Below are 71,916 nucleotides of genomic sequence, written 5' to 3'. Positions count from 1 at the left end.
CTGGGACCCATACAAAAAGGCTGAGTAAAGTGGCACACACTTGGAGGATGTGGAGACATCAGGGTCCCTGCAATTCATGGGCCAATTAGTCTACCTGAAGCTGTGAGCTCCAGGTGCAGTGAGAGAGAGACTCTGTCTCAAAAAAATAAGTTCATTCAGAACACACACAGGTGCATGTGTGCTCCAACACACACACACACACACACAGAGAGAGAGAGAGAGAGAGAGAGAGAGAGAGAGAGGAGCCTAGAAGGCATCCAAGAGCAAGGTTAAATCTATGGGAATCCCCAAGGCCAAGAAGGCGGCTTCTGCAGGAGTGACAGTTGGGTCTACACTGTTCACTGGTGCTCCCTTAGTACCTGGAGCAGTTACAGCGCTTCTCCAACACCCTGAAGCCATCCGAGCAGGTAGTTACAGTGTTGTTCCTTGGATCCCAGATAAAGAAGCTGAGACTGAAGCCTTTACATAGATTAAGATTTGAACTCAAGTCTCTATCGTCAGAGTCTGATCAGCTAACCAATAAATCCAACACAGGAATCAGCACAAATGAGAAAAAGTAGAGACCCTGTACATGGCAGCCTGGAAGAGATGAAGAAAAGGCTTAAAATCCAATCGGGACACTTGAGAAGATGAAATGGAAGGCTATTAATAACTGCGGTGGTTTGAATAAGAATGGCCCCTATAGGCTCATAGATTCGAATGCTTAGTCACTATGCAGAGGCACTATTTGAAAGGATTAGAAGGATTAGGAAGTATGGTCTTGTGGGAAGTGTGTCACTGGGGGTGGGCTTTGATATTTCAAAAGCCTGTTCCAGGCACCGACTGTTGTGCTCTCTCTCTCTCTCTCCCTCTCTCTCTCTCTCTCTCTCTCTCTCTCTCTCTCTCTCTCTCTCTCTGTGCTTACAGATCAGGATATAGCTCTCTGCTACTTCTGTACCGTGCTCCCCACCATGATGACAATGAACTGAGTCTCTGAAAGTATAAACAAGTCCTTAATTAAAGACTTTCTTATTCGGTCATGATGCCTCTTCACAACAACAGAGAAGTGATTAAGACACTAATTATTCTAGAACAGTGGTCTCAACCTTCCTAATGCTCTGCCCCTTTAATACAGTTCCTCATGTTGTGGTGATCCCAACCATAAATTTTTGTTGCTACTTCATAACTGTAATTTAGCCACTGCTATGAATCATAATGTAAATACCTGATATGAAAGGTATCTGATATGTGACCTCTGCGACCCTCAAAGAGGTTGCAATTTGTAGAGCTGAAGGAAGGTAGAACCACTTCATTCTACTGAAAAATGTAAATTCTAAGATGATATAAAATAGTAGGGGTGACAAGAGCTGGATAATAGTGAATGGGATAGAAACAAAATGAGAAAGTTGGGAAGACAAAGATGGACTCGGCTTCATGAAAAAAAGAGAAAAAAACCTGTTGATGTCAACAGCCACCTCAGAGGGGCAAGATCTGCTAAACTTTGAACAAGGCAGCATCTTGTACATCATCCAACCCTAGACTAGGCCCTTCACAAAGATCTGCTGACTTATCCACTAGAGCCAGAGAAGGTTTTTGTTTTGTTTTGCCCAGAAGGAAAAGATGTAAAGTGTATTTGTAAGACAAAAAGGGCTCTCCTGGAGGGAAAGAAAATTAAAGATGTGAATGACAAAGCAATTCATAGAAAAAGGAGGTGTTGGGAAGCCTCAAGAAGGCGAGGAGATTGAGAGTTTTCCTTGAAAAGGTGAAGAAGTCTCTTCTCATAAAGAAATAGTGAAAATGGATTACTCATAAGAGGTAGAGAGAGAATGAGAAGCCTCAGGCTGAGGACAGGGTGTCAGCAGCAACCATTCCAAATTTACCAAGTGGCTTCCCATGCTCAGGTCTCCCAAGGCATCCTTCTACTGGAACAGCCTCCGGCTGTGTGTCTACTTAAAGACTAGGGTTCCTCAAGCTAACACAGAGGTGAGACCTATCTCCAAGTTGGCCACTGGCTTATTTTGACTTAGAGGCCATTCCTAAGCAAGCTTTGTCATAAGACTTTCTTTTGGGGACCACCAGCTCCCCAACAATGACACAGAGACTTATTAATTGTCTTTTAGCTTAGTCTTGTTCCAAACTAGCTCTCATACCTTAATTACCCTTTTTCTATTAACCTATGTTCCGCCCCGTGGCTATCACCTCTCTCCCATTCTGTATGTCCGACATTTCATTGGTATCTCTCTTCCCAGAGTTCCTCTATCTCCCAGGAAATCCCGCCTATGCTCTCCTGGCTCGCTACTGGCCATTCGGCTCTTTATTAAACCAATCAGAAGGTGCCTTAGACAGAGAGACACATCTTTACAGTATACAAAAATATTATCCCACGACGCATCCTCTCTCAGGGACTCAGAGCCTCCTTTGAGAAGAGCTAAGCACCCAGGTTAGATAAAAGTGTGTGCCTGGACAATAGTACAGATGGGGAAAAACACATACATTTCTCTGGATTTTCACAAACTGCATATACAACGAGAGGAAACATAACTAATAACTCAGGAGCCCTGCCCAGCTGCCTTGCACTTAACAAGCATAAGTCAGACCACCCTTTGAGTCTGCCTCACAAGATACCGTGTCTAAGCTCTTTAATTTTAAAGTCACTGGGAACTTTACATTTTAATTAATGAGCCATGTTTTGCCAGGCAGCGAGAAACACCTCTGCCAATTAGCAACAGGTCGTGTGTGTGTGTGTGTGTGTGTGTGTGTGTGTGTGTGTGTGTGTGTGTGTGTGTGCACTATAAATCTATGCTTGCACTGCAGGTGGGTGAATAGTGACCTCTCTCCTCAGGTTATTCATATGGATTTTGTCACTCCAGTGTACTCACTTTCTGCCATCTCACTGTCAAGGGACAACTAGAATATCAACACCTGCTAACCCTTGACCCAGCTGTGGCAAATTCAATTTCCCTCCTAACGGGATCGCGCAGAGTGCCACCTCTGCTCGCCAGGCCTTGCAGCCAGCTTTGAAAACGGCAGCTGAGACTGGCACCCCAATGCAGAGTGAGGGGTGTATGCTGCCTCTTGGATGCCAGCCCAGTCTCCAGAGTCAGACTGCCAGCTGACATTCCTGGCTCCGTCATTCCCTGGCTGTGCAACCTTGAACACATCATTTCTTTTCTCCTGGCTCTAACTTCTTGTTATGTGAAACCGGATGGTGATCAGCACTCACCATACAGGAGTTTTAAAATGATCAGATGAAACTAAAGTGTTTGTTTGTTTGTTTGTTTGTTTAAGGACCTGAATTCTTAGGAGGTATTCAGCAAAACATATGACTGCTATGTTTCTTCTCTCTGTGTGTGCACAGGGAAGTAGGCCAGGGTCACATGACGAAGGTGAGCCAGCTTAACACTCACAAGTTGGGTATCCCTGCCCTCTAGAACCCACAGCCACCTGAGGAGGTCTGAGCAGGAGACCAAGGCTGATCTCACACAGGAAAGAGAATTCGGATGCCCGGGTTCTTCCTTAGGTTGGGCACCATGTCAGGAGAACCAGGGTAGCAGACACAACTCAGCATTCAGCTTGACAAAGGATGGACGTGGTCCTGGGGTCTAGATAGGAACAGTTCTAAAGACAGAAGATAGATAATAAATAGATAGGTAGATAATAGATAGATGATAGATAGATAAATAGATAGATAGATGATAGATAGGTAGATAATGAATAGATAGATAAGATAGATAGACAGATGAACTCATCTGGGAACTAAAAAGGTGGGACTGTGGAGGCAGAGCCAGAATGTCATGACAAGAAGACCAAGGTTAATGATGGTGGCTGATGTAGAACAGAGGTCACCCACTGGGTCACTGAGCACAAGCACCCAAGGCTGCAGAGCAAAGAACACCCAGGGAAACACAGAAAACATTCTGCAGCTAGAGGCTGGAGAGATGCCCAGTGGCTAAGAGCCGGAGCCCCTCTTCCAGAAGCCTAGAGTTCAGTTCCTAGCACGCCTGCCAGGTAGCCCCCAGCTGCTTGTACCTCCATCTCCAAGGGACCCAACACCCTCTTCTGGCTTCCAAGGGTACCTGCGCATGGTTATGTGAAGGAGAGGGATACAACAGCAGCGAGCCCTCGGCCCTCTTCTTCCTATTACAGGGGATACAGTTCACCCCAGGTGTCCCATTCCAGATCAAAGGGACAAAGGAGTCTCAGAGGAAAAGAGAAAGGTGATGGTGGTGGTGGTGATAATGAAAGGGGCAGGGAGCAAGGCTGCTCTGACCTTCCATCATGCTGACCTTCAGCTAAACAGGCTCACCTGTTACTGAGGCAAGTCTAAGCCACGTGCAGTGTATGTCACGGTGACGGAGCACCAAGACCCGGCCAGGGCACACTAGAGAGTTCTACAGACGGCCTCGCAGTGAAGCCGTACCTCATAAGCCCTGTGCCACAGCTGACCCGCACTGAAACAGGCTCAGTGCAGTGCAGTGCAGGGCTCTGTTCCCATCACACTCGCTGAAAGTCCCAATCCGAGCAGGCACTTCATGCCCAGCTTATTAAATGAACGCCCCCTCTCTCCCTGCCTACAGTCACGGGCTGCGCACAGTGACCTTTCAAGGGACACTGAGTGGCAGCCATGTGGCAGCCCGGGTGTCAGAGATTTCCCGGGCCTTCGCACGGTCCCACACCCTGTAATTCACCTCTCTCCGGGCCTGCTGGTGATCTCTGTTCGCTCCAAAGAACCACACTGCCACCTGCTGGCAAAATGCGAAGGTGGGCCCGGGATGCTGCAGAATGTGCTGGAAATCTGTCCCCTTTGGCTCTTTTTCTCCTCTCGTTGATAAAGGTGTGTGCACTACCCGACCTGCGCTCAGGGACTATGATGGTGGAGAGAGACAGTCTTTGTCCCCACACATACAACTCAACCCTTCCCAAAGTGATCCACGACACAACACCAGGTCACAGCACCCAGGAGGGCATAGTCCGGTGCTCTATTGTGAGAGTTTTTGTGTTTGTTTCACGTGTTGATAATCGGGGTACACTTTACTGCCATGATGATGCCGGGTGAAGACGGCAAGAAAGCGCCACTGCGTTGACGGATAGGTGGATGGCATAGCGTGTGAATTACATCTCGGTAATGCTGCGATGACGCCTTTTAAATGTCTCAGGTTGGGTTGAAGGACATGAGTGTACACAAAGCTCTAATGTGCAACAACAAAATCTACGGGGTGCTTTCTCACCGGACGTGGGGACCACCTGGAACAGGGGACACAGACTCAATGACTTGTACTGTCCAATGACACGGCTCACAGTGAGGTCCGCCCTGGAATATGTGCTCCTAATCACTGTGATTCTCTCTCATTATGTGTTACTTCTAGGACAAAAAAAAACTAAGATCAAATTTTCTCTGGTAAGAAAAAAAAATTAAACTTTCTCTTTTGAGTTCAAAAACTGTACTGGGACTGGGCTCAGCAGCTAAGAGCACTTGTTTCTCTTGCAGAGGACCTTTGTCTTAGCACCCACATGGGGGCTCACAACCGTCTGTAACTGCAGTTCCAGGAGAGCTGGGGCCCTCTTCTGACCTCACCAGGCACCAAGCATGCATGACATACATGCAGACAAAATATTCATACAGTTAAAATAATAAAGTAGTTTTAATTAAAAATGAATGGATATTAGGATGGGGATTTAGTGGGGAAAAATTGCACATCATGTGACAGGCCCTGGGCTCAATGCCCAGCAATGTTAAATATATATATATACATGATAGTAGATATATGAATGATATATAATTAATAGGAGGTACAGACAGGAAGACTGGTAGGCAGATATTGTGATAGAAAGCAAAGTGCCCTTCGATAGGTGACTGATTTATGACCTGCTATGTCTATGCAGTAGGCAGTACTCGGTGATTGGAAAAGACGCTGTTGAGCATTCCCCTATTATACACAAAGGTCTAGGTACCACAGAGGGGCAGAGAAAACTCTGTCGAGTCACACAAAGACATGGATGAACCTTAAGTACATGCTGCTGACGAGAGAGAGTCCCATCCGAATAACCTATGCATTATACGGTTCCAGTTGTGCACCATCTGGAAAAGACAAAACTCTAGAGACCGTAAAAAGATCAGCCACTGCTAGCAGCCTGCAGGAAAGACAGGAGGGAGTAGATGGAGGTTAGGGGATTTTTTTTTTCAGATGGTGAAACTATATCTGTAAGGTATTGTCATTATAGATTTAGAACACGAAGCACTTACCAAATGCACTGAACCTTACAGAATGAAGACTGAACCTTAGTGTGAGCATATCTGAATAAATAAATAGGTAAATAAATAAATCAGCCAAGACAATATAGGAAGGGATGCAAAATGTGACCTAAGAGCCTTCGAAGGAAAGAAACAACCGCATTCGAACGATGGGGGAGGGGTGTCTAAGCCACTTTTTAAAATGAAGGAATAGAGTTTATAAGACAAACAAGAGAAGGTGCATCAAACAGTGTACTCACAGTCCCTAGGTTACCAATCACAGCACAGATTCTAGAGCTGAACAGTCAAGTCACGTGCAAGATGGACGATGATGATCCAAGCTTCTCACCAATGAGAGACTGCTCTGTGGGACATTTTCTTGCCTGATGGTTTTGTAAAAGGACCTAGCCCAGTGTGGGTGGTGCCATCTCTGTGCAGGCGGTGCTGGGGTATATAGGGAAGCTGCAGGCGGCGCTGGGGTATATAGGAAAGCAAACTGAGCGAGTCGGGAAGAGCAGACCAGTAACAAGTGTTCTCCATGTCTTCTGCTTTAGTTCCCACCTTCAAGTTCCTGCCTGGGATTCCCTCACTGAACTTTGCCCAGGATCAGAGCAAACAGAAAACAAACAATGGCTAAGCATGATCCTCAGACCAGAAAGAAAGGTTCAAAATAAACACTAAGACGGTCTGAATAAAGAATGGTCTCTGGTTGCTGTGGGATAGCCCTTTTGTATGCTGTGAATGTGTCTTATTACCACTGGTTAATAGCGAAGCGGCTTTGGCCTATAGCGAGGCAGGAGAGAGCCAGGTGGGAATTCGAGCAGAGACACAGGGAGAAGGGTGGAGTCAGGGAAGACGCCAGCAAAGCACCGGAGCCACGTGACTATGTATAGACGGATGGAAGTGGACTAATTTAAGTTGTAAGAGCTAGTTAGTAATAAGCCTGAGCAATAGGCCAAACAGCCTGTAATTAATATTAAGCCTCTGAGTGATTGAAGACAGCTGTGGGACTAGGTGGGACGGAAATCAACATTTGCTCATTGTGGTAAGGATGAATCTCTCTGTACTGTTTTCACAGTAAATCTAAGACTGTTCTTTTTAAAAAAAAAATTATTTATTGGACATATGTTTTATTTATGTGTACTGAGCCGGAAGTATGTGCACATGGGAGCAAGCACTCACAAAGGAAGAAAGGGTGTTGGCACTGGAGCCACGGGCAGTGGTGAACAACCAAACATGGTGCTGAGAACCAAACTCGGGTCCTCTGCAAGGGCAGCAAGAACTCTTAACCTCTGAGCCATCTCTCCAGGTCCCAATAACATTTTGTTTTTTAAGTAACGGTATAGGGATGGGGAGGAGGGAATAAAGAACAATACAGAGAGAATTCAATACAGAATATATGCCTCTCCTTGTTGACTAAAAACGCAGGTGTCCCCTCACAATATGCAGATTTATCGGGTGACACTGAGTGGCGTGTCCTACAGCAGGCTAAGATTTGTGGCCATTGTTTCGCTTCAATCATACAGATAAGCTATCAAGGATGTCACTACTGCTTCTATTCTGTAAGGAGGTCGGAGAAAATAGATATTGCCAGACTTCGAAAGCAGTGAGAAGATGCCTATGCCACTTCCATAGCCTCTCATCTGTGAGCCTGTCTGAAGTATCGTCACCCATCTTGTCAATAAATGTTTTTAGCGATTATGTCCCCCGAGTTGTGGCCACAAATCGACTTTGCGTCTCAGGAGGCTGTTAAGTCTAGTGGGAGAGACATGGAAAAAGTTCAGCTTCCAACAGGAAATGTCTTACAAGTCTTGAATGCTATAGAAAGTTGGCTTGAGGACTCCTGTGGAGGGGCATGTGGAATTTGAGCTAGGTTCTCAGGAAGGGAAGGAAGTGGAAGAATGAAGGACATGGAGGGCTCTCCAGGAGAAGAGGGAGCTGTGGCTCACCATCTATTTACAAGACAGGCGTTGGGTAGGTAGCATGCCCTAGTGCAATGAGCCCTCAGCCTGAAGCCCAGCGGGAGCTGCTATGGTGCTGGTCTCTCTCAGCCTTCAGTCTGGCCCTCAAACAGCCTTTTCTTTGTCAAAAACAACGAAACCTCTTCACATCCCCCTGTAATGATTAAAACACAAGAGCATTCTAAATTGAGAGACCCTTCACCAAGTGGCCTAGGATCGTCTGCAGCTTCTCTTGAAGTGATGCAAATGCTTAAGCTCTAGGAGCTGGGGAGATGCATGGACCAGTGGCTAAAGAGTTTATAGTCCAAGCTTGAAGCCCAGAGTTCAAATTGTCAGAAATCACATAAATACCAAGTGGGTGTGGCAGCCCTTGGAAGTCCAAGACAGGAGATCCTCAGAGCAAGCTGGCTAGTCATGATCACTAACTCTGGGTTCAACTAGGATGCCCTGCCTCAGTAAGGTAGAAGAGCCGAAGACATCAACCTCATGCCTACACATACACACACACACACACACACACACACACACACACGCACGCACGCACGCACACACACACGCACATTCATACATACACACACATGCACACACGCACACATGCACATACATGTACACATACACACATGCACACATACACACATTCATACATACACACACATGCACACATACACACACATGCACACACAGAAATACACACACGGGAAAAAAAAGCTTAAAAATTAGGAAATGTCACTGACACACCACTCACATTCATGCGCTCACATAGTTTCAGCTCCTCCTTAAAACTGTATTTTCTCTCTCCCCCTTAGGCCCCCTCAACCCACCGCAAACCAGTTGCAATTGGTAGCTCCTGCCAACTTTATAATGGACACATGCTCCCTCTTCCACCCCACACCAGTCCCAGCAGCCTACATGTACAAGTGTTCCTTGTTTTGACCACAACTCTCAAACCAGCTCTTGGAGACTGAGTTCCTGGCCTCTTCCCAGGCTGGATGAGCACCTGGCCACCTCCTTCATCTTCCTCCACCACAGAAGTGGAGGGACAGCTGTCCTGCTCCTGTTGAGCATGTGTCACGTCTGTCTGTTATAAATCTCACCCTTGCATTTGCTTTGCTCTCCCAGATTCTCTGTTTCAATGGTGATTTGGAGAGATTTAAAGCTATGGCAAAAGTTGGAATCTGTATTTTTAACTCTAGATCCTGTGGATTTTTTTTTGTTTGTTTGTTTGTTTCTGTTGGGCTTTCGGAAGGGGTTGTTTTTGTTGTTTTTGGTGTTTTGAGACAGAATCTGTCTATATAGCCCTTGCTGTACTAGAACTCACTGTGTAGACCAGGCTGACCTCAAACTCACAGAGATCTGCCTGCCTCTGCCTCCCCAGCGCTGAGACTAAAGACATGGACCTCCGCCATCCACGTAACACACGTGTACATAGACATGAACACAAACACATACAGATTAAAAATTGCCACATACTTACCTCCTCTGTTGTGACCCTCCAGAAGCACTACCTCTCTCCCTAGAAGTGCACTGAGAAATGTAAGGTAGCAGTGCTGAGCCCCTAGGCCGGCAGCGTATAAACTCCCAGCTACTGAGAAGCCCGGGGCCACACTTCCACAGGAGCTGGCCAGGACTCCTGGGTCTGCCTCCAAATCACTAACAAAACCAGAGTTGTGATGAGAAATGACTGAAGGTTGCTTTGCAGTTAGATACCAGCCTACCTCCTAGACTAGAGATTGGGGGGGGAGGGGCAGACGACAGCCACACCAGAGTTTGGCAGGCACCCAGAAGCCAGCCCCGGGGGTGTTCAATGCTGGAGCCGTGAATCTGCACCATGTACACAGCTTCCCTACCTAGTACTTAAAACTTTACTAGGGAACAGAGCAGGCAAAACAGAAATGAGCCTGGGTCCCTTGGAGTTCTACAATGCTGCATCAACACTGTCTTCCCACTCAGCATCTATCACTTATTTAAACTGAGACTTTGGTTCTGCAGTTTTCTCTCACATCTTCTCTCCAGCTCTGGCACTTTAGAGCTGTATCTGGTCCTGTCTTCTTGGAACTGTCTCCTCGAGTTTGCGTCTCACAGGCTTAATGCTAAGACGGCACAGCCCAGGCAGAAGCTCCAGGCACCGGGCACCTGTCAGCATGGCTGGAGCCAATTAAGTCAAACTGCTCTGAGGCTGCCTTGGAAAGCGACAGGCTGAACAGCTTGATGAAGGAATGGGGAGCTGCCGTCACACTTGAGTTATGGTCTGTTTAAACTTGAAATCAAGTGTGATTCACAGCTCCCATTTCTATGGATAAGGAAGCGTTCAGAGTATCGGGAGGCAACACACAGAGTCCTAAGGGGATGCCTCCTGCCTTCCAAAGGATGACAGATGAGAAACATGCCTAATCCGTTCTATCCTTTGGGGAGAGATTTTTCCTCTAAGTCTCCCTTTATGGTGCATATTAGAAATACGATCGAGTATGGGAGAAAGGCAGCCAAGAATTCATCTTCAGGGGATCAAAATGTACCCTTGCTATTCACTGGCAAGCATCACTTTTATACTTTTCTGCCCGTTACAAACAAACCCGAGGAGCACATCTTGCTCCCATGTGTCAGGTTGGAATCTAGAACTCTACAAGAAAGTAGACCGTGCTGGCAAGTGCACTCATATTTGTTCATCTGTCAAAGCCATTGAATGAAAGGTATGGTTTAGTAATACAAAGACAGTACCCAATGTGGGACAGTGATTCTGTCTTCTCACACCTACACTACAGGGCCCATCTGATATGACCTCTTGGGAACTACAAAGCCAGTTGGAGGCTTGGAACTTGCAGAGGGCTTGACAGCAAATTGAGGTTAATTTTGGCCAAGTTCAGCCTTTAGCCCAGTAGCTGTTACCCTGCCCCCACCTGTCTTGTACACAAATGTCTCTCTCCATTGGCAGACAGCTGTGCATAGATGTTCTCAGAGCCAAGCAGAGCTTGGAGGAGCTTCAGTGAGTAAAACAGACCCTGCTCTCATGGATAATTTCTGCCTCTGAAGAAAAGTGCAGGGGTGGACAGCGATGTCACATCTCCCTGAACAGTTGAAAGACCTCCCTCCTCCTTCAAAGTGATTTCTGGGAGAGTTAAAGGGACAGGGTTTGGGTTTTTTTGTTTTGCTTTCCTCCTCCTCCCCTCCTCCTCCTTCTCCACTTTGTTTTTCCTTTTTCCCGTATGGGAACTATCCCCTAAAAACTAGAACCCTGGGAGGGGGTGGAATCTGGGAGACCTTAAAGGGAACAGCACACAGTAAATATACCTCATAAGCACGTATGAAATTTTCAAATAATAGAAATTAACTCGTCTCAAAAGCAGAACATTTGAAAACGACAGCAATGGAGGTAAAATATGACAGCAAATTCATATGTCCAAGAAAAGGCTCAGGTTCCTTCAGAACAAACACAACAGTAAGTTTATATCCCAAGCTGGTCCTTGGCCTGCCTGCTGCAAAGGCAAATGGTAATCAGCAATAACAAAAGATGCCCCAAGGCAGAATCTAAACTTAACTTCCAACAAAAAGATCACAGGGACATACAAAGAGATCAGAAAGTGTGATACTTTCAAAAGAAAACAACTACACCAACTACACCGACTACACCAACTAACAAAACCTGAACAAAACACCTGGTGACAGACCTACAAGATGTCTTTAAACCAAGTGCCTTAAGATGCTAGAGAGCTAAAGGGACATGCGTAGTCGAGACCATGCCAGAACAAAACGCAAACAGTAACATAGAAAAGAAAAACAAAATTCTGGAGCTGAAAATTACAATAGTCAAATGAACTTGACTGGTGGGATTCAACAAGCAGAAAGCAAAGTAACAGATAGGACAATGGGAATTATGAAGTCTGTGGAACAAAGAGACACCTACCATCAAACATACCAACATATACAGTGATCCATCCCAGAAAATAGAGTAGAGAGAATATTTGAGAAGTACTGCCTAGAAAATCCCCAAACATCATTGGTGGCTGAGTGGATAAACAAAAAAAAAGAAAATCCCCAAACTTGAAAAAAGACATTAATATAAATCTAAGATTATATTATAATCAAAGAAGTTAATAAAGTCCAGTAAGATTAACTCAGAATCTCACTATGATACACTATTATTAACTTTCCAAAATTAATCTTTCCAAAGACACCTGGAATCAGTGGAGAACAGATTTGTCAGCTACAAAGAACCTTCAGTTAGATTAGCTGTGCATTCCTCATGAGAAACTTTTGAAGCCAGAAGGCAGCAAGCCAACATACCCTAAATGCTACAAGAACAATGAGTCAACCGTGAAACTACCATCAAGCAAAGCTGCTCTTAAAAAGTAAGGGAGAAATTAAGCAGTCCCAGGTTTAAAGAGAGACTAGACCTACCTGGCAAGAAATACTAAGAGATGCTGAAGGTAAAATGAGAAGACATGCCATGTGAAAGATTGAAGGGCTCGGCGAAGGACATGGGCAACTGTAAAGATCAGTATTACCACAAACAAATGTGGTCTGACTTCACTTTCTTCTATATTACTTACAAGATTTTGTTGTAAATTATCAGTCTGTTGTACATATGAACTCACAGATACTATGTCAACATGCATAGGGCCTGCACAGGTTCAAGCCAGATGACGTCCCAGAATGGAGAGGGGGAAGTGGACATGGGCTCCCACCCCTCACCGGGAAGTTATCTGCAACTGACATCTGCTGAGAAAGGGAAAATCAGCTTTCTCCAGTGGAGTCTCACTGGGTAGAGTAACCAAACCTCAGGGCAGGCCCCACGCCAACACAAAAGTGAACTCGAACATTCTGCAGACTTTCAATGTCTTTTTTGCTTTGTTTGGGCATTTTCTGACTTACTGGTCTTTGTTGATTTCCATTTTTGTGAAGGGTTTTGGTTTTTGGGGGAGGCCGGCAGCCATGGAAATCAGCTTGCCTGACTTACTGGGAAACAACCCCGTGGGGAGAGAGACAGTCAAAGCAAAGCAGTTTCGATGTTTTTATTCACTGATGGGAAGAGGGTCTCATGAGCATCAAGGTGACCATGACTGATGTACTAGCACCTGGAACGAGACCATCATGGAGCACTCGGTGTTCAGCATCTCTGGCCAGAGGGCTCAGGGCGCCTCCCCCTTGTCAAGTCTTCACTTTGTGGGGCCCTCCTTCTGCTGTAGCAGTTTTATTCTTGGCTCATTCTCAACAATTAAAAATTCATAAAAGACTGTTTGCAAGAAAATATCAAAGTGGGTAAGAAGAGTTTCAGTTCTTCTTAGTGTCTAAAAGTAAAAAGGGAGTTGGAAAGAAGTAAGGAGGACGAAGTCGGGGTCTGCCGTTTTCTTCCTCCCCCAGAGCATCCTACAGAGCAACTGCAGGGCACGGTCAATGCTGCCTGGAGATAGGCTCTGTCTCTCTGATGAGCCACTCAAGGGCTTCCTGGCGGCCCTGTATCTGCAGTTCCTTCCCGATCACATCCCTGCAGGTCTGGTGGTAACTGTTGAGCCAGTCACACTGCAGAAGAAGAAGAGGGACACCATACTGTTACTGAAAAGCCACACAGGTGAGAGGCGTAGGTGTTCCAGTCACAGCTGAGAGGAAAGAAAGGCGCGCAAACCCTTGTCCTTTTGCTCCTAGACCCCCGTGTCTGCTTCCCTGGGAACACACAGGCGGCATCAGGCAGCATCGCTGGGGAAATGACTCCTGAAGAGTGTGGGTGCCCACCGGGACTAGCAATGACTGTGAGGGAACCAAAAACAGCCTGGTGGCAAGCCAAGGCACTGGGCTTCCCTGCATGCAGGGCAACTTGCAACTTGTCAGGGCACCTGGAAGCCACATCCACTGATGCCTACAAGGGATGGGATTAGGTCAGTGAGCTAAAAACTCCTTACCAGGCCATGTGGACTTACCCCTGCACCCCAGGGTACTGATGGCTGTAGAGATGCCTGCTGAGACCTGACAACCCTCAGCTTCCTGTCCTAGACCCAATAAAGCTGAAGGAATGAGCACCAGCTAAGCCCAGATGGCTCAGCTTTGCGGCTGTCTAGAGAATACAAAGCCTTTGGCGGTTGAGGACCATGGCTCTTCACAGCAGGGCTGGGAACAAACTTGACTTCTGGGCCCTTGTAGCTATTTTAAAAAGGGTTGAAGAGTAGATGCTGACAGGTGCGTGGGGACCGCTAAGTTCCAGACAGGCACAAAGGGTGAAATCTCCCCTATTGGGCGCGGTGGGAAGAGGAACAGGAAGTGAGGACAACGTCCATAGGATGGACTGGACCATACACCTAACTGGGTCAAGGCTGATGAGACTTAAGACTGCCTTTGCTCCGGCTGTAGCAACTGAGAAACATACTGTTCGGGGAGGTTTTGTTATAACAAAGAAGCTAGCTTCTGGGAATGGTCTGCCCAAGTACCAAAGCCTGCCTGAGAGACCAATACAGACATAGAAACCAAAGGAACAGACGGGGCACTGTTGCCCACAGGCCATGGCAGAGCCAGGGCCCTAATGCCCACTGCTAAAAGCTACCTAGCCCTACTGCAAGCTGAGGAAGCGGCAGTGAGTCTGTGTTTGCCAGCAGCAGAAATGGCTCCATAGTGAAGGTGTGGCCTGCTGTGACCTTGGAGCAAAGGGACAAAGGGACACTCCCAGAGCCCTTTTGGTTAAGAGATGAGACAGACAAGACCATGCAAACCGACTCAATAGGGCCTGGGCAATACCCCATAGCCTGATGTCTCCAACTGACCCAATCCACATCAGACTATGGTCCTCTGCTGCCACCTGGTGAGAAAAAGTAGACCTACTCCAAGAAGCCCTAAAGGGGCAGTCAGGGGCAGTCAGGGGCAGTCGGGAGCAGGCTGACAGCACGGTGCAATGAGCAGGTATTTTAAAAGCACGAAGGACAAACCTGGTTTTGAGCTATTACCATTCCTTCAGAAAATGGTGTACTGGCCTGTGAGGTGCCATATAAGAAAAGGGGCCTTTTGCTAAAATAGTGACACAGTACTCTGCCTGGTACGTCAAACACTGTTTGCTACTATCCATGGAAGCTTGCTTGTAACTCAAATCCTTTAGTCATCTGGCCTGGCAAGGTGTATAAATAGCCACTCTGTGTCCAGTGTCACAGAGTGGGTTCTGAGTCTTATTAGGAAAAAAACAGCCTTGCTTAACTTTCCCTCATACACTATGTCCCTGAATAAAATGGACTGTCCCCTGGGACAAATACTTCCTGACTCACATGTGGTCAGGGCAACTGTGTAACCTACTTACCTGGTCACAAACGATAGCCTTGGGCTTCCAAGAGTCCCTTGCTAAGGCCCTGGAAGTGTAACCAATGGGTGCTACAAGAGGCCCATGTCCCTATGGGACACAGAACTTCCATGCAGGTAGCTCTCATGCTACTGCGTGCCCATGCTCCCCTGCTCCCACAGCATCACTCTGTGGGGTGGACAGGGGCTCCTGGGACATTGTTCCTCCACGCCCTCCCCATACGATGGCCCGAAATCTCCTGAAACTGAGCCAAGCTAACCTGCAGAAACAAGCCCCTGCAGAAACAAACAGTAGCTGCTACACTGCCCCAGTGCACCTCAGCGGGAAGAGCTGAGTCTCTTGAAAAGCAACAGCCCACTGTGCCTGCCTATCCATGAGCCCTAGGGCCCCACAGCCTGTGGTACAAGACGGCCTCGGCTAAGAGCCCAGCACATACCAGCTCCTGGTCCCACCATAGAATGGGGGATCGTCTCCACCCCTCACCAAAGTTCCCTCCAAACCTCCACCCTGAGACTCCCTTACCTCTTTATCTGTAAGAGAATCCACATCTATCATTTTGGTCTGGATGGGAACCAAAGTTAGAGGTTCAAAGGTCAGGCTCCCTCTGTTATTGAAGGTATACTGCAGGACAAGGGGGAAAGGGCAGTTACATTCCCTTTGCACAGTGAGTGCTGGGGTTCCTCCACCAAGCCCGGCCGCCCGCAGAGAATGTGTGCGTGTCACCCCTAGTCACCAGGACACCACCTTTACACAAAAATCACCAGTGCAGCTGCCCACTTCCCACACGCCACCTTGGCCACACCCCCGAGTCATCAGAAAGAAGCAAAGCGTGGCGCTGAGCACTCCCGCTGGGAGGTCCATGAAGCTAATGTCTGCTGTGGTGGAGACAGGACATGAGGGTGTCTGGACTCGGGGAATCTATGGCTTGGGCTCTTGAGATTCTACTGGGGCATAAACCATCTGTATTAATTAGCCATGCAGCCTATGTTGTCCTATTTACTAAGCTTTTTGTTTCAATTCTGTGTGAGTAAGAAGACAGTTCTGTACCATGTGGGCCCCAGGGATCAAACTCAAGTAGCCAGGCTTGATGGCAGGTGCCTCTACCTGCCCAGCCCAAATCTCATGGTCATCCATTCACTACTATTTTTTTAACCTTTTTTTGTTTTTGTTTTTGTTGTTGTTTTGTTTGTTTGTTTGTTTTTCTTTTTGACAGTGTTGGGGACTTGTGCCTAGCCAAGACTCTACAACTGAGCTACAGCCTCTCTCCCTTTCTGGTTTTACAAAGGTGAGAAGCTTCTGGGGGGAAGGAAGCTCTACTTTGGCACCACTATGGCACAGTTTTGGTTCTAAAGACAAAGATATGCATCTCCCCACAATAAGAATAGGAAATCTGTCAGAAAATGGATGAACACTCACCTTGGTCTTCACGGGGACCACCAGAACAACATTCTCAATGCGGATCCCGAAAGCCCCATCTTCATAATACCCCGGCTCTGGAATAGACAGCTCAGTGAGAGACAGCCCACAGGCGGCAGCACACCAGAGATGCCTTCAGCCAGAAGGGGGGAGGGGCCCGCCTCATCCCCACCGAAGAAGAAGAGGACGGGAAGGGGCCCACCCCTCCATTCATCATCTCCCACTTAGCCCCATCCTACAGGCATTTAAGGTACAAGAAGACATGTCCTCAGGTTCTGAAATGTGACCAAAAGGCAGGGGACAGTAACGGGCATCTGCTACATGACACACACACACACTGCATCCACGGGACAGTGAGCAGCAATGGGGTCTCTTTACAGACACTGAGCAATATTAGAGAGCAAATGCAGGGAGTCCAGGAAGGCCCTGAAGTGACACAAAATGTCCACATCTATAAAAGACTGCATTTCTTAAATTCTTATCCAGACCTCAGCCTTTCTAAAACGAACCCAAATCACTCTGATAATTGAAGAGCTGCTGTCAATTCAATAGGACAGGAGGGGGAAGCCACTACAAATTTCCTTTAGAATAACTGAAAAATACGAAACAACAAAGAACTACCATATACCCTGTACATGAGAAACACCTACCATCAGTGACAATCATGCCAGCTTCCAAGGGCTCATCAGAGAATGTCTTATAACTGATGCCACAAGGACCCTCATGAACATTCAAAAAAGACCCAACACCATGTCCTGTCCCATGCAGGTAATCCAGGCCAGAGTCCCACAAAGCTGACCGGGCAAAGGAGTCGAGGAGGTGACCTGAAAGACAAAGGGCCACCTGATATTCGCGAAGCACTTCAGAGATTAGATGTATTGTTTGAATTCAAGAAAGTGAAATAGAAACCAAAAGTTACTGAAGAATTCAGATTTAAGCTCAGCATAAGGAAGAACTTTCTAACAACAGAGAACCCTGAGAAGCCAGTTAGGGTAAGCCAGGGGATCATTTGCAACAGCAGGCTGAGGGATGGACACCTTCTTAGAGATTAAGGCTGCAACGGGTGACACAGACATTCCTTCCGGGAGCCGAAGGTTCCAGAACTACAAGCTTGAGAGTCTACAGACTACAAGCAGACTGGTAGGCACGAATGACCAGAAGACCAAGTCGTAGGGAGATAAGTATGTGCCACTTGCCAGGGTCAAAGCCCTGCACCATGCAGTCCAATGCCCCATCCACCAGTACTCAGCATAGGACACATCTCAACTCAGGCTCCCAGTAACATAAATGCAACAAGGGCCATCAAAGGAGGCATGGCCCCATGCTGAAGACAGACAGGAGGCTCCACAGCCCTGAGGCCTCTGTGCCCAGTTTTCCCCAACATGTGTCAACCACTTCTCTTATTGGTCAGAAGTGACACGGAGAAGCACCCTAAGCCTGGCTCTTGGGGAATGGGGGCTGAGGGGGACACTGACTCCACGGAGTACCCTGCACATCCTAGCTGGGCCAGAACTGGACTAAGGCTGACCGACGATGATGGGGCAGAACAAAATGAAGGATATATTGTTTTCCACCCAAGCTTAGACATGTTTGAGCCCTGAGCCTGCATGGCACAGGAACAAACCACCTACCTTTGGTTCCCGTCGGGAAAATGGCTGCACTCACAGCTATGTGGCCTTTAAGGACATATGTGAAGCATTCCTGCCAAAAAAAAAAAAAAAAAAAAAAAAAAAATCCAGGCATTTTAACTCTACACATTCTTCTAGCTCTCAGAACACCTTTCCTGTTATAGTATCTATCAACACCACAGAGAACATGAGGGTGATTTCAGAAACAAAAAGGGGAAAAACACCTAAACAGCCCAGGCACAGACCAATGTGCCAGAAAAATCCTGAAATTAGACTTAAAGCATCAGGAGAAAGATGACCTTCTCCTGAAGCAGCATCCTAACTCGCTGTCAGGAAGATGTAAGCCAAGGTAACGTGCAACAGTCATAACATGTACATCAGTCAATATGTGCAACAGTCAACATGTACAACAGTCAACATGTGCAACAGTCAACATGTGCAACAGTCAGCATGTGCAACAGTCAACATGTGCAACAGTCAGCATGTGCAACAGTCAGCATGTGCAACAGTCAGATAACATGTGCAATAGTCAACATGTGCAATAGTCATAACATGTGCATCAGTCAATATGTACAACAGTCAACATGTACAATAGTCCACATGTACAACAGTCAACATGTGCAACAGCCAGCATGTGCAACAGTCAACATGTGCAACAGTCAGATAACATGTGCAATAGTCAACATGTGCAACAGTCAGCATGTGCAACAGTCAGCATGTGCAACAGTCAGATAACATGTGCAATAGTCAACATGTGCAATAGTCAGCATGTGCAACAGTCAGCATGTGCAACAGTCAGCATGTGCAACAGTCAGATAACATGTGCAATAGTCAACATGTGCAACAGTCATAACATGTTCATCAGTCAATATGTACAACAGTCAACATGTACAACAGTCAACATGTACAACAGTCAGCATGTGTAACACTCAACATGTGCAACAGTCAGCATGTGCAACAGTCAGATAACATGTGCAATAGTCAACATGTGCAATAGTCATAACATGTGCATCAGTCAATATGTACAACAGTCAACATGTACAATAGTCCACATGTACAACAGTCAACATGTGCAACAGCCAGCATGTGCAACAGTCAACATGTGCAACAGTCAGATAACATGTGCAATAGTCAACATGTGCAACAGTCAGCATGTGCAACAGTCAGCATGTGCAACAGTCAGATAACATGTGCAATAGTCAACATGTGCAACAGTCAGCATGTGCAACAGTCAGATAACATGTGCAATAGTCAACATGTGCAACAGTCATAACATGTGCATCAGTCAATATGTACAACAGTCAACATGTACAACAGTCAACATGTACAACAGTCAACATGTACAACAGTCAGCATGTGTAACACTCAACATGTGCAACAGTCAGCATGTGCAACAGTCATAACATGTGCATCAGTCAGCATGTGCAACAGTCAACATGTGCAACAGTCAGCATGTGCAACAGTCAGCATGTGCAACAGTCAGATAACATGTGCAACAGTCAGATAACATGTGCAACAGTCAGATAACATGTGCAATAGTCAACATGTGCAACAGTCATAACATGTGCATCAGTCAATATGTACAACAGTCAACATGTACAACAGTCCACATGTACAAGTCTTAACATGTGCAACAGTCAGCATGTGCAACAGTCAGATAACATGTGCAATAGTCAACATGTGCAACAGTCATAACATGTGCAACAGTCATAACATGTGCAACAGTCATAACATGTGCAACAGTCATATAACATGTGCATCAGTCATAACATGTGCAACAGTCAACATGTACAACAGTCAACATGTGCAACAGTCATATAACATGTGCAACAGTCATATAACATGTGCAACAGTCAACATGTGCATCAGTCATAACATGTGCATCAGTCATAACATGTGCATCAGTCAACATGTGCAACAGTCAACATGTGCAACAGTCAACATGTGCAACAGTCAACATGTGCAACAGTCATAACATGTGCATCAGTCAACATGTGCAACAGTCAACATGTGCAACAGTCATATAACATGTGCATCAGTCATAACATGTGCAACAGTCAACATGTACAACAGTCATAACATGTGCATCAGTCATAACATGTGCAACAGTCATAACATGTGCAACAATCAACATGTACAACAGTCAACATGTGCAAGTCATAACATGTGCATCAATCATAACATGTGCAACAGTCAACATGTGCAACAGTCAACATGTGCAACAGTCAACATGTACAACAGTCAACATGTGCAACAGTCATAAAATGTGCATCAGTCAACATGTGCAACAGTCAACATGTGCATCAGTCAACATGTACAATAGTCAACATGTGCAACAGTCAACATGTACAATAGTCAACATGTGCAACAGTCAACATGTGCAATAGTCATAACATGTGCAACAGTCATAACATGTGCAACAGTCAACATGTGCAACAGTCAACATGTGCAACAGTCATAACATGTGCAACAGTCATAACATGTGCAACAGTCAACATGTGCAACAGTCCACATGTGCAACAGAATATGTATAACAGTCAACACGGCCTGTATAGCTTCATGGCAGAGGCACTTGGGCACATGCCAGCCAGCATTCATAGGTGGCAGCACTGGGCCTGGCAGCCAGACCTCTGGTCTTCCCACCTCCATTCTACCCTCAAGAAAAGCACTGCCTGGAAGGCCAAGGGCTTGCAGAAGGGGCAAGAACAACAGACACCGGAGCCTCCTCCATGTGGTCACAGAAAGTGGATGCTGCACACGAGGCCCAAAGTCTTTCAGGCAGGGGTGGCTGCAACCAGCAAAGCCAAGGCACCGTGACCAAGCAAGCTGTCCAGCACTCTTTGTAACCAACCCCTTTCCCTCAGACACACGTAACACTCCGAGTCTCAGCCTGTACTACCTGAGCAGACTAGCGAGGCTCCCAGAGCCCGCTGTGCAGCCAGGAGGTGGCCACTGCTGTGCCCACATGTACAGACAATAAACAGCTTGTTCAAGGCCATAGAGTCAGTAACAGCAGAGATCTAAGCAGGGTCCAGGCCCCTGGTGGGATCCCTCCACCTCACAGTTCGATGCTACCTTTCTAACTGCTCAGAGCAGAAGCTAAACAGTGTCCATCATTCCCCAAAGTTCCTTGAGAGGGGAGCTGTAAATAGGGATGCTGACCTTGAAAAATCTAAGAGGGTAGCTTTCAGACTCCAACCCAGACACCGCTGATAAAGCATGCATTTTACTACCCCCTCCCCCAAAAGAAAAGGCCAAAGCTATTTGAAGTTGAACTTGAGCTGTTTTGACCTTAACAGCATGCTTTTAAATTCCCTCCAAATGTCTTACCCGCCAATAATTAATTACACAGTCATAAAGTCGATAAGCCTGACTCCACAAAAATGAGCGTTTTACCACCCACTTAGAATTTTTATTTATTTATGCAATCCCCTTTTGATAAAAGCAGTGTCCTTTTAAGAAGGCAGAGGGCCTAGGATTCTGCATCGCATACATTACCTTCTCATAGGCTGTCGGGGTCCCAAAGTGCATGGTCCGCGTCACATCTGTGGTTCCATCCCTTTCAAAGGTAGAAAAAAAAGTTTTTCCAGTCAAAGTAACCTTTTCTCACCCATGAAACAGATGGGTGTGTGGAGAAACTATACAGCGCTGGTGGGAACAGCACAGGAAACACCCACTTTGGGAAACGGCTTTGCCTGAAAGGTTAAGCAGGTACCATTTGAGCCATCAGCCAGACTCCTAGACAGGCCCCAAGAGAACCAACTGCATGTATGAGTGAATAAACACTCATACATGAACTGATGATGGCAATGGCTGTACAGCTTTACATATACATAAAAAACTCATGTTATTCTATGAGTGAGTGAATTACATCTCAATAAAATTGCTATAAAAAATTAGACAAGGTGTGAATGCAAAATTGGCTTGACAGTAAGAATTGATTGGGCCCTGACACACACTATTCTTGGTCATACAGTGAGGTCCTCCATGAGACAGCCATCACTGGTTATGACTAGGAGGGCAGAGACCAAGTACTCAGAGGCTTGTTGCAAGTACTTGTAGCAAAAAAGCCAAAATCCATTTCCTGCTGCTGGAGAGCAAAGGGATTATTGAACTGGGACCATAAAACCTCCCAGAGTCATCTCTTAACACACAGTAGTTCACATTAATCACACCAAAAATATAATTTCCAGAATCTTCCCATAAAATTCAGAAGAAACAGGAATTTATGCTATGACCAAGTGATCCACCCCCATGTATCCCAAGGCACTGGCTGGGCGCATATAATAACTGGCTTCCAGCTGCAGTGGGGAAGGGGACCTTTCAGTACACACAATGCACAGTATCTACTCTGGCTCCTCTCAGGATTGGGCAATGAGATGCAAGCAAAGTTCAGCATTCTTCTGAGAAAAAAAAATGCAATGGGAAGAGCTATAAAAGTGGCAAGACATGTTCAGGCGTGGAGAGGCAGATTCTCACTTCATGTCCATACTTTCAAAATTAGCCCTTCCTTCCTGAGGCCCCAAGGTGGCCGCTACAAGCAGGAGCCGGGATGGAGCAGAGCTTCACACACATTCCCAAAGCTCACTTTCCTTCAGTTGTTTATTTCATAATTTACCAGTTGATAGCCAAGGACCACACAAGTCCACCACCCTTCATAGGAGCAAACACACTGGGCTTTTCCAATGAGAACAAGACAGAGACCGTCCATCAGCAGCCAGCGAGGGATGGATGAGCAGCTGGGTGCGCTCAGTGAGAGCGCGGCTTGTCCACCTCCTCAAACTTTGGCCTTGAATTCGGTCTCAAGTTCTCCAGCAGCCCTGGTTTACTTACTTGTACTGAGCACCCGAGTCAATGAGGTACACCTCATCCAGGGACAGGGTCCTATTCGTCTCGGGGACCGGCCTAACAAAGTTAACCAAAAAAATAAGTTATTCCAAAAATGTCATCACTTGGTAAATCTGAGAGAGCATGAATACTGTAAGCTACTCTTCTGTGCTCTGTGCATGCGTGCGTGCGTGTTTCAAGACCAAAGGGTTCCTGTGTAGCCCTGGCTGTCTCAGAACTTGCTCTGTAGAGGCACTCAAGAGACTCTACGGCCTAGCTTTCCACCTAAGGAAGAGGAACAGAGGAAGGAACGATTGTACTTGTGTCTAGAACACGAAGTGCTTGAGAGGTGACTTTAAAAGGATAATCAATAGAGCCCAGTGTGGCTGCAATCCTCAGAAGGCGAGGCAGGAGGGCCACAAATAATACAAGCCTGAGCTACACAGTGAGGCCCCACCTCAAACAACAGACAACATTAAAACCTCACAGAAGAAGCTATCAGTCTAAGCTTGGGTTCCAGGGATGAGAAACAAACAACCAAGGTCCATGATAGGCTCACTAGTCTTGGGCTCCAGATCCTGCCCAAGACTCTCTGTGCTAAGAGATCCTACCTTCCCCTGCAGAGAAAGGAGAGCCTGGGGAAACTTCTATTGGGTGGAGACCTCTTCAAAGATCCGGAGGTTCTTTGTGAAAAGTGACCCACCTTCACCATCCCATATTCTAGGACAGTACCACCATGCTGGAAAATGCCCAATGGGAAGACAACATACTAAGTTCATACTCTGCAGGCACCAATCCCTCTCGGGAAATAACAAGACACTCAGACCTGGTCCCAGCCTCTAAGCAGACTTCTAACAGCCTGCAATGAAACACTGAAAGAGCGGCGAATGGCTCTGAAATTCTTACTGCTCCACCATGAAACTCAGCATCCGAGGCAGAGTGCAATCCCTTTGGTATCTGTACGTTGGACAGGGGAGTTCCTGAGAGAACAGAGGTCATGTCTGTCACACAGCTTTGAAAACTGCCCCAAGACTGACAGCTCTAAAAGCAATCACTTAAAAGAGAGAAAAGTCTAAGCCATCTGTAGCCCAGACACGGACTGAGTGCCTTTCCCTTTAGTGCCCACAGAAAACAAAGGGCAGGTGCCAAATGCCCGACAGGGAACGAAAGCACTGCGCTGGGAAAGCTCATCCTACCTCACCAGCCGGGCTCACATTCCGAGTCAACAATGCCCCTTGTCTCAGAGTACAGGGACACTCAGCCCTGCGGGTCCAAGGACCCTCACAGATCATGTAGTAAAAAGGAAAAGGAGAAAGAAAGGAAGGAAGGAAGGAAGGAAGGAAGGAGGGAGGGAGGGAGGGAGGGAGGGAGGGAGGGAGGGAAGGAAGGAAGGAAGGAAGGAAGGAAGGAAGGAAGGAGCGGGGATGCTGCTTCAAGGCCAGCATCAGCATCTCTCCGCCCATAGGAGGCCACCCCACCTCCAGCAGTGCACTTGTGGATGCTCGCAGTGGTGCTCACACGGGACAGACCAGAACATCAAGAAGCCTGCTGCTACCAGGAAAGAAAACTCCAGAATTCAGTCAAGACTCAAGGGTCACAGAGACAGTGTCTGAGCCTCAGAATGGAAGTGTGGTTAGGTGAGGTAGCTCACTCCTGTCATCTCAGGCTGAAGCAGGGGACCAATAATAACGACAAACAAGTAAGAGGAAACTCCTAAAAGGCAGAAGCTTGAGGACTCAGGAAACAAGGCCTCTGGGATCATATCTCCCTGCTTCGGTCTCCACAGACAGAGCTGTGGGCAGGAAGCCTCTGGGAAAGCTGCCAGGCCTGTGCTCCTCTGCATGCCTTACGCGTAGTGAATGATGGCGCCGTTGGGTCCCGTACTGGAGATGGTGGGGAAGCTCAGGTCCACGAAGTCAGCCTGTTGCCTGGAACAGAGACAGCAGGGTAGCTCAAGGCTCTCACTAAGCTGGAAATCATTATGCTGGCCAAGAAATCTGCCCTCAGTGCACAGGTCTCCACAAACACTCACCTTCTAAATTCCTCCGCTTTGTCAGCAGCTGAGATCTCAGTTACACCACCTTTGGGAACCTACAAGAAAACGTGCTTATGAATCGTCACTGAGGGAGCCGCGTGCTTCAGCTATGTGAGGGCATGCCCTGGATGCTTGGCTTTTCCTCAATTCCTACAGCCCAAAGGCCCACACTTCAGGATACATTGTGCCTCCTCTCTAACAAGGAAGGAACTCTGGCAGGCTCCCAACAAAGCTATCTGAAATAAAGGGTTTCTAGTCACAACTTTTCCCTGGACTGCTTCGTCACGGCACTATGTCCCCAAATCTCCCAAAATACAATGCATCTAAGTTTAAAACTTCAAAAGCATCTCCTACTAAGCACCTATCCTAAAACCAATTACCCTAGAAGAATAAAAAGGTTGAGTGCAAAGATATTATAGGTTATAACAATCAAATCATGAAGGCCACGTAAGCAAACCAACCTGGCCATTGGATGCAATGCAGTCACCACCTGGATATTTTTTTTTCCCCTTAAGACAGCAAAGCACACAGACAATGCTCACATTACATGCCCTTAAGAGTAAAACAAACAAAACACAAAGGCCTATCTGTATACTACAAGAAAAACAAACGTGATTTACAAAGATGAACAGCTATAAGTATGGAGAAGAAAATGGTCAGAGTAGAAGAAATTAGTATAATCCCCTTTTTCCAATTCTAGTTGTTTAACTGGAGAGTGGTTTTCTTTAATAACTACACAAAGACACTTCTGTCAAATCCAGGTATGGTTGGGCAAGAAATTAATGGCCAAGGGTCAATGTAACATGAAAAGTTTCATGGCTTAAGGTTCAAAACGCACACAGCAAGACAGCTTACTCCCAGTATAACCGGCTGGCCTGTAACTCGGGAAGGGTCACTTTTCCTCCCAATGCAATTCCACGCAATTATCACTCTACCACAAAGGAGCCACGGGGATGCAGTTTCTTTCCTTCTCACAGAACTGTATCAATGTATGTATGTATGCACAAAGTTACAGAACACAGGGCCAAAGAGAAGACTGAAACCAAATAAAGCCTTAGGCCACAAGAGCGGGGGAGGCCACGGTTATATCCAGTTGTATCAAGGAGTGTTGCTATCTGGAAGTGTTCTACAGCCACTTGCTCAGCAAGGATAAGAACCAACCTCTTTCTCCAGCCAGTTGAAGAGTTCACAGAGGGCAACAGCATCCTTAATCTGTACAAACAACAGAGTCAGGTGATCAGACTCAGAGCCTGGTCCTGTGGCCACCCTCCCAGGACTGCAGCCCAGAGCCATGGGGATTGTTCCTGGAAGCCCTCTGTAGCCCCTCCCATTACCCGGAAGGAAAAGGGCAGCCCAGCTACTCATCAACTGAGGAAAATCAGTGAGGAGTGAGCATGGTCAGGAGTGGCCCGACCTAAGCATAGGCAGCTCCTCTAACCAGTGAGTCCCACCCTACATGGGCCAGGAACGATGGGCTAAGTCAGCCTCTCTCATCCTCAGGTCTTGCTTGCCTCGTCTGCCTTAACACAATCTGTTCTTCCTTTTTCTTTCTCATTATACCACAGCCTCATCACCCTCTACACACATCATCATCAATGCCTCTCTCTCTCTCTCTCTCTCTCTCTCTCTCTCTCTGTGTGTGTGTGTGTGTGTGTGTGTGTGTGTGTGTTGAACATGTATGGCTATTTTGCCTGCATGTATGGCTATGTGTGGCTATACACCATGCATGCCTACTGTCCAAAGGGTTGAACAGAAGGTGTTGGATCCACTGGTAATACTGATAGTTTTGAGACAGCTTGCAGATAGGTACTGGGAATCAAACCTGAGTCCCCCACATGAGCAGTCAATGCTCTTAGCCATCTCTTCGGTCTCCTTTCTTTGTATTTTGTGTTATACTTCATAAGAATTTAACACATCCAATTTTATCGTTTTTTTTTTTTTTTTTTTTTTTTTTTTTTTGGTTTTTGAGACAGGACCCACCGCATTACCTGATACTGACCTCAAAATCACAGCCCTCCCGGTTTATTTCATTCTCCCACTGACTCTGGAACACCAGAAGGATTTAGGCTCAGTGAGATTCTGAACTCGTGCCAGGCCCGGGGCCACACAGACGAAGAGGGAGCAGGACCCTTCTGGTCACCTCCCATCCCATTTCCCACAGCAGCTGCTCTACTCACGTGAGCCCGCCTCATGCCTTCCGACTCAGCTGAGTTCTTCACAGCTTTGGCAATGCAGATGGGCGTGTACGGCATGCAGCAGCGATGATCCTGGGCAAGGCACAGGAAGATGAGAAGTTTACCCAAAGCCAGGAAAACACACTCTGGGGCAAACCACTTGAAGAGCTCCCAGTCGGGACCCAGAAGCTGTCCCCGGAGCCTGGAGTCCTGCCACTTAGGTGGATGCCCTGAGCATGTTTAACACAGCTTGAGCTCACCCAAAATAAGTTAAACACATCAAATGAGGTATCTTCCTGTACCCCTCACTCTTTGCAGCTGCCCGTCTGTCCCAGGAGAGCTGTTTTCCAAGCCTGCAGCTCACTGTCCTCTCAGAACTAACCAAAACAGCTCTCTTGCTGGGAAAAGGAACTTGAGGGGAGGGGGCGGCAAAGGATCTGCAAAAGGACTCCTGCTCTCTCCCTGCTTGTCCCTGTGATTACTCTCAGCTGCTGCCTCGCCCTGTGTGACTGGGTGGCTGCGAAGGCACTCAGCACACGACACTTGCACAGAGCTTCTCAAAGTGTGCACAATCTCCGCATGCCGCCCTCCTCACACACGCCTCAGGGAACAGGGAAAGCAAGATTCAGGTTCCTGTGCTGCCTTCACCAGGGCCACTGGCCACCTGCTCACCTTACTCGGTCTGTACTTTATCTGAAAGAGTTTTCACAACAGCTCCGCCTCAGACACTACTGACAGCTTTTCCTCAGTTACAGGAACTGCTGCTAAAACAGACATATTTACATACGCCTAAGCACTAATGTGTGTCATCCAAGGTCGTCTCCCATGCCACACCTGGAAGGCATGACCTGAAGAGTTTACAGAGCCTCCACTCCAGGCTCTAGTTCTGGCCTCGTCCAAAGACCACAGCTCAGAGCCCATGCCTCTATCCAGCCGTACATGACATCAGAACAGCCAAGGGGCCAGCCATGTTCAGACAGGCCAGAGTGACGCTACTTACCTTGGGGATGGCCTCGCTCACAGCATAGCTGGCTTTGTCACTGACCCACACTTTCTCCCTTGGGGAGAGGTCAGAGCACAGGGTCTTGAGCTCACTCAGGATAGACTTGTAAGGAAGCACCTGGATTTTATACTCTGCCTCCAGGCCCAAGTCAAGGAGCAGGTGCTGTTTCACAGCGGGGGTATCAATGCGGTCCCCATCAATAAAGAGCCTGCAGGGCCAGGGGTGGGTCACAGAAAAGGACAAGCACATGAGTAGGCACACACACAAGGCTCACACCTCCGCACTCAAAGCCACACAGCTTCTCCCCTTTGCTGCCCTCCCACTGCACTTCCTGTCCCTGTAAACTCTCCCCATGCATCCAATTCTCTAGGCCAGCACGGCCCACTGTCCTTGGTGCCCCTTCTCTGCACCCCCGCCCCCACCTCCATCAACATCCCAAGACCTCCAGCCACATCCCCATCACCTCTGCGCAGCTGTCAGCAGCCTTGGCCATCACACCCAGACATGGGCCACAACAGCCCCTCAGCCTCCAAATTCCTGCCGTATTTGTCCTATTTTTCAGCAATCGCGTTTTATGGCAGCGGCTGAACAGGTCACTGAATAACTCCCCACTGTCCTAAGTTTGCCCTACAGCCCTTTCACTGCTGCTCCCTGCGCATCCTCGGGTCTAACTTTATGCTGGACCAACTGAACCACTCCAGGTTCCCCAGAAACTGCTCTCCTGCCCGCCCATGCCTCTGAGAATACCACTCCCTGTGCGTATCATGTAGTCCACTCCTCCTCACCCACCATTCACCAACACAGCTCATCTATCCTTCATTTTTGATGCAATGTGATCTTCTCCAACCATCCCCTCTTGTAAGTCTAAGCTAGGCTCTTCACATGTACTCATTCCCACTCCTAATGGGCTGGCGCCCATTTATAAACGTGCCTGAATCCTTCCGGGAAATGAGCTCAGCTTCCCAACTATAACCCAAGACTCTTGCCATTCACATTAGCACTTAACACAGTTTGCCCAACGGGATGCCCAAATATGAGCAAGGTACAATGATAAGTAAGTTTTAAAAGTTATGATGAAACCCACTATTCTAAATAAGAAAAAAAAAAAGAATTTAAGTACTGTTTTATTGTTTGTTATTGTTGCTGCTGGTTAGTTGGTTGGTGGGTGGAGTTTTTTCTGGGACAGGGTCTCACTTTGTTGTCTGGACTGTCCTGGAAATATGTAGACGAGGATGACCTCAAACTCAGAGATTTGCCTGCCTCTGCCTCCTGAGAACTGGAATTAAAGATGTGTGCCAGCATGCCTAGCCCTGTCCCACTTAGTTTTGGCTGTTGACTGGACACAGCCTACCACTGTCTGAGAAGTGCATCTGGGCTGAAGGACTGTCCCGAAAGACTGGCTGGTGGGCAAGACTCTGGGGGAATATCTTGGTTTTCAGTGGATACAGGAGAGCCCAGCCCATTGCAGGTGGCAACATTCCCTGGGCAGGTGGTCCTGTGCAGTATAAGAAAGCCAGCTAAACAAGAGCCTACCTCAAGCTCCTTCTTGAATTCCTGCCCTGACTCCCCTCAATGATGGGCTGTGGCATGGAAGCATTAAGTCAAATAAGTCCTTTCCTCCCCTAAGTAATGTCTGCTCAGTGTTTTATCACAAGAGAAGAGAACTAGAACCCCATACAATAGAAAAACAATGACAGGAAGCCAGAAGCGATGCTCCAAAGTGATAAAACTGGCAAGTCAGCAGAGCAAGTACAGGGGGCTCCTGTATCACTGCTGACCTTTAAAATGCCTGGGGTCGAGATTATACAGCACAGCTTACTCAGTTCCTTCTGCACTGCCTTCCAGAAGACCTGAGATCAAATGTGACCTGCACTAGATTGTGCAAGAGGAACCTCTTAAAGAACCTCATGTCCTCATGGTCTCAGCTACTTATTTCTCAGCCCCCTGTTCCTATAAAAACTTCTGTAGATTTTGAGAAATTTGGAGGTTTAGAGGGAAGGCAGAATAAAAATAAACACCTATTAAGGAAGGCAAGAATGCAGGGGGAAGTCCCAGAGAAAGGAATTACCCTAACATAATAGTAGTGTGAGGACTAGAAAGGGGAACCTAGGCCGGGTGTTAATCCCAGCACTCAGGAGGCAGAGGCAGGGGGATCTCTGTGAGTTCGAAGCCAGCTCTGATCTACAGAGCCAGTTCCAGGTCAGGTTCCAAAGCAATACAGAGAAACCCTGTCTGAAAAAAAAAAAAAAAAGAAAGAAAGAAAGAAAGAAAGAAAGAAAGAAAGAAAGAAAGAAAGGAAAAGAAGAGAAAACAAAAGAAAAGAAAGGGAGCCTGGGCCCCTCAGAGCTGTGGGGCGAGGCAATTGTGGGAGGACTGAACACTCACACGATGGCCCCTCAGGGCTGTGGGGGTAGCGTAGGGGGAGTGAACACTCACATAATGGCCTCTAGTCCTATGATCGCATAGGAGAAAAACACCGGATTGTGCTCCACGTCTGAGCCTCGAAGATTGAACAACCCTGAAAAGGAAAGCACTTTCTTAAAATGGTTTCTGTCAGCTGACCAACTCCCAGGTGGAGCTCAGCAGGTAGGGGAGGGAAGAGTTTCTGCTTAGAATTCAGCTCTTGCCAAACGGCCCCACCACACCTCTCCAGAAGGTGAAGGACCTTGCACAGGGTTCCACAGCTCAGCGGCAACTGCTGGAGCCTGCCACCTGATGGCGCCAGAACTGCTCCTACTTGGCCACACTGCAAGCCAGAGGAGGGAGCAGGACAAAAACATGAGCAGAGTCCCTCAGGAGTTGGAACAGCTAACCCAGTTGTGGGGACCTGCCAAGCTAAGGTCTGCTGCACACAAACTCTGGCGCGCACACACACCAAATCAAATATAAGAGGGATACAAGCAGTCTCTCTACTCCAAGGCAAATGACCTACAACAGAAAACTGAAAAGGGGGTGCTGAGGGAGGACAGATGGACCAAAGGATGGACACAAGGTCCTCCACTAAGCCCTATGGATGCTGAGCTTCTGTCAAAGGCAGAAGAAAAGCACTAAGTCATCAGCCGCAGTGAGTGGTTACCAGGCTGGGTGGAGGACCTGCCTCAAGCCAGGGACTTGAGTCTGATGAGGTCACAGGACATTTGAGAAGCCTGATGAACAAGCACACACACACAGCAGAGCTCTAGTCCTGGCTGCCAGCAATAATGCCTGCCTGCTCATGGAAAGATAAGAAAGCAAAAAGGGCCATGTACAAAAAGTTGCTGCCTCTATTTTAAAATAATCATTTCTCAAAGCAAATGTTGAAAGGCAACTTTTTTTAGCCTCTCATGCTTACTCCTTTTAAATTTTTATTTTTTGAAGACAAGGTCTCATTGTGTAGCCCTGGCTGGCCTGCAACTAGCTATGTAGACCAGGCTGGCCTCTAACTCCCAGAGGCTCACTTGCCTCTGCCTCCCCATGCACCACCACACTGGGCTTCAGGCTTCTTTTGAAATAAAGGTTCCCAGAGCTGCGGAGGTGTGACAGGACAGATGGGTCCAAAGTCCTACACATACTTACCCTTAAACTCACAAGACTAGCCCTAAAAATTAACCAGAAATACGAAGACAAAAATGACCAAAAACTAAGACGTAAGTGTATGAGCCACGATCCTTTTGGAGGTACCGTAATAAATTACAGAGAAACTGGAAATAGCCCAAAGGCCCTTTATATGGAAACTGTTAGGCAGATTGTCATATAACCATTTGGTGAAATTTTTAACACTTAAAATTACAATTTATTTGCTCCTAGCATATTGACACGTTTAGAACACCAGGCTGTATGACGGACACACAGAAATGTCAACAATGGTTGTCGTAGGTAACAGGATTATGAGTGATTTTGGTTTTCTCCTACTTCCTCTGCACTTTTCAGGGTTCCATAATAGGAAGGAATGTGTTTTTCTTAAAGTCTAGGGTGAAAGAGAGAGAGAGAGAGAGAGAGAGAGAGAAAGAGAGAGAGAGAGAGAGAGTGTGTGTGTGTGTGTGTGTGTTGTGTTGTGTTGTGTTTCCTCTGATCCTGGCCTAATTAGCAACAGCAATCACTGACATCTGACAAAGTCTGAGATACTGACTGACGAGGCCGGGAGTTATGTAGTGGGCTTTCTTCCTCAGGTGGGGAGACACGACACAGCGGCCTGTTTCAAACTTCCCTGAATCAAATCCAGTCGGATTAACACAGGAGGGAGCACTTCAGTCAGATCCCTTCAGAATCTGGAGATGAGAGGCTTTGAATGGTTACAGAGGGACAGGAGGAGCGGAAGCCCTGAAGATTAAGGAAAAGGGCCTTGAGAAGAATTTTCAGTTCTTGAGTTTCCTGAGTTAAAAACTGTACTAGAAGGTTCTTTCTGTGAATATATTAGAAAACTACATAAGTGTAAAGAACAACAGGGAAAATGTTCAGAAGAAATACTCTTCCTCTGAGAAGCCACCATCCTAAGAGATGGGCTCACTGTGAGCCCCTGGTGGTATACTGTTCTGGCACGTCTATGACCCCTGCCCAGCTCATTGTGATGCTTTCTCCTTTGTGCACCTGGCATCTGCTCTCTTGTTTGGAGACAATGTGAAGCTGAGTGGCACAAACACACCGATTCCCAGAGGCCCACGGAAGAGATCAGGTAACACTCACAAGCAATCTCATCTAGGGCGGTGACCACAAACCACACAATGCTCCTCTCGGCCATTTTCAACCGAAGGTCTGCAACCTTCTCCTTCCAGGAGATGCCTGCAAGAGACAAATATGCTTGACTGCAGCTGTGATCCCGTGAAGCCAGAGGCCAAGTGAAAAGGCCAATGTCAAACACTTCCACACCACCTCCTCTTACAGCAAACATGCAACCTGCAAGGCAGGCAGCTGAGATTCAGTCCCCACAGAAGAGGAATGACTCTGCAAAGTCCCTTGACTGTTGTGAGCCCTGACTGCCATGCCAGTACGATGTTTATCCCTCAGTGGCTGAGAAGCATCAAGACTTGCCAGGCAAAGGCATCTACCAGAGATCCTGCTGCTCAAGGCAGTCATGGCTCTGAACAGACCCAGGCCCTGCCCTCTTTGGACTTAGCATCTACAAGGCAACGCATACAGTCACAGCAGTAATTAAATGCACTACTGTTTAAATGCTGGTTTGACTGCGTACACTGACTGAGATATAGGAATACGTATGAATCTCTCCGGCAGAGAGAACTCGCCTGTGAAACCCACTTTACATTTCTTGGATTTCTTGGACCCTGAGACTTGGTGCTAAGACCCAAGAGTCCGCTGCAGCCTGACACACCATGAATAACCCCTCCAAATCACACTTGCACAGTCAGGCACAGCCAAAGCCTTCCTGCTACTCCCCAGAGTGCAATACGGCACCAGAGGAAGTCACCTCACCACGGTAGCCATCTGTAACTTAGCTCATCAGTAGCTATTTATGAACAGCATGGGCATACCTACGTGGTATACCTACTACCTGGCAGTGTCTTCCCATAGCAAGTATGCAACTGTTTGCAAAACAGAAACTTTGGCAGCAACATCTGGGGTCCCTTCTCCTGCAGTAATAGGTCAGAGGCTGTTTCAACCATGCTGACCCTGAACCACTGACTGTACCCACCCTCCCCAGTAAACCACACCCGATGAGGGTGTCACACAGGAAAGCGAGCCTGGGCTGCCCACAACCAAGGGCTGCTCTGAAAATCAGCCCAGGAATGCTGTTTAAAACTTGGCCCAGCGTCTGAGCTGTGATACTTTATTCCCAGGACCCCTCTGGCGATCGACCTAAATTCCAGATGCCCCCATCCACCTCCCTGTCTCTACTGTAAGGCTCCCTCCCCTACAGTCCCACCTCCAGCCTTCTTCCTCTACCCTTCAGTGTCTTCGGTGAGCCACACCCTCTCCTATAAAGGTTCACAGAATATCCATCTCATCCACCGTCATGGGCCAAGGAAACAATCACATGTAAGCATCTACAGCATAAGGTACAAGACAGTGATGATGCAAGACAACCCTACAAATGCCAGCATGGAGCATCACTAGATGCTGCTCCCAGGACCACACCCAGAAGAGTGGTAGTTGGCAAGCATAGAAAAGCTGAGGTCTCCCCACCAGTCCCCACAGAGATGCCCAGAGGAGCGATGCAAAAGCCGACTGACTCAGCCAAAGTAAGCGGCAAGGGGTTAGGAAGGACCGTGGCAGGCAGTACAGCCCCAGGCTCGTCAAATGCCCCACTCCTCCAGGTGAGGCACAACCCTGTGCTCACGTCAAAGGCCTGTGCTGGAGACAAGGCTACATACGATGCGCTCTACCAACTCCATAACAACAGGGTCTTTAATATGACCTTTGACAAGATGGCTTGGCAAGCCAGAGGGCCCAGGGTCGCAGCTATCGCTCTGACCTGTATAATCCAGGCCCAATGTGAGGAGGGGCTTGCAGGGGCGCTCTGGCCGGTCTGTCCAGATTTTGTCCACAAGGTTCTCCTTCACAGGAACGAGGTGGTGACCAGCACTTCGAAGTACCTTGGCCATCTTCTTCCAGTAATCTGAAGAAAAACACAGGGCCAGCCATGAAACAAAACCTACTTCTTCTAAGGCAAACAGCAGAGCCTTGGCCAGTCCCTCTGAAAGGCATCCCTCAGTGCCAGGCATGCAGAACGAAGAACATCACTGCCATGGCCTCCCTGCCTCTGTTCTAGAAGTGTCTTCCAGCTGAGCCTTGAATGTGATGTCAAGTCATATTGAACCCCAAAGGCCCAAGATCCAAGTAGCAAACAAGGAGGATGCAAAGAAGTCTTGTAGCAGGAATAATCAAAACCCAAAGTCAGATATGCTGAATGGTCAGAGAAGTAAAGGAACCAGCCACTAGAGAGATCTTCAGGCAAGCTTTGTTTGCTAAAGCTCAAACAAAATATCACCATACAGTCTAGAAGGCTGGTAGGGACCAAGTCACTCACCTGTGGGAATGATGAGAGGGTCGACACCCACCCTGGATCCTTCCGGAAGCACACTCACCAGCCAGTCCTCCTGAGTTGGTGTATCCTTCAAACCTAGGAGGACAGAACTACTAAGTGCCCTCTCTTCACCTACAAGGCCAAGATCACAGAGCAAAGCCCCCTGCCCTGCCCACAGCCAGCCTCTGACGAAAGGGCTGAGCCCAAGTCTTGGCCACAAAGAATTTTTTTCTGAGGATTCCAAAAGGAACAACACAGGAGCCTGTTGCAGCCCTAGGACTCCCAGCCACAACAGCGGACAGTCTCACGCTTCTACAACACTATGGTAAGGAACTAAACAACCTCCAAAAAGGGCTAGAATTATTTCAATAAGTCAGTTTTTCTTTTACCAAGCCAGTGTCTTTGGGATACACTTTTTTAAGCCAATGCAATTTCTGATAAATAACTGGCATCTTGGCACCATGCTCATCTATTCAGAGTAAAAGTTTGTGCATTCTGACGATTCTCTCTGCTGACTTCTGACAGACGGAAGCTCAAAGGTTTATAAAACTCATGACTCACAGGTCTTAAAAACTATAGGCTGGCATGAAATTTTATTTTGCTATTTGATTCTTTCCTTTTTTTTTTTTTTTTAACAAACCACTAAATAAGCCACTTTACTAACAAAGTTTTTCTTGGAACTCCTGGTATAACTTCTGTAGGATGAAGTCACAACATTTCCTAGCGGACAGATGCTTGCCAAACCTTGGGGCTGGGTCACTCGTGGGCAGTGAAAAGCCCTCCAGAAGCTCCCTGCACAGTCGCACACCTGAGGACAGGTAAGCAAGCGCAGGAGGGAGGGAGGGAGTGCGGCTGGGTCGCTCCCACTTTAACAGGCAGGCGGGGTTCACCCTTCACCCTTCCGCTCTGAACCCACAGCGCTACCAGACCTGACAGCCCAAGCTTGGGGAGCCCAACGCCAGCTTCCTAGCAGCAAAATGAACCTGGGATCGTCCAAAAGTAAGTGTACAACACTGTGTATACAGAGGCATACTACTTTTTGGTTGTCCTTGGCTTTTCAAAGGATCCAAAAATGTCAGGAAAAATGTCAAGATCCTAGATGCCTGAAGTGCCTCAAGATCCTACATGCCAACCCAGACCAGGCCGATTACAGAAGGTAGGTTGGTTTATGCTTCTACCCACCCATCTTCATGAGGGTCCAATTGTTGTCCATCTGCTTGGCGGCTTGCAGGAAGTAGCGCCCGTCGGTCCACATGGCTGCATGTTCTTCGGTGATGATGGCTGTGCCTAGAGCAGAGGTTTGGGAAAACAAAGGTTTCTGACCACCCCTGAGAGTCTACACAACACGGCAGTGGGTAACCAGGAAGGTGAGGGGCCCCTGCTCTCACTGGGGCAGAGGAGAGGGGTCCTAGACTCCAAGACAACCTCCAGGTGAGAGAATGATGCACGGCGGCTGCAGGTCACACTCTGTAGGAGGCACTCGCGAGGCCTGGACTACCAGGATGCTCTCTCTCTCTGCACATGTGCAGCCTGGGTTAAAGCTAGAGTAGGGGACCGTGCAGCCGAATCTCACTACCAACGAGAAAGGTTCTCCAGCTCCAATAGACACCCTCAAAGAGCTGCTCCGCCTCCCCCAGAAGCAGCAACCTAGACCGTCGTCTATGTACCCAGTGACTCGGCAGGCACCAGAGGGAAGCCCAAGCCTCCCACCTCTGTTCATCCTTAGTTCCCACAGACCTGGCAGGTCTTGGAGCTTTCCGCAGAGGTGACAGCCAAAACCAACCCAAATGTGCCAACCAACACAAGCACTTAAGCCAAAGGAAGCAGAGGCGAACCACAAGCTAAGAGGGGCGCCCGCCTCATCTAGCTTGCTCAAGGGGAAAGCACCCAAAGAGTCAAGGGTGAAACAGCTTTGGGAAAGGCAGGGCCTCACATCAAGGGAACTCAACATCATCCGCTGTTGTCTAACTCCACTGAAAACAGGGATTCCTACAGTGAAGTACTCAGAACTTCCCAGAGCCAGGAAGCTAGTAAACTCACATTTCATGATTAGGGCACTAGCTAGGCAGCCATGTTCAGTTTAATCAATACTACTCTGTGCGTATGCCATAAGCAATACAAAGCTCAAAGTTCTTCCTTGTCATAGAAGGTCGTTTTGCTTTGTTTGAAACAGCAAAGACACAGAAAAGAACAGAGCCAAAAGGAGACTTTGATGAGCCAGGGAAACTGGAACCCACACCATCCTGCACAGGCTCAGTTGGGGAATGTCCAGTTTGCATTTTAGCTTTGGTTCTATAGCATAGGCTGAAACACAGTTCAGTTATTTTGAGAGGGGAACAATGACAAAGTAAAACAGAAAATTCAGTGACTCACCTGCAGAGCCATCGAATCCAGAGACAAAAGCCCTCCGACAGTCGCAGGGCGCAATGTACTCACTCTGGGGGAGAAAAGGTGAGAGTTGGACCTCAACTGGTCATGCGTGCGCTAAAGCCTATAGGTACTGCAAAGGTTGGAGGGTTTGTGGTATCTTCAGTCATGGAGCCAAAGGCACAGGTACAAAGTCACTTTAAAAGCTAGCCAGTCATGGTAGCACACCTACAATCCAACACAGGGCAAAAGCATCTCAAGTTCAATGCCAGCCTGGGTTACACAGCCAGCTCCTGCCTCAAAAGCAAGGCAACAGCAAGTTAGAACACACTGTGAAGTGCTACTTAAAGGCTACAGGGTTAATGTCCTTTAGCTGGATTTGGGGAACAGAGCAAGTACAGAGAAATGGCTCAAAACTGTTTTCCTCAGTAAGATCTTGTAAACACCGATAGCTTTCTCTCTCCCTTGCCTCTGACATCTGTGTATCTGTTACTTTTCTGAAAGTAGAACTGCTTTTCTGTTTTAACAAGTCTCTCATTAGACACTGGTTTCTTTCTGAACATCCTGTCTGTGTCTCCTCCCTGGTGGCATCAGTCTCCCACACAGGCCCTTCCCTTTCTGTCAGGCAATCAGAGGAAACACTTCCTCCAATCCAAGGGGCTCCAGCGAAACCAGGCCCCTCCCACTGAGAATCCCCCTGGCTGCCAGAGAACAGTGTTCGTGTAACTTGCACAAAGTAAATAGCAGAGGCAGGATTTGAACCTGAGCAGTCAGCTACAGAACCTCAACTTTAAAGCCCCTGCCAGGTTACCTTCTACCACAAAGTCACTCTCATCCTCAGGACTCTAGGATAAGAACAAAAGCAAGCAAGAGAACTGAGCGTGATGGCTAATGACATCAACATCATAGGGTCTAGCATCAGCCAGCAGACTAACTTCTGCTCACGGGCATGAGGGAGGATCAGGGTTAGGTTTATTAAGGTAGACTGACCCATCGGCCGGAGTCCCAGACTGAATAAAAAGGAGAAAATGTGCTGAACACCAGTGTTCATCTCTCTGACGTCCAGCTGTGGATGCCATGTGACCAGCCACCTCATGCTCCTGTTTCCTGCCATGATGGAGGGTACCCTCGAACTCCTCCTTAGGTAGCTACATCTATCTATGTACCATGCTCCTGTGGCTAAACCTTTCCTTCCAAGACAGAGTGTATCTTCAAGCCTTGTAAGTTACTTTTGCCCGATATTTTTTGCAGCAAGACAATTAAGTAATACAGTAAAGTTCAAAAAGAAAATCTGTGAGTAGCTTGCCCTCTGTCGGGCTGCTAGTGAGTGGACCGAGATCCAAGGCCAGCTCGGCTAGTGTCCAAAACTGAGCCTCCTTCCGGGATCAGCTGGTTTTCCCATGCCAAAGGACTCGAAAGGTAAACAGCATTAGGCACGGTAGCACATTCTTGCATCGTCAGCACTGAAGAGGCTGAGGCAGGGGAACTGTGAGCAGAGAAGCAGTCAGAGTTACACGAATGGCCGTAGAGGGAGGGAAGGAACTCAGGGTAGAGAACGGGGCTTCTGGCCAGAGCCCAGGCAGGGCATTTGGAGACAGTCAGTGCAATTAAGGGGGAAATTACCCATGCTCCACTCCTGGCCATCTACCCTCTTACCAAAGCTGCTACAACCATCATCTGGGAACGGAGCGCCAGGGAGATGCTCACCTGCCGTGATACCTTAAGTAAGAGCTGCAGACCACACCTGGCCCCCAGCCCAGGCCCAAGCTCTGCAGTTCACCCAACACCAAACCCAAAAGAGCACACAGCAAACAAAACAAAGATAATTCACTGGGCCTACAGAGACAGGAAGACATGGCCACCAGCCCTTTATGGATGGCACAACCCTTATTTGTTAACCTAGTGGCTGCTGGGTAAAAGACTTTTAAAAGAAAGGCAAGGAAGCACCAGGCCTAGCAGCACAGGCCTTCATCAGCTGGGGGGGGGGGGGGGCGCGCGCAAGGCAGGAAGATAGTAAGTTCAAGACCTGCCTGAACTACAGAGCAAGTCCAAGGACAGCTGGGGTATCTTGATTTAAAAAAAAAAAAAAAAAAAAAAAAAAAAAATTTTAATTAAAAAAAAAAACCTGTCTCAAATGAATTTTTAAAAATGTTAAGGGGAAAGAGGAGCTGGAAAGGGTAAAAGCAACATCTCTCCTATGCCTGCTGGGAAGGACAGACGGGAAAACGGGTTAGCCTCAACAGAAGCCTAGAACCATGCCTGCACACAGAAGAGACTGCTGACCCATCTTCCGGAGAAAGCACGTGAGGAACCATGGCAACAAGGCTGACAGAAATAAGACATCCTGTCAGCAAGGATGCGCTCAACTGGCAACACAGCTCCCTGGATGTGGCCCTCCTGCCCTGACAATGTTATTGACTCCAGATCTCTCTCAGAGACACGTCTCTCTCCCACGCGGCCCCATTGCTCCGTGGGCAAGCCTGGGGGCAGAAGGGGTGGGCAGGAGACTACAGGTTCCCTCCAGCCCCCACCAGACAGGCAGGGGACAGATTTCTCCAGCAGATGAACATGTCTAGCCTGGGACCCACACAAGGCCTGGGGCAGGCACCAGACATGACCTAAGTGGTCAACAAGCCGGAAGGACACGGCCAGCAGGGCTGGCAGAGGCATTAGCTCACACTGAAGACCAAAGAAGCCAGACAAGCAGAGTCCTGGCCTGTGCTCTTCCCGACTCACGAAGCTGGCAAAGCCCAGGGACATTCTTCCCAGAGCAGGCAGAGGGGAGATGCAAAGAAGCAGACGTCACTGCTGCCTTTTCTTCCAGAATTTCCCACTTCTCTGCATTTCTCATAAGAGGACTCAGGCCCACACCTCATCATTTCCACCTAGCATTGCCCCAAAACCCATACTTCAAGCACGCATACATTTTTAATATCAACACATCTTCTTACCACTTTTCTTCCAACTCTCTAATGACTGCCTGTCATGCTTAAGATCAAATGCAAATCGTAGCCCAGTCCCCAGGTTATCTACCACCTGACCAAGCCCTGCTGTCCCCTGGGCTCCCCAAACCCACTCCAACAAGTGCCTTCCCATAGTCCTTTACTCTTGAATGTCATCTCCATGGGGAGACTGCCTGAACTACCACACAACCCAGCCCCAGTCACCAAAGTACCACACAACCCAGCCCCAGTCAAACTACCACACAACCCAGCCCCAGTCACCAAACTACCACACAACCCAGCCCCAGTCACCAAACTACCACACAACCCAGCCCCAGTCACCAAACTACCACACAACCCAGCCCCAGTCACCAAAGTACCACACAACCCAGCCCCCAGTCACCAAAGTACCACACAACCCAGCCCCAGTCAAACTACCACACAACCCAGCCCCAGTCAAACTACCACACAACCCAGCCCCCAGTCACCAAACTACCACACAACCCAGCCCCCAGTCACCAAACTACCACACAACCCAGCCCCAGTCACCAAACTACCACACAACCCAGCCCCAGTCAAACTACCACACAACCCAGCCCCCAGTCACCAAAGTACCACACAACCCAGCCCCAGTCAAACTACCACACAACCCAGCCCCCAGTCACCAAACTACCACACAACCCAGCCCCAGTCACCAAACTACCACACAACCCAGCCCCAGTCACCAAAGTACCACACAACCCAGCCCCAGTCACCAAACTACCACACAACCCAGCCCCAGCCACCAAAGTACCACACAACCCAGCCCCAGTCACCAAACTACCACACAACCCAGCCCCAGTCACCAAACTACCACACAACCCAGCCCCAGTCACTTTGGACACCCTGCACAGAAGCAGCTTCTTCTCAGGGCACATTTTGCACTTATGCTGCACTGGCCCTTCACGCCTCCCCCAGAGCGTCCCTCAAGATCAGACTTGTCCTGCCTGTCCCTGTGCACAGAGCAGGTGCCACACAAAGGGTCCCCAGTCAACATGTACAGAATAAATGAAGGGCCTTTTTTCCTCTGCTCTGGGAACCCCACCCACCTCTACAAAACTGGAGGGAGAGGCTGTGAGCCAGGAAACAAAGGTCACCAGAGAAGCTAAAAACCAAGGAAGTGGATCCTCCCAGAAGCCTCCAGAAGTAACACAGCCCGGCTGGTCCACCCCAGATCTGGAGACCCCAAGAGCTGTGAGGGAGTACATCTGCTGTTTGACTTGTCGCAGCAGTGACAGGAAACAAAAAGGGCTGACGGGATTTCTCATAGCTGAGGCTTCAAACTCAAGTGCTTAGAGCAAGGCAGGAGGCCAGCAGGCAGGCAGGGCAAGGGGCAGCTGTTCCTCCTCTGACTGCCTCCATGCTGGGCTGCAGGCCACAGGATGCCAGCCTTCAGTATTTGGGAAAGCTAGAAACGCGTGTGTTCATGAGAAGCCTCCACGTTTTAGATGTTAGCATCTAACTTAACAAAAACAAAGCACAGCCACAAACTACATAGAGAACCTAGTCACCTCTCAGACTCCAGCTCCAAACCCTCTAGCACACCGCTTCCCTACCAACTCCAGCCCACAGGTCTCCCACATCTGTGCATCTTAGATGCTGTGACAAAACACAGTGGCTGAGGTATCTGGCTCAATTCCTATTTGTTGCCAATGACTGCATTAATTGCTTCCAATACTAATACCACAGCAGTTCCAGAAGAAACCACAGAAGGAAAAGCAAAACTGAAACTCAGAAGTCAATTACACCCTTCCACTCAAGGGACCACCATGACAAATGGTAGAGGGGAGATCTGAACTGTGTGTAATACATACAGCACAAATGGATTATAAACTCAAAAGAAACTAGGAAAACAAAGCATGCCCCGCATCCTCAACCTTCAATAACCTCACAATCAACAACTCAAGCTGATGACCAAGCCTGGAACTCAGCTTACTAGCTGGGCAAACCTTGGGCTCAACTTGCTCACCTGTGAAATGGGGAGATGATGTCCACACTACAGGGTTGGCATAGTACGAGCTGGTACTCGGGACTAACAAGGGGCAGCACTTGCCAGACTCAGGGAACCTAATCAGGCTTCTCAGAGATGGCAATCTGGCCAGCCACAGGAGACAGGCATCTCAAGACACATGAACTAAAGCCCAGAGAGGAGATCAAACACACACAGTCCAAGGATGCTTAGATCTGCCTTAAATCCAGCAGGCCACACTCAAGAGGTTTAACCTGGGCCACCATGCAGAGGTGAGGAGGAGGGACAGGACAATCCAGACAGGAAAGCTAGAGAAGGCCAGAAGAAAGGTCTGAGGCTTCCAGCCAACAGGCCTGACGACCAAGGCAGCAGCAGAATTCTGGGAACAGTCTGGAGACAGGGTCAGGGCCCCACAGAGACAGAACAGAGAATTCTGGGAACAGTCTTGGAGACAGGGTCAGAGCTCCACAGAGGCAGCAGCAGGGAATTCTGGGAACAATATGAAGACATGGTCACAGCCCCAGACATCACTCTGAAAGGCTCGGACTCTATGCCACAAGTTCTAGAGAAGCACTGAGGCTGAAGACGGGTCGCCAGTGCTGCGTTTTAAGAAAAGCTGTCACATGGCCACATGTACAAGAACAGGGCAAAGACAACGAATGCCTGAATGACAAGACAAGGAGTACTAGAGTTATCAGAGGCCACACTGGAGGCACACCTTCCTCCTCCCTGAGGTAGTCATGGGATAGGGAGGGGCGGCTGGGCCAAGAGCTGAATACAAGTGTGTTCTCTCCACACCCTCTCCGTCTGCTAGCTAGAACGGCGGCAGCACCAGAGATGCAGAGCCCAGGTCAAGTCCCTCACCAACGACAGAGACTTAGTAAGACGTCACACACCAGGCCCCTCAAGCCCCACAACACATTAACCACCACAGGCACTGGCTCTAATAAACTAGTGGGGAAAATCACTACCCTGCCCTGGGATTAAGTTTAAGGAACAAAACAAAGCAGGAGGCTGGCTTCAGGAGGCACGGAAAAAATTCAGTTTAGGAAAGTCTGATTCGTGTCTTCCAGGAAAACCACTACACACTGGAAGAGTCACCCTGACAAAATGTGACCCTTTGACTAAGCCAGGAAAAGGAGCAGAACTCGGGGCCTTTCGGATGAGAATGATAAAGAATGAGGGTTTCTGAAAGCAAGTCCTGGACCCATCCAGTGACTGTGCTGGGATGCCTGGGAATCCCAGTGTCTGCCTGAGACAGTACACGAAAGCATCCGGTCTACCACTGTCAAAGTTCCCTGGGCCTTGTTCTGGAGTAAAGAGAAAGAACCCATTAAATCGACAGAGGGCAGAGAGGCCGGCCACCAAAGTGCCAAATCCTTGCATAATCACGCATTTGGGGTTCATCTGTTTCATCTCTAATAGGGAACAGTGTGTGGGTGTATTTGTATTTTGGAAAGTACACAAAGGACAGAATTCAAGATTGCCCTTCACGTCTCCCTTCTCCACCCCGAGGAGGAATTCCACCAACCTTGAATCAGGCTGCAATGAAACAATTAGGATCAAGAGTCCCGGAGAACAGAGCCTCTATTGCCGAGGAGACCGATGAACAAGTCACACACAACGCAACCCTTCCTCCCTGTTCTCAACGTCCTGGCAAGGACCCAGAGCCCCACTTAGTGGAGTCGTCCCAATGGGACAGTGCCTCTGACAGGGACCAAAGCGAGGAACCGGTTCTGCCTGCAGTTGCGTCTTAATCACCGTGGACCCCTCACTTGCAGACTCTGAGCTGCCAGCCTGCATGGCTCACACCTGAAGCATGCCCTGATGCTTCTCCTCCCAATCTTTGCTCTCTAAGACGAGAACAAAGTCTCTTCACCCAGGATCTGGGCTTCCATCTTGGCCTATCAACAGGTTTCCCCGACTGTGTCTTCCTCCTCCAATCCAAACTCAGGAATGCCCTACTAGTCATATTACTTTTTTGTTGTTGTTATTCCAAGATCCTTACTGAGTTCCTGCTAATAAAACCCTCAACTCAGCCAGACATGGTGGCACCCTATAATCCTTGCAGGCTGGAGAATCAGGAGTTCAAAGTTACCCTCCACTACAACACCAAGTTTGAGACTAGCCTGGGCTATAAGAGTCTCAAAAAAAAAAAAAAAAAAAAAAAAAAAACCACCTTGTGACTATGGGAGTCAAGGTTACAAACAGGAATAAATGACTGACAGGTGGCCCTGACCTGACTGTGCCTACAGTGTGTTTTTCATGGATGTCTGTCTGTCCGTCTGTCTCACCCTCTCTCTCTCTCCCTCTCTACCTCTCTCCTCGAACCAAATTCTAACTGCCCACAACCCAATTAAATGTACTTCATCAAGGAAGACTTCCTTAATCCTACTGTCTTAAAGATCTCTCACCTAGGAATGCAACCCATACTAACACCAGCTGATGCTGAATGACAGCAGCTTCTGGACACATGGGGCTACTAAACAGTTAAAAAAAAAAAAAGTAGACTGAAAATGTTCACTATTTAATTCTATCTCACTTTAATCAATTGCAATGTAATTTTTTTTTTTCACAAGACAGGTCCTGGCTGTCCTGAAACTCACTCTGTAGACCAGGATGGCCTTAAACTCACAGGGATCCAACTGCCGAGCACTGGAATTAAAGGCCCCACTACCCAGCAAACTGTAATGTAATTTTAAAGCAGATATTCAAGATTCGATTTTTAGAAAGCCTCTAGGTATGCTTAGAACAACTTGGGTATGAGAGTCTACTTTGTCAACTACAAATTTAATGAAAGGTAAGTGCAGACCAAATACTCAAAACCATAAATTCAAACTGAGGTGTTTCATAAATATAAACTGCCATGTTTGAATAGTTCCTATAAAAAGTAATCTATACTCCTTATACTGATATATTAAAATAAATTTTTCTGCTACACTGGAGTAAATAAGTTATTAATATTTTGCTACCTTATAGTATGGCTAAATTTTTAAAATTATACATGCCTCAAAAGATTCTCCTGGACAGTGCTGGCTAAACCCTTCCCTATGACGTGGGATTTTATATTTGTGTTCACATCTATAACCGTGGCTTGTCTATTTTTTTTTTTACTCTTATTGGCATCTACAATGGTGATAACAGAAGCAGCTCACACAGTGAAATCTAAGGGGCAGGCCTGCTTTAAGCTGACAGCAGTCCTGTGACTCACGTCACTGCCCCCTTTCTGCAAGCAAGCTGAGACTGAACTCTAACAACTAAGTGATTGGTTAAGTGGCAAACGGGACATCCAAGCCTTGAACAGATAGTCCCTCGGGCCCACCTGGGAGCCACCTGCATCTGCATTAGTCCAGTGTCAGCCCCTGAGCAGGCAGGCAGAAATGGCAAACAAAGCTCAGCCTCCTCTTCTACAAATTCACGACAGGCAGCTGAGCTACAACAACAACAAAAAAAAAAAGATGAAAAAACAATGGTGGGTGGGGGGTTGGAAGGTCAACAGGAGTCAGGAATACAGCTGGGTGTGGTCTGCACCTGCCACCCAGCAGTCCAGAGGCTAAGCAGTGCAAGAGGACTGAAAATCAAGGGTTCAAGCCAGGGACTAGACAGACAGCTCAGCAGCTAAAAACGATTGCTGCTCCTTGCAAAAGAGAGTTCAATTCCCAGCATCCACATTGGGCAGCTCACAACCACAACCACTTGATCTCAATTTAAAAAAAGGAATATAAGTATATAAGTTTATGAACTCTAGACAACAACTTCCTCAATTAGTGACTAGCGCGGTGAAAGCCTGATTTATTATTTTCAGGATGTCACTAAATGACGCATTTTCCTGGGGTTTGCGCCTCAGCCTCCTTCCTGAAGGAAAGCCTTCAACAATAATATTCCAGTAAAAGCTGAAGGGCAGAGAAACCAGCACCAGCCTGTCCTTGGCCAGCCTTTACCATCACTCCCAAAGGGCATGTTAGGCCACATCTAATATCAGAGGCAGAAGCATCTAGGATTCAATGGCTGGCAGGAAAACCAGCTTTGTCATAAAGGGAAAAGGCTCATGGCCAGCACCAAGGGCTGAGGACAGCAAGGGAAACTTGGGCTGGCTTAGCTTCAAGAGTGCTCTCGAAGAAACAAACCCAGACAGACAGACAGACAGACAGCTGCACACATAGCCTGAGCCAGGCCTTTCACTTTTATAACTGGAGGTGCCCTGAGGCTCAGTTCGTTCCTCACTGGGCCACTCTTGGAGGTTAAGGGTCACAAATAAAGTAGACATGTCAGGAAGAGATGAGGGAGGGGGAGCAAACGGAACAGGGAACGAGAGGGGTGAGCAAGAGGGAGAGGGGAAGCCCTCATCACCCGCCAGCTCCTGTCACATGCCGTGGAGCCTGAGGACACTTAGGTCTGCAATCTGGTCACAAATGGCACACACGTGACTCTGGTCACATGAGCACCTGAAGCAGTCAGACTCCTAGAACCCAAAGTACAAGGGTGGGTTACAGGAGCAGAGAGAGCGGAGGGAAACAGAGGAGGGGCCCTTCCGCAGGCAGAGCTTTCATCCGCTTTGCAAGGGGAAAATTCTAGAAATCTGCTGTGCACCTATGTGTGCATGTTGCTAACATTACAGTACTGCACATTCTAAGCGATTATGCTGGGAGGGTCTGTGTGATGTTTTCACCACAGCTCACTTCACTGTTTACTTAGATCACAAAAAATGATTTGTGGGACATCTGACAAGACACAAACAGCTCAGAACACGCGCAGAGAGCTCCTCTATACACCACACACAGAGGATGGATCTGAGCTTGCAGCCACACCTTCACTGGAGCTCCCGAGTGGTAGACCCTAATCACTTATTTGTTCCACGTGATGTTGGGGGAGGGGCACAAGAGCCGGAGGAAGGGTTTCCCGCAATCGCATTCTCTCTTGGGACTCTGGACCTGGAATGAAGGTTGTAGCAAAGGCTAGTATCTTGAAAGTGAGAGATAAGGAAATGAAAGCCTGGCAGTTTATACTCCCTGCTCTGTAACCCGCCTGTTAGCCCAGGGAAAAAAAAAAAGGATGCAGAGCCAAGGGTGGCAACTCCCGGGTTAAGAACCACTGCTCTAACTCTCACATGGCATCCTTATCACCCACGGTGTCTCCAAGCAGGTTCTGCTACTTGCGATGGAGGAAGCCTCCACCCTGCCTTTACACACCGATGCTTTTGGGACTTCGGCAGGGAAACTGCCACACTATCTAAGAAGCTGTCCGCCTCCCTGGTTTCGTTCCTCTTAACCCTCCTACCTGGAACCCCTTGCCTTCTCCTCCCCCATTCCACAGCCCACACTGTATCTACCTTTCCACCTGTAGTTCGACTGCTGAGTTCTCTCCCTCTCTCTCTCTCTCTCTCTCTCACACACACACACACACACACACACACACGTGACCATCCTCTCCCGCCCCCCCCCCCTTCCACAGCCTGGTCAAGCTTTCTTCACAGTAGTTACCACACTCTGCCTTACAAGAGACACACGTGTACATCTGTCTTAGTGTGTGTATGTATGCCTGTGGGTGATCACACATACATACATGAAGGTGCCTGCAGAGGCGAGTGCAGGTATCAAATAACCTAGAGCTGGAGTCAAAGGCACTGATGAGCCACCTGGCACGGATGCTAAGCCTCAAACTTAGTGTGCTGGGAGAGCAGCTACTGTTCTTAACTGCTGAGCCGTAACCGCCGAGCCGTACCTCCTGCCCATACACAGACATCTTAACCCCGCTACTAAACCGAATCTTTTTCTTTTTGGTTTTTCAAAGACAGGGTTTCTCTGAGTAGCCCTGGCTGTCCTGGACTCACTCTATAGGCCAGGCTGACCTTGAACTTAGAGATCCACCTGCCTCTGCCTCGAGTGCTGAGATAAAGGTGTGCGCCTCCACCACCAGCTGATTCTGAAGGTAGAAAACAATTCTCCTATTTACTAACCGCTGAGGTGGTGCATTACACAAAAGCAAAGAATGGGAAAGACAAACATAGTTTGTGCCTCAGTGGGGAACAAAGCACTTTGTAAGATGTTTCTTCTCTCACTAAACTAGAACCTCGGAGACCAACCTTCCACCTTTGTGGCCCTTTACTAACATGTCACAGGGTGGAGCCTCACACCTTCTGGCTTGTCTACATCAAATTAGCCCTAGAGTCCATTCATTGCCACTAAGATGGAGCTCCATGGCGGCTTACTACCTATTTTGTAGCATTGCCAGACGGGTAGGGCCATCTGCATAGGCACAGACAGGCAAAAGAGACAATTCTCAGGGGATCATAGCATGGCAGAAGCAATGGGACAGAAGACATCAGCAATGTAAAGATGCAGAACTTAATGCCCTTAACCTGCCCACTGATGTCTTCACAATTTAATGAAAAAGCTAAATTCACTGAGAACAAGGAAGCCAGAGTCAATGCTGCAGAAGTACAGTGAGACTTAGCAGGTGCCGCTCCTACGACAGGCCCAGAAGACACATACACGTATGGGCTCACAGCTACAATTCTATAAACATGTTAGAGCTGGCGGAAGACTAAAAGGCGAGGTGGGTGATGGAGCCTATTCAGCCATCTGCACTTGGTACCTGGTGAGCATCTCCAGACGGGATGATATAAGCCTGGATTGGTTCTGCCACGTACTCAGCATTCCTCATTGCTTGTCGCAGCTGCCGAAGCAGCTCTGATGTCACCTTTGGAGCCATCCTGTGGTCTGCAAAAACAGGAGAGTTTATTCCAAAACCAGCCTGGCCCCTGTAATTGAACTGACTAGTAGTTCAAAGCAAGCTAAAAGAGAGTACCTCCCACATCCCATCCTCCCACACCCCATCATCCTCCATCTTCAAACTGACTTCACTACCATCAGACCAAGACTGAAGCAGCCAGACACTTATGTGTATAGTTATTAAACACTTCCAATAGCCATGGTAAGAAAAAGTCTGCCCCTAAGACTCACTTCCCGATTATGCTGCATTTCTAGAACATTATTCTGAGGAGATGACTAAACAGGTATATAAATATATAGGTGTCAACCTTTGTTTACAGCTGTGGAAGAAACAAGAATTATCAGCTAGATAAACTATAATGCACAGAACACTAAGCAGCCAGGAAAAATTATAAAGACCTAGGAAAATATTCCATAGATGTGTGGAATGTATACTAGAATGATGTCTAGGCCTGGTGGGTAGTTAAAAACATATTTTGAAAGGGCATGTGAAGATTATTCTACTTTAAAATTGGATTTTAAAATATATACATGCACAAAGAAGTTTCCAGAAGGACATCACCCATGTGCTAAGAGTGTTTACTTTGTAAGTTTGGTGTTTCTATTGTGACAAACCACCATGACCAAAAGCAACCTGTGGGGTAGAGGTTTATTTGGCTTACACTGCTACCTCACTGTTCATCACTGAAGGAAGTCAGGGCAGGCACTCAGGCAGGCAGGAACCTGCAGGCAGGAGCTGATGCAGAGGCCATGGAGGCTGCTGCTTACTGGAGTGCTCCTCATGGCTTGCTCAGAGTGATGCCAAAGTGCCAAGAGCAGTGGTGATAAGTGCTCAGCTCTAAATGGGACATCTGTGTCACCCTCTCCACAGCTCAGGGATCATCACAGGAGAGGGAACCTAGAGCATCCAAGAGCCAGAGGATGGAAAAATGTTTTACATCTGAGTACCTTTACTCTCACTAACTCACTGCCCCTGTGGTTATCTACGCAAGACCTGCACAGGCCTGGGCCTGTCGGCAGATAAGGCCCCACCCATCTCCATGCCAGCTGGTTTCTAGGAGGGGGCTGTAATTTTCTTCAGTGATGTAGCCACTGATAGTTGCCTATACTTCAATAACTCACGCATACTTGTGCAAGCAACTCATTAACTGAGCAGATCACACAACCCATAAAAGATATGAAAGTAGGGGGTAACAATGAGAGAGTGGGGTAAAAATCACTAAGAACTATGTGAGTGTAAATAGTCCACTTTTTATGATTTATCCATGTACATGACCGTGTTGCCCACATATACGTATGTGTGCCATATGCATTCCGGTGCCCTTGGAAGTCAGAAGGTGGTGGCAGATGCCCTGGAATGGGATTTACAGCCAGCTTTGAGTGTCCACGCAGGTGGTGAGAATCAAATCTGGGTCCTCTGAAAGGGCAGCCTGAGCTGTTAACTGTCAAACCATCTCTCCAGTCCCTGCTTAGTGGGTTCTTCAAAAAGACCCTTACTCAACAGATACTGACTTCATCCAATAGATACGCCTTAGCCGCGATCCCATAGCAACCTAACCAATGATGTCACAAAAGGCCAGCAGGGTTGTGCTCAAGTACACAGTCAGTCCTCAGCCCACGGATTACTAGCATAAAACATGCCTAGAGTGCTAGAAGTCAGAGTGGAATGATAAGGGATTTGGGTTTTTTTGGTTTGTTTTTGTTTTGTTTTGTTTTGTTTTTGGAGTTGTTGGCTGCTGCTATGGTTGTTGAAGACAGGGACTAAGTATGCTGGAATGGCCTCGAACTCATAATTCTGCTCAGTCCTCTGAGTACTGGGAACTACATACCCAGCTCAAAAATATTTCTTTTAATTTCTAAATTATTTGCTAGAGAGAGAGAGAGAGAGAGAGAGAGAGAGAGAGAGAGGAAGGGGGAGAGAGAGAGAGAGAGGAAAGGAGAGAGAGAGAGGAAAGGAGAGAGAGAGAGGAAAGGAGAGAGAGAGAGAGGAAAGGAGAGAGAGAGAGGAAAGGAGAGAGACAGAGGAAAAGAGAGAGAGAGAACGCTGGCTGAGCAAGAGCTGGAAAGAGCAAGATAGAAAGCCTGAGTGTACTTGATGGTTTCTGCTTAAGTGCCCTGGTTTCCCTGGATGATTAATTGTGATCTGGAAGTGTAAACTGAAATAAATCCTTTTTTCCTCAAGTTGTGTTTGGTTGCGATGTTTTCCCAGCAACAGACAAGTAAACCAGAGCACCAGCCTTGGCTTCTGAGACAGCCTCTCTCTATCCCTGGATGATCTAGAACTTACTATGTAACTCAGGCTGGCTCATGTTCACAATTCTCCTCCCTCAGTTTCCCGAGGGCTGGGATTGGGGGCGAGTACTACCATGTCGGCATATACAGTATTTTCACTGACCCCCAAATTCATCCGTGTTCAACCTACCCATCCCTCACTCTCCCCCAGGCCCTGACAATCTCTGATCTTCTCACTACCTGCAGAGTTGAGACTTTCTCAGATTAGTTAGCCAGAATCCTATAGTAGGTAACCTTTTCAGATTGGCCTCTCTCACTTAGCAAGATGAAGAGTATCCCGTATCTCTTAAGGGTGTGCTATCTCAACTCTTTTTAGTTTTGAATGCTATTCTAGTAGCCAGCTGTACTGCAGCTGATTTACTCATTCTGTTGAAAGACATCTAGGTTGCTTCCAGGTTTGGAAAACTGAATGAAGCTGCCATAAACAATCAATCATGTGCAATCAATTATGTGGATATACTATTTCAATTTATCTGGGTAAATCCCAAGGAATGTGAGAGCTCAATTACATGACAAGCATTTATTAGAATGTAAATAACTTTCAAACTGCTTTCCAAAGTGGCCTGGCCATGCTTCACCAGCAATGAACCAGAGATCCTGTTGCTCCACATCCTTGCCAGGATTAGACATTGTTAGTGTTTGGGATTTTGCAATAATGAAACATCCATCAAAACCAACCTGATGCACGGTTATGCATAATGGGGTTCCAGCGAGGCAGCTACGTCAGGGGCTTTTCAAGGGCAGACATGGTTGCTGCAGCTTACACGGCTCTTAACTTCTTTTTCCTTCCTCACCACCAGTACCCTGGGTTCTTACACTCCAGTTCTTATGGTGATATCACTTCCCTACAACACACCTCGCACCAGCTGCGTGACCAGCTGAAAACTGACCAGTTCATCATCTGCACAAGGACATCCTCGACAGCTGCACTTACAACTCAGAGCGGAGTTACTCAAAGGAAGAACTCCTGGAGATCACGTCCATATCTCTCACATTACAGCTGCTGCTGGAAACTGGCTTCACAGGGCTTCCTTTCCTGTTCCCTCGTCTACTTAGCCTATACCAGCTCATGTCTCAGAGAAAGGGAGATCAGGTGATCTGGTCTGAAGCCAAGACCGGAGGCCCAGACCTGTAAAGGAGAATAAGGCAAAGGGGCCACAAGTCCCTGGCTTGTCTGGGCAAATTAGTGATAGGATATACTGCTTCAAAGAAAAAGAAAGAAGGCTGTGGATAGCTGGGGGTGGGGGGGTTACAGTTCAGGGAGGGGACACAGCCCAGTGGTGCGGTACTTACCTAGTATGCACTAGGCTCTAGATTCTATCCCCAGTGCCACACACATACACACACAAGAAGTATCTGGACTGCTAATGGATTTGTCTCAGAAACAAGAGTATAGCTCAGTATTAAATACTTGTCTAGCACCATGAAGTACTGGGTTCAATACCCAGCACTGCTCCACTTCCTGAAAAATCAAAACTCTCCTATGGGATCCAAACTAAACCCCATGTGGATTCAGAAGAATGCCTGAAATCATGTCTGTGACACTTTTCTGAGTTTCAGAACAGATTTAATATACTTCTAATTAAACCCCATCGCACTGTGGTCAGGGGAGGGGGCGTCTCACTCTGTTACCTATGTGAGTCTAGCCCTCTTACTCAAGAGCCCCGCCTACTGCAGCTTCCTAACAGCTGGGACTACAGGCAGGCACCACCCTGGCCTGTGGTAACATCTTCACACCAGGCCAAAATAAAGACTGCTTCTGGAGCGCCGGCTTACCCTTGGCTGCACATCAGAACCACCCGGGGAACTTCTGACTTAACTGGTGTCGAGTGCAGCCTGGGCATACGAAATCTTAAAAAGCAAATATCTGACAGAGTTCACCGTACTTTCTTTTAAGATCGGTCATTCGTTTTCTTACAGAATTTGGCTAATTTGGGCATATTGCAAGGTGCGGATTTTAGTGGCACCAGCTGGGAGTATACAGCACAGCGACAGATGCACCCACACTGGCAGTTACTAACCTCACGGACAGACTTAACACAGCAGCAGTGGTCAGCAGCTCAGCTGTGAACTGAAAGGAGCAAGACCAAGGGGGTGTGGTCATCGCCATCCTCGGCTTCCTACTCTCCACGCAGTCTCCTCTCCTCCACAGCCTGGCCCCCATCACTGCCATGCCTCTCTCTGGTTGGTATATCAGGCCATTCCAGAACCATAAGCATCACCGATGTATTACAAGAGTGAGTTTCCTCCACCCACCGTGTCCTCTGCTCCCATCACGACTCTCCATTTCCCCTCCTTCCCTGCCTTCTCATCGCACTGGCTGTTGCCTCGGGTCAAATGTAGACACCTCTGTCACCTGTATCCTTGAGCGCGATGGGAAAAAAACTCCCAAAGGGACAACCAACGGCTTTGGTAAGGGGTAGTGTCGGCAGCAATAAACGTAGAGACCACAACATCAGGCAATGGCAGGCGTCAAGCAGAAAGAGCTCAGCCAGGGACTACCACTGAGGAAAGAAGGCTGACCAGGCTATGAAAGCGACTGATGGCTGAAGAGGGGACGCTGAGGGTACCTAGCACCAGTGTGCATCCCAGCCACTAAGGGGAAGCAGGAGGACGTGACAGTGATGGCTGGTAAGCCTCGAAGGGTAGTTCTGACGAAAACAAGTTGTTCTAGGAGAAGCATCATGAGTATCTGCAATTATTAGGGTCTGAAACAGAATAAAATAAGGAGAAATGCAATGGGCTAAGTAGGGTAACAGGTATGTACCCTGCTTTTCCCCCAAAGCAGACACCATGTCATTTCTGTATCCGTGCATAACTATGCACATTTAGATGGCTGAATATCACGGTGCTGTGTCTATGATCTTTTCAGAAAAAGGTGCATAGCAGTGAAATGAAAAGCTAGGAACTTAGAAGATGCCCTATTATAACATCTCACTACACATCCTTTTATTTTTTTTAGAAATGTTAGCAGCTGCCAAGAGCTGAGCAGCGTGCAGGGAAGCGGAAAGCCGAGGGCAACAGGCCGGCCCATGATGTGACACCAGCCCCCACAGCCAGGTATTTTTAAATCATGCCTTAAAGAGAATGACTCGCTGAGAAGCCTCCTGCATATGAAGTAAGTTTAGACCTGAAGCCTTTATCACAAAAGCTTGTCCCCGCTCACACTGAAGGCACAGCTCATTTCCCTCGGTGGCAGCTAGCACTAAACATGAGCAGTGTGGAAGCACCACCAGGAGGAACTCAGGAAACATGTGAGTCCATCCGCTCCTGCAGCTCCAGCTGCGGTTCCCACCCACTTGCTGTACGAACAGGGGGCTGCTATCTCCAAGCTCAGCATCCCAGACCATGCATCCCAGACTACACTGCTGTCTCCGCCTACATGACTGGGACAGCAGCGAGCGCTCTGCATATGTCAGGGACTGAGTCTCACTATGACTCTTCCAAGGAAGATTTCAGTGTTCCCACTTAAAGGTACAGGGGTTAGGAGTTGAGGAATTGCCCGAGTCAGCTGAGCCACCAAGAGCCAGAAGCCAAGGTCTAGGCAATTCTCTAGTTCATGCTCCATTACACACATTGCTAGGGGACTCAACTGAGGATTACGTGAGCCTATGAGCAGTGTGATCAGATCTCCAGCTGGCATCTACTGCCTTAGCTCCCGGGAACTTAACTTCCGTCTCACGGCTCAAGTTTTCTTCCAACTCCAAACGGGATTAGTTGAGTCTTTTACGCCCTCCTTCCTCTTTTTTCCTACTTCTTTCCTCTCTTCTTCCTAACGTAGCTCAATCAGATGAGCTGGATCATCTATTTTTAGATGGAAAGTTGCACACAATACCATTAGTATTCCCACAGCCGCTTCAGGATGGAGGGCACCCTGCAATGCTGCTAGGGAGGCCTCAGTTTGCTGTGGCTGCCCTAGGACAGGAACACAGCCATACAGTCCTTGTCGGAAATCAGCTTCCTAGCACCACCGGATGAATAACTAACAAATTCTAAGATAAGAAGTAAGGTTAGTCTTGGAAATCCACCCCCCCAAAAAAAATTCCTAATTGCATACTCAATTTATAATGCACAGTAATATATTTTCTCATTTCAGAATCTGACAAAAGGGTGAAAGCTAACTTCTAAGATAATCAAAAGGGATTGTATTAAAGATAAAGGTTGATACTAGAAGAACGAGAAGACATTTCAGTAACAATCTCCTCCACCCACCACCATCACCATCCATCCCCATATGGCCCAACGGGTGAGTGCTTGCCACCAAGCCTGACTTAAGTTTCGGTCCCAGGACCCACATGGTGGAAGGAGAAAATCAATTCCCACTAGTTGTCCCTTGGCCTCCATACATGTGCCATGACATATATACCCCTACATATATACACAATAACATATATAGTACAATAAATTTAAGTGGTAAAAATATAAAAACAGTAACTGATCTGACAGAAAGCCAGAGGACACCATGGACTTTTAATTTCCAGACCCTCATCTTAGCCACACTTAATTACAAATCCCTCAGCCTCTCTTCCCGGGCAGAGGGTGGGACAGGAACTCTTGTGCTATTCCATCTAATTTATAAGCGAAATTGTCGTTACCTCTTTCCACACTCTTGTCCCCTGAGGGTGTCACCTCGTTAGGTTCAATTATCCTTAAATGTCTCAGCTGAAAATCCTGGTGATGCGCCCTTAAAGAGAAAGAGCAGAATGCTGCAGACTTTGGCCCCAGGAAACGTGGCAAGGCTCAGTCAAAAGCGGCGTCCGCTTGGCTGAGCAGTCTTCCCGTGTGAGTCAGAACTCTGACTCTGGTATCAGTGATGGCACACCGGTTTCAGATGAACCACCCTGCACTGCGCACCCCAGAGCAGGGAGCACTTCCCCATGGGGCACATAGGGGACCATTGGCAAACATGTCCACAGCAGCCACACCTCCTCGGCTCACTGCCAACTCATGAATTTCCCTCAATTACATCTAATCCCACACTGGACTAAGATTTATCTTGCTACTATGTTCTCAGTGACTAGAGTTTTCATGTGTGCAAGGTTCTACCTCGCTCCATCTCACTTTTTTCTGGTGTCCTGTTCTTTCACTCTGGTTTCAGTTCCTCCTGCTAGCAACTTGATCATTTTAGGCACTTACGGCACTTTCCACCTTGAAGAGGATCTCTCGGGGGGGTGTGTGTGTGTGCGTGTGTGCGTGTGTGTGTGTGTGTGTGTGTGTGTGTGTGTCGGGTGTGTGTGTGTGTATCTCTCGGGGTGTGTGTGTGTGTGTGTGTGTGTGTCGGGTGTGTGTGTGTGTATCTCTCGGGGTGTGTGTGTGTGTGTGTGTATCTCTCGGTGTGTGTGTGTGTGTGTGCGTGCGTGTGTGTGTGTGTGTCTCGGGTGTGTGTGTGTATCTCCCGGGGGTGTGTGTGTATATCTCGGGGTGTGTGTGTGTGTCTCAGGGTGTGTGTGTGTGTGTGTGTGTGTGTGTGTATCTCTCGGGGGTGTGTGTGTGTATATCTCGGGGGGGGGGGTGTGTGTGTATGTATGTGTGTGTGTGTATCTCTCGGGGTGTGTGTGTGTGTGTGTGTGTGTGTGTGTGTGTCTCTCGGGTGTGTGTGTGTGTATGTGGATCTCTCGGGGTGTGTGTGTGTGTGTGTGAATCTCTCGGGTGTGTGTGTGTGTATGTGAATCTCTCGGGGTGTGTGTGTGTGTGTGTGTGTGTGAATCTCTCGGGTGTGTGTGTGTGTGTGAATCTCTCGGGTGTGTGTGTGTGTGTGTGAATCTCTCGGGTGTGTGTGTGTGTGTGTGTGTATCTCTCGGGGTGTGTGTGTGTGTGTATCTCTCGGGGTGTGTGTGTGTGTTTGTGTGTGTGTATCTCTCGGTGTGTGTGTGTGTGTGTGTGTGTGTGTGTGTGTTGGGTGTTGTACTCCTTCCTCCACGCTGGTGGCTCATCGAGAGCTTATCTTCATGGGCTGGGGATGCAGCTCAGTCGGTAGAACCCTTGCCCAGCACTCAGGAAACCATGGACTTGATCCCCAGCAGTGCACAAACCAGGCACGGGAGGACATGCTCAGAACTAGGAGTTCAAAGTTACCCCACACTGCGTAGTTCAAGATCAGCCAGGGATACATGAGAACCTGTCTCAAGGAGTTGAAGTTTATCTTCAGCCAGGCTCGAGGTACAGACCTACGATCCCAGCTCTCCTTAAGAGGCTGAAGCAGGAGGGGAAATTCTGAGCCCATCCTGGGCTACAAAGTGAACACCTATCTCAAAAAAAAAGAGGGATGGGTATGTAAACATATTTTAACCAGAAACTATCTATGAAAAACTATGTCCTGGTTCATACAAGCATTGCTATCACAGTTTGCCAACGTTCACATCAACTTCTTAGGCAAACCCTCTATAGGGCCCTGGATCTCAGGCACAAAGGCCTCTGTCTGGATCTGATACCTTCCCAGGCTAAGTTCACCAGCATCCCAGGCAAGCTTTAAGTACCCTGAATCTGTGGCACCTGAAAATTCTCCATCATGTTCACTTGGGTATTGGCTGAGAACCTTCCGGCACCCTGCATTGGATGAGACATCTGACTTGTGACGTAGGGCAGGAGAGACGGGGGGGGGGGGGGGGGGGACAGACACTGTTCTACAGAACGAGGAAAGGCAGGGAGGGCAAGGGAGAAAGTGCCCGGGAAGTGGGGGGAAGGCTGTCTGTCTGTCTGTGTAAGACAGCTGGCAGAGGTTGTTCTGATAACACCTGTCATTTTAGCAAAGAATGTTCTTTAAAAAAGTGATGAAGCTAGCCAATTCTAGAGAAGAACATTCCAGAAAAGGAGAACAACAAATGCAATGGCTATGAAGCCTCTTCAAGGCTACAGGACAGAATGAGGCCTTGAATTTGTTGTCCAAAGAAAGACATGCCAGGGATCTCATGTTAAGAGCGTGTGACCTCAACAAAACACAGGAAAGAGCCAGCACAGGTTTACCCCAGGGACACAAGGTTGGTCAACACAGGAAACTTAATGTAAGACACCAGATCAACAGAATAAAAAGCAAAATCAACATCTCAAGACACGGGAAAAAAATCACTTGACAAATGCAATGCCCAGTGATGATAAATGCACTCAGTAAACTAGAAAGAAATCCCTTGAGCTAAAAACAAGATGGCTCCGCAGGCCAGGGAGCCTCCAGCAAAGCTGAATCACCTGAGTTTTATGTCCAGGGCCCACATAGTGGAGGGCAGACATGACTTCCCGCAGGTTGTCTTCCCACCTCCATATGTGCGCACACATGCAGACAAACGAAGTTTACTGTTCTTTTCAATTTCCCAACCTAACATCTAGAACTACAAGATGTGTGAAAACTGAATGCTTGCCCTATGATAGGGAAGAAGCGAGGCAGAGATTACGACTCTACACTGTATTTGTGGTTCTATCCCTGGCAAGAAAAAGAAACCAATGTATCCAGATCGGAAAACAAGTAAAGTCCCATTTGTAATGCCACTGCTTTGAGTAGACAAAACCCTAAAGAATTCACAAAAAGCTAAAGTAACTGAACTCACCAAAGGCAGCATGTAGAAATTAATTATACTTCCATGCCCTTGCTCTCAATATCAAAAATAAAGAAAAAGCCATGTTCAATAGCATCAAAAATAATAAAATACTTAATGCACTTAGCAAATGAAGTGTAAAAATGTATACTGTAAATTATGCAAAAGATTAGCGACATGAGTTAAATAAAACCTGAATATACAGATTCATGGGTTTGAAGACTTACTTATCATTAAGTTCATACACGCTGGGTATGATGGTACACTCAGAGGCAGGGCCCAGTCGATCTCTGTGAGTTAGAGGTCAGCCTTGTCTACACAGCAAGTTCCAGGACAGCCAGGGTTACCACAGAGTCCCTGTCTCAAAAAGAGAAAGATGTTATTATAAGATTGAAAGTCTCTATCAAAATTTCAGCTGGCCTCTATGCAAAAGCTGAGAAGCAGATCCTAAAACAGGGACAGAGATTAGCCAAAAGTGTCCCAATTACTTGACTCACCAATAACAAGATAACCATATATTTGAAAACGGTCCTCAAATGGTCAAAGGTATGTAAGATGTTCAACACTACTGAATGTGGTGGCTCACACGTACAATCCCAACACCCAGGAGGCCGAGGAAGGGGACTGCCATGAATTTGAGTCCAGAAGTGAGCAATTCTACCCTCAAAAAAAAAAAGAGGGAGAGGGAGACAAACGATGTTCACCATCATTCATCGCCTTAAGTCCCAGAACAGCAATGATGGTGGAGCTGGAGCTCAAGGAAAAGCAAGTGGCACTGGAGAAAGAGGAAAAGGGACCACAAGGATATCACTCCTCTCCCAGGGTGATCAGGGGCTGGAGATGACTCAGCAGTCAAGAGCACTGACTGCTCTTGCAGAGAACCCAGGTTCAGTCCCAGCACCCACACAGTGGCTCACACCTGCCTATAACTCCAGCTCCAGAGGGTTCAACATTCTCTTTTGTTCTCTGCTGGCTCCCACACATACATACACTCAGGCACATGTGCACACATGCACACACACACACACTAAATATATAGAATTTGTTTGTCTGAGACAGGGTTTCAGGTAGCTGACTGGCCTGAAATCACTATGTAGACCAGGCTGATCTGAAACTCACAGGATCCACCTGTCTGTACTGTACATCTTGAGTGCTGGGATTAAAGGCACAGGCCACTAAAAACTAAAAAAACAAAAAGAACCAAAACCAGACAGTAACAAGTATAGATGTAGATGTAGCAAGCGGGAACCTTCAGGCACCGATAGTGGACATGTGAATGGATGTTGTGGCTTTGGAAACAATTCAACAGTTCCTTTAAAAATAAAATATGACCCAGACAGTGGTAGTGCACACTTTTCATCCCAACACTTGGGAGGCAGAGGCAGGTGGATCTCTGTGAGTTCAAGACCAGCCTGAACTAGAGTGAGTTCCAGGATAGGCAGAGCTATATAGAAAAACTCTATCTCAAATAAATATAGATAGATAGATGATAGATAGATAGATGATAGATAGATGATAGATAGATAGATAGATAGATAGATAGATAGATAGATAGATAGGGCTATCCTACTCATGCAGTTCCACTGGTAGGCATGTACTCAATAAAACTGAAGACACAGCTTCACAAAAACTAGTTCACAGGGTTATAGGTGTGGCTCAGGGGTAGAGCACTTGTTCAACATGCAATATGCATAAGACACTGGATTCAACCCCAGCATTGAACAAAGAAAAAGTAAAAAGATAAAATTATGCTAAGGTAAAAACACAGTGTATGATTCTATTTATATGAATGGCCAGGATGGGCAACCTAGAGACAAGGTAAACTTTTAGTTGACAAGGCCTGAAAGGAATGGAAAGTTAGGGGAATGAAAAGTGAGTCCTGATGGGGACATGAATAGAGTGGGAGCCAGGGTAGGGGGAAAGGACCTGAAGAGATGGCTCGGTGGTCAAGAGCACTTGCTGCTCTCTGCAGGGGGCCTGGATTGGCTTCTCAGCACCCACGTGGCAGCCTACTGTCTTATTTTAGTTCCAGGGATCAGATGCCCCCTCATAACCTGTAAGTTCCAGGGATCGGAATCTAACTAGTCAGTTCCAGGGATGGGATGCCCTCTGCTGGCCTCCAAAGGGCTTCTGCCTTCATGTGGTGCACATAAAACTCGTAGGCACACACACATATACACTTTTTTTTTTAGGAAATGTACAAAAACTTATTTGGGGATAAAAATGTCCTAAACATCAACGACAAGTATACAACTCTGTGATTATTAAAATCACCCCACTATTGGTCAACAAATACAGAATCAGAGTCCAGGCCTATCAATGTCTCCCCATCCTCCCCCCCCCCCCCAGTGTTCTACCCCTTCCGAGAGCTTCTGAAGCCTCGACCTTCTCCAGATCATGAGGAGCCAGGAGGCACATAAGTGGGAAACAGACCAGAGTACTCCCTGCTCCACCTTTGTAGACTGTGGTTATGACCAGAACTACTTAAAACCATACGTTTGTCTCCCTCTCTCCCTCTTCCTAAAAAGAAATCCCGAGAGTTCTAGGTATTCATCCAAACTCCCTTCCCAGTCTGTGATAAGAATCACACAGCTCTAGTGCCAGAGCGGAGGTCAAATGGGAACCAAATGCTCAATTATACCCAGTGAAATGAAACAAACAGGACAAGCTCTTAGGATGGAAACTGAGCCCACACTGTCATCCACCACACAGAGCCCACCCTCTGGACTTGAGGACCACATTCTCCATTTCAGCCCAAGGTTTAGAATGAGTGTCCATCACTAGTGTGCCACACCATGGATGCAGGCTTGATTAGTACACTCCTCTGGTCATGATGACTAGTCCAGATAACATTTAAAATCCAGTGAGCCCGGTGAGAATAAGATCCAAGACGGTTTCTGTGTGACTGTCAGCCTCGGAGTCTCATCACCTACAATAAGGAAAAGTCTGCCCAAGCAAGAGCTGAGCAAACTGGGGCCAGAAGGACAAAGGTTTGGACAAGTGTGAGGCCAGTATTGGCTCTTCTGCCTGTAACGCCACTAACATCACCTCAGCTCCATTTTACCCCTTCTACCAGTCCAGTTTACCTTCTTAAAGTTTGTTCTGAAAGTTTGTTCCCTGGATGGCGCTGGAATTCTACCACTTCAGGAAAGCAGCCTGGAGCAAAAGGCCTTCCTCTCTTAGACGGCCAACCAGTGTTCAAAGACGACCACACACACACACACACACACACACACACACACACACACACACACACACACACACTGTCGCTCGCTCTTCGGATCCAGCAATGCCTATGGTTTGGTCCTCAATGCCTCCTCTCAGCCTCCGGCATCACATCATTACCCACTTGCCTAGCCTGACTTCCGGCAGAAAACTTACAGGTAGGGTGTATCCACGTGGACAGTGACCCACACCCCTCCATGGTGCACATGTTAATTTGTGGTCGCATTTAACATGCTGCCACAAGACCAGATCCGGTCAAGGTAGGGCTGAGATGTGTCCACTCGCAAAACTCAAGCATAATATGGTCAGAATTCCACAAATAAGTCGGGCTGCGGTTTCTCATGAGTTGCCTCGAGCCTCAAGTGGTCTTAGAGGATGAGTAAAACCACTGTGGATTGCCACAGTTGTAATGCTGGCCTTTGTGTACTTACATTTCCCACTTGTAATAGCTAAGTGTGCCTGGCTTGAGAGGAGAAAAAAAACTAAAACATGTTCAACACGAGGCTGCGAAATATCCCTGCACTTCCTGTGTCCAAGAGCAGGTTCCTGGTGGGATTTTCCGGAAGGCTGTGCCCGTCTATTTCCTGACACTGCCCCAGAGACCATTTGTGTGGGGAGGGCCGGCCGCACGGCTGCCTGACTCTGCGGAGGGGTTGGATCGAGGGGTAAAAATGCAGACATCGGAACGGGCTGGGTTGTAACTTCAGGTTGCCGCGGGGGGTGGAAGGGTGAGGGCAGGGACACAACCACCTCTGGGTACCCGGGGTGGATTCAAGAGGGACCAACTTCCTGCAACAGCAGCAGGGCCTTCCCTCCGGCTCGGGGTAGGTGAAGATCGCGGCTCGCCCCGGCCGGGCGAGGCAGCTCCTCCGGCACTCCGGTCCCGGGACGGGCTCCGGCCGCCCGGAGGTGCCCGCCGCCCCGCCGGAAGCGAGCTGAGTCCTGCCGGGCTGCACGAATCGACCCCCGGCTCCAGCTCGGAAGGCTGCGGCCAGTCCTGGCCATGCCCCGACGGCCGCCCGCGGCCGCTGCTCGCCCTCTCTCCCCTACCCTCCCGGGTGTGCAGCTCGCTCGCGCGCCCGGACGCCGGCCGGCCTGGCCAGCCGGCCGGCTCAGCCCCCTCACCTTACTCGCGGTGGCTTTCTGGAGGCTGCCATTCGGCGGTGACGTGCCCCAGCCCACGTCAGGGGAGCGCAGACCAGCTGATCGCCGGCGGCAGGGCGGGCGGGCGCGCGCACCGGGGCAGGCCACGCCCCCCTCTGTGGCGTGCTCACGCAGGGCCCCGCCCAGGCGGCGGCTCCGCCCGTTCGCTGGAGGGGGCGTGGCCGGGTCTGCGAATCCCGGGCCCCTGCAGGCTGCTGTTGCCGGGGGAGCACGGTGCCCTGTGCAGACAGTTAGGAAGAGGGCGCCCTGCTGCCGGCTAGCGAGGCTGCTGGGCTTCCCGGGAAGGTTCCAGCCTTAGGGTCAGTTTAGACGAGTGGGTCGTGGCCAGCTTATTTTAGGGTCCTGGAGACACAGGGTCGGGATATAACTTGCTGAGACTTTAGAGATGTCACCCAAATGATTTTTTTTTTTCAAACAACTTCAAAACCTGCTCACTTTCAGTTAGGTAACTAGCTGAGCCCTTCAATGTTAACGTGGCCAAATCTAGCTCCTAACCACACACACACACACACACACACACACACACACACACACACACACAATGTTCTCCAAATAGGGACTATTCCATGTTTTAAGGGCAAAAATCTTAAAGTGATGTCTGCCTTTTCCCCAGTCTATGTCCCATCTGCCCAAAATCCGCTTGCTTCTGGCTTCAAAATAGATCCCTAACCCACCCACTTTTTATCATCTCTGTCACCTATCTGTGTGACACCTGCACACAAGCCAGAATAATCAATCCTACCCCGAGGTTCCCTGTGGTGTTTGCTGTAGTCAATTTATCACACTCTGAGATTACCTGGGGGAAACATCCTGGTCTTGTCTGTGAGGATTATCTTGAGTGTGTTAACATGGGAAGACCCATCTTAACCCTAGGCAGAGGATCCTGGACAATAAAAATTGGTGAAAATGAGCTCTCTGCTCTTGACTATGGATGTAATGACTCCAGTCCTCTCTTCTGTCCACTATGACTTCCTGCATGATGAACTACAATCTGGAACTGTAAGTCAAGTAAACTCTTCCCCCTCAAATTCCTTTGCCAGAATAGCTTATCGCAGCAACAAGAGACTAAGACAGTCCCCATTTCATTCAGGATGAAATCCAGGCTCACACCTAGCTCACTGCTGGCCTTCAGGATCTTTAAAAAGGTTGAGGACACTCACAGCCCCTTCCAGTATCCTCTTCAGTGAAACCACTAAAAGCTGTAGGTTTCAGAGCCTGCTATTTTCCCCACAGCTTTTACCATTTTTCACATGACTTTATCTCTTAAAGTATATTCTGCCCCTTTCTACACTACACACTTGCCATAGCCACCACAGCAATGTTGATTTGGGGGCGGGGTGTTTAAAAATGAGCAATCGCTGGCATTGAGTAAATTCTCACATGGTTTTTTTGTTGTTGTTGTTTTGTTTTTGTTGTTGTTGTTTTTTTTTCAGAAATGAATGTCCCCAGATTGCACACTAATCCGAAGCAGGGACAGTGGCTCTCTTGTTCATTGTTATGTCCCTAGTGCTTATAACAGCACCTGAAACTAAATGAAATTGGCCACATATTTTAAAACTGATCAGTGCCCCCGAGTCCTAATACTCCTATGTCAAACAGGTTCCACTGTCTTCTGGTACTGAAAGTTCCAGTTCACGTTGAGTGAGCACCTAGGCAAGCCAGGAAAGAATGTACGTGGTACAGCATGTCTCTTCATTTCCTCAAGTGCATGGAGCCAAAAAGACAGACTGTAAACAAAGTGCCTGGCTCCTGCCCACACCCAAAAGAACAGCGAGGGAGAAAACCGGAGGTACCAGTAGGAGTTCTAAATGAAACCAAAAGGCAGCCAGCAATTCATAGTCATATCGCCAAGGAGGAAGGAGCTGGCTGAGAGTTTGTGCCACTGGCTTTAGACTTTAAAAAGAAGCATGGGCATTCCCTGAACTAGACTTGAATTCCTGATTGCGAGACAGAAAAGCCGCCACCATGGTCTTGCGGTTCTTTGGGGAAATCCCAGGAAGAAGACTCTGAGAGTAATTGCCTGAGAGTGAGAGCAGGAAGGGTTAACTGTGGTTTGGGTCTGTAGACCTCTGTGTAGACACTCTGCACAGACTGATTGCTATCTGTGTAGCCCACCACAACCCAGTGAACCAAGAAGCTATTTGTGCTCATTTTACTGTTTTCAAAGACTGAGGTTTTCAGAGGTCAAGTGCATTGCCTTGTGATGAAAATTACAGTGTACACTCTGGCATTCGGATGTTCTTAGCTCCCACACACAAAACAGGTTCTAGGTAAGGGGTCCTTGATGTGGCCTCATCCAAACTGCTAGCCTACTTAGTGGAAAGAGGGAGGCAAACTGTTGTAGCATCTGAATGCAGATCAGATGGGTCTTAGAAACAATAAATTCATGAAACCATTGTAACTCAAATTGTGCCCACTCCCACCCACCCACCCCCAAAAAAATCATAGACTATCCCCAGTTCCTCTTATCTGATTTGGGGATGTGATAATCCTTTCAGGACAGACAGGTTCCTACAGGGAATGTCATCTGAACATGAAGGGGAAGAGCGGAGTGATGCTCTATAAGCCACGCTCAGTGATTGCCAGAGGACACGCAAAGCCAAGAGAGAAGCATGACCAGATTCTCCGTGGAGGAAAATAAGTGACCCCCATAGATCCCTTGATCTTACACATCCAGATTCCAAAGCTTTATGACAGTAAGTTTCTGGGTTCTGAGCCAGAAGTTTATGTCAGCCGGTTATGAAAGCTCTTAGGAAAGTAACAGAAAGCAAGTTCTAAAAGTGCAAGTGTTGTTTGGGCCGCCCACCATTCACTCTGACAGCCATGCTCTCCATGGAGCTTGTCACTGCTACACTCCCTCTTGTGTGAGCTATCTGAATCCCAGGGAGTACTGTGTGACCCAGACACAAACCAGCAATAACAGGCGTGAGCCGAGTTTGCTAGGGGACGGGTGGAACGCAGTTAAGATTTTCATGGTAAGGCTGGAATGACCTTGCTCTCCTCTGCCAGGCAACAGCAGTTCTGTACTCCTGAGCTGAGGGCTCTGCATCCGTGCTCTTCCAAAGGCACAAAGGCAGCCGAAGGAAGCTTGGACAGGGGAGAGAAACAGCCCTGAGCCCTGAGTCTTGCTGGGCGGGCCTTGGACCACATCTCCCGTTACAACTTTCAGACGTCAGCCAAAATATTCCCTTTTGTCCTTAAGTCATTTTGACATTGGTTTTCTGTCACTTCTGATTAAAAGACTCCATATGGAATCCTTTAATCACTTGCACAGTTGGATTTTATGCATGAATAACTACAGCTTTATTAATAATCGTGAACTAACAAATGAAAAGAGTTTATAAAACAATTTAACATCCCATTTTTACAATACGAAACTGTAGACTTGGATATAAACTGTTATTATAGTGTAAATGATGATCTATAGTTTCTTGGAGTTTATTTTGGTCTGGCAGAAACTGAAACTTTCTCTTTCCCCTGTTTTCTTTCTTTTTTGTTGTTTGTTTTGTTGTTTCTTTCTTTCTTTCTTTCTTTCTTTCTTTTTTTTCCCTATACCTGGCTAAAGAGACAGTTCATAAAGTAAAGAAATTTGTCTCAAAGCCTGAGTTTGATCTGTGGTCCCAACCTGCTAGAATGAAAAGTTCTTCTCTGACCTACACACACAGTGATGCATGCTTGAATTTATATAGACTTTTTTTTTTTTAATTGTAAGTAAAAGGCTGGGGATTTAGCTCAGTGGTAAAGTCTTTGTCTTGCATGCATAAAGCCCTGAGTTCAGTCTCCATTGCAGCCCAGAGGAAGGAAGGAGGGAGGGAGGGAAGGAGGGAAGGAAGGAAGAAAGAAGGAAAAAAATTTTAAGTACTTATTGTGCCTTTCTCTTTGGGAGGCAAAGTGGGAGAAACGTGCCTCTTCCAAATCTTAGCTTTCCAATCAATAGTGATTCTTCAGGAATAGAATTGATAACAGGTTAATAAATATCCTGACTATGTACGGATGGAGGCCATGGCAAAATTCCTTCAATAAACTCCCACATGAAGGGACATTGAAAATGAAATCCTTGCAATAGATCAAATAAAAACTCAGCTTCTGAGAAGCGTTTTTTTACTTTTCCAAACATTTCTATGTGCTGTATGTAATGAAACTGATAGTTATAGGAGCCATGATGGGTGAGGCCCTCACAAATTGATATAATATGCTTTTTTTTCTTTTGTAGACTTAACTAGAAGATAGGCTTATGGTTACACCCTAGAGAGGAATGGGAGAAGAAAGCCAACTCTCGGGATAGTGGAGTCTGCCAAAACAATGTACTGTAAATTAAGGGTGGGAGAAACGCTTGGCTGAGTTCACAATCTACTCACCCTTTGTCTTCAGTGAAAACTGAACTCAGACCTTCTGATATCTGAGTTCCATTTGCTCTTGGCAAAGTTCAGTTCTCTGGTTCAAATAAAAAAAAAAAAAAATTTTTTTAAACCTTATGAGGCCCACTGGGTTTCTTGAACATCAAATGGCTATTGCGAAAGCAGCATTTTGGTGAGCTAAGTGTGACTGAATTGCAATCATACAGAGTAAGTACTCTCTCGATCACACAGACCCTCCCATGTTGCTGGGGGAAAGGCTGGGGTATTCTTCTTTACAGTATTTTATCTTCTTAAGGAGCCGTCCAGTGGAGGGAGGCCTTTGCCAAGTAGGAAGAGCTGTTGATGACATTGACTTCTCCCGGTGCCTTCCTGGTTACACTAAAACACAGGCTGTGGACAGAGTTAACATGGCAGGAGGAGGTCGGGAGATGATCTCTAGTCCTGGTTCTGCCACTAATGGGAAGGATAGCTTCAAAGCAGGGGCAACACTTCCCTTCCCCGATTCCCTAAGGAGTGTACTCCTTGAACTCTTCCAGACCTGTGCAGCTGTTAAGGCCTAGGAAGGGAATCTGAAGTCTGGAGAGAGGCTCTGTGTGGCCTCCACTGGATTCTTTTATAACAGTTTTATTGAGGAAATATTCACATTCCATACAATTAGCCTGTTTACAGGGTGCAGCTCAGTGGGCCTGGGTTGTTCACAGCCATCACCACAATCAATTTTAGGCAATTTTCTTCATCCCAGAAAAAAAAATCCAGACCCTTTGAATTCACTTTCCACCCTCTACTCTCATCTTCCATAACCAAGGGAACCACTAATCTGTCTGGGTAAATTACTTATCTAGGAATTGTATATAAATGATATTGGATATCATGAAAATTTTTTGACTGGCCCTTTTTATTTAATATGTCATCTTTAAGATTTTGGGGTTCTGTTTTGCTTTATTTTGTTTGTGTTTGTATGTGTGTGTGTGTTGTCCTTGTTGTTGTTTGGGCTTTTGTTGTTTTGTTTCAGGGTTTTGTTTGTAGTTTCATTTTTCAAGACAGACTCTCTCTGTGTAGTTCTGACTGTCTTGGAACTCACTCTGTAGACCAGGCGGGCCTCAGACTCAAAGATCCACCTGCCTCTGCCTCCCGAGTGCTGGATTAAAGGCGTGCGCCACCAGGCCTGGCTTTGCTTTTTACTTTTAACTACTTGTATTGTGTCTGTGTAGGGGTATGCATATGTGAGTGCAAGTGCCCTTGAAAACCAGGAGAGGGCATCAGATCCCCTGCAGCTGGACTTTCAGGTGGCTGGGCATGCCCTAAAAAAACGGCGTTTCAAAGTTTACCCATGTTGTAAATAACGTCTCACACAATGGGGAATCGTCTTCACCAGTGAACGGACATCTGTGTTGCTCCCACGTTGAGGGTACAGGAGTACAGTGGTTTGAATGAGCACGTTTCTCAAAGCCCAGATTTTGAATGATTCAGTGTAGGGGTGTGACCCTGATAGAGGGAATATGTCACTGGGGGCAGGCCCTAGGATTTCAAAGCCTCACACCATTCCCAGTACATTCCCTCTGCTTCCTGCTTGCAGTTTAAGATGTGAGCTTTCAGCTTGCTTCTCCAGCCACCATACCTGCCATGATGGACTCCAATCCACCTGACACCCTGAACCCGAATAAACTCTTCTGTAAGTTGCCTTGGTCATGTAGTTCGATCACAACAATAGAAAAGTAACTACCACAATGAACAATGCTAGTAGTATTAAAATTCATTTATAGCTTCTTATTTGCACATATATTGTGATTGTTTTGAGTAGACAGCTAGGCGGTGAAGTGTTAGCCACGTGACCATTCATTCCACGTAACCCTTTGAGGAGCTGCTATTCTGTTTCCAAGGGTGACTAGGCCACTTCACATTATAATACTCATTATTGTCCTTTTCCAGGCATCCTAGTGGGCATGGAGTAGCGTCTCACTGTGGTTTTGATTTCTATTTTCCTTACTCTAATGACATTTAGCATTTTTTTTCATGTGTTTGTTACATTAGTGTGTCTCGACCTAATGATGATGTGTCTTTTCGGACCCTTCTCCGATTTTAAATTCCAGCTATTTATCTTTGTTATTGCTGTCAGTATTGTTGACTGATAAGCATTCTTTATATAGTGTAGATGCAAATCGCTTACCAAGTATATGATCTGAAAATAATTTGCTCCCATAAATTGCTGTAGGTCGTTTATTGCATTTCAAATTCTGATGAGAGGAACTGGAGATGGCTCAGTGGTTAAGAGCACTGGCTGCTCTTGCAGAGAACCTGGGTTTGTTCCTAGCAGCCACCCAAGGTGGCTGTGACTCCAGTTGCAGGGGATGTAATGCCCCCTTCTGGCCTCCACAGACACCTGCATGCACACAGAGCACGTGTTCATAACGTAAAATAAAATTAATAAATAAATTTTAAATTCTGAATAAACGGCAACACTTTAAGAAGAAGATTTTGCATAGATATCTTTATGATCAGTTTCCTCCGATAATTCGTGTTGCTTTGGAGACACTGCTCTTCCTTCTGCTGAGTAACAGTCAGGACCCAGGGAGCAGCTCCTCCCCTGAAGGGTGAGGCAGACAGCCCTCCACCCGGTGTGGGCTGCCATTGTCTCCCTGACCAACGTCTGCTTCCGGACCCCTCTTCCCAGAGAACCTAACAAAACACGGCCTGGGTCCCAACCCCACTGAACTTGTTTTTGCTGCCGATTTAAGCGGCTTCTCGTCCACCCTGGCGCCTGAACAAACTCCCAAATTCACACCAGCTAGCAAGTCCTGCACTCTTGTTATTTGGCAATTTTGGTCTTTCAAGGCCTGGGGCAAGTCATCGGGACTTGGCAGGACCTTGGCACTTCTGCTAGTACTGATGTCATTAGTGTCCCTTGCCATATGCATTCTCATCACTAACTCAAACCAGCCAAACAATTGGAGCTGAAAAACAGACCAACAGGCTGCTTGAGCTTCAAAACACTGCGTTAAAATACCCAGGAAAACAAAAAAGAACAGCTTAGTGCTCAGGCCCACACCCATGAAAAATCACCATTTCTCATGATTAACCATCACTTTGCCTCACAATTTGCCTCATAAAAGACCCCTCTTGAAACAAACTAGGTACCCCTAAATCTATATGTTATTGAAATAGGAAATAGTCCTGTGTGTGTGTGTGTGTGTGTGTGTGTGTGTGTGTGTGTGCGCGCGCGCACGTGGTATGTGAGCCCACCTGGGGTCAGCACATGGCTGGGTACACCCATGCATGGAAGCCAGAGGAGGATGCGGAGTGACCTGTTCCGTCTCTCTCCACCTTTATTCCCTTGAGAGAAGAGTCTCCCCAAGCCTAGAGCTAAACTGACAGCTACAAACCCAGAAGGTCTCCTGTCTCTGTGCACCCCCCCCCCCAGCATTGTGTTACAGGCGGCCAGGCAGCTGTGCCCAGCTCTTTATGCGGGTGCTGGGGATTTGAATCGCAAGCATATTCTCATCCCTGAACCACCTGCCCAGGTTCCTGACGGGTAACACCCCTAGTCCTGTCCCTCACTAGCCCTTGTCTGTTTACCTCTGGCTTCTCTTAAATATCCTTTTTCATCCTCTATTTCTTTTAAACAGCTTCGCTGGGGGTACAGTTAAGCACCTTACAGTGCAGCCGCTAAGAAACCATGCCTCAGTGGGGTTTGTGTGTGTGCAGAGTCCACGTTTATCACCACGAAAAGAAGCATCATGTCCTTTAGCCTAACTCATTTCCTCCTCCCTCCCCAGCCTTGAGCATCCCCCATTCTGTTTCCTCTTTCTTTGTTGTTACCCTTACC

General features: G+C 47.6%; 1 protein-coding gene across 2 annotated transcripts; it reads right to left on the bottom strand.

Moving 5' to 3' along the window:
• Positions 1–13,339: 13,339 nt before the first annotated feature.
• Positions 13,340–63,793, bottom strand: Xpnpep1 (X-prolyl aminopeptidase 1). Of its 2 annotated transcripts, XM_051199611.1 has the most exons (21): positions 63,697–63,763; positions 56,416–56,504; positions 49,392–49,516; positions 37,854–37,917; positions 36,663–36,767; positions 35,484–35,576; positions 34,929–35,072; positions 33,185–33,280; positions 30,959–31,040; positions 28,520–28,730; positions 27,523–27,612; positions 26,507–26,557; positions 25,343–25,401; positions 25,161–25,238; positions 23,317–23,388; positions 21,982–22,042; positions 18,487–18,556; positions 17,506–17,679; positions 16,856–16,932; positions 15,962–16,060; positions 13,340–13,686 (listed from the first exon to the last, which is right to left on the bottom strand). In XM_051199611.1, exons 1-21 carry the CDS (start codon positions 63,726–63,728, stop codon positions 13,558–13,560), a joined length of 2,001 nt encoding a protein of 666 aa, XP_051055568.1. In that variant the 5' UTR covers positions 63,729–63,763; the 3' UTR covers positions 13,340–13,557. The 2 variants fall into 2 exon arrangements, with proteins under 2 accessions (XP_051055568.1, XP_051055569.1); XM_051199612.1 differs by lacking the exon at positions 56,416–56,504 and having other exon boundaries at positions 63,697–63,793.
• Positions 63,794–71,916: the final 8,123 nt, after the last annotated feature.

The sequence above is a fragment of the Phodopus roborovskii genome, unplaced genomic scaffold (assembly GCF_943737965.1).
Source record: "Phodopus roborovskii unplaced genomic scaffold, PHOROB, whole genome shotgun sequence".
Lineage (NCBI taxonomy): Eukaryota > Metazoa > Chordata > Mammalia > Rodentia > Cricetidae > Phodopus > Phodopus roborovskii.
The sequence above is the reverse complement of the archived record's forward strand: the minus strand, read 5'-3'. Positions and strand labels throughout refer to the sequence as shown.

Bases quoted from the DNA above. Each gene is read 5' to 3' on its own strand.
- Xpnpep1 (XM_051199611.1), bottom strand. From the start codon at position 63,728: ATGGCAGCCTCCAGAAAGCCACCGCGAGTAAG. The intron at 23,389-25,160 runs GTAAGGCATGCA...TAACTTTGTTAG, and splicing joins GGCGCCATCATTCACTACGC to GCCGGTCCCCGAGACGAATA. The intron at 16,933-17,505 runs GTAGGTGTTTCT...TGTCTATTCCAG, and splicing joins TGGCATGATTGTCACTGATG to AGCCGGGGTATTATGAAGAT.